General features: G+C 33.8%; 2 long non-coding RNA genes and 1 pseudogene across 2 annotated transcripts; 1 reads left to right on the top strand and 2 right to left on the bottom strand.

Annotated features, from left to right (window-relative positions):
* Positions 1 to 19,482: 19,482 nt before the first annotated feature.
* On the bottom strand, positions 19,483 to 21,393 carry LOC133180045 (uncharacterized). Its single transcript, XR_009720253.1, has 3 exons — positions 21,029 to 21,393; positions 19,709 to 19,862; positions 19,483 to 19,529 (listed from the first exon to the last, which is right to left on the bottom strand). It is a non-coding gene; the product is annotated as an uncharacterized LOC133180045 (long non-coding RNA).
* Positions 21,394 to 44,039: 22,646 nt separating this feature from the next.
* Positions 44,040 to 44,660, bottom strand: LOC133179878 (uncharacterized; annotated as a pseudogene).
* A 2,681-nt stretch (positions 44,661 to 47,341) lies between these two features.
* LOC133179793 (uncharacterized) lies at positions 47,342 to 62,337 on the top strand. Its single transcript, XR_009720167.1, has 3 exons — positions 47,342 to 47,405; positions 53,886 to 54,294; positions 59,882 to 62,337. It is a non-coding gene; the product is annotated as an uncharacterized LOC133179793 (long non-coding RNA).
* The last annotated feature ends 9,752 nt before the right edge of the window (positions 62,338 to 72,089 follow it).

The following is a 72,089-nucleotide window of genomic DNA, read 5'->3' as shown; positions in this document are numbered from 1 at the left end:
GATAAGATTTTACTCCCGTTTTGAATGACGGTGGGTTTAATGCAAGCAGAATGCACCAGGTAATTTAAAATGAACTGTCCGTCATATCCTTTGAAATTGTGAGCAATGATGATGGCCTCGTCGTGTAATAAAGTACCATGCTTATCTCCTTTGCTGATGGGTTGTAATAACCAGTCCATGAAGTCTTTTAAGGTATTTAATCCTTGAAACACATGTTGACGGGGTCCCATGTGCCGACAATGAGGACAAGGATCCTCAATGGGTAAATGCCCACAATGTTGACAGACCCGATGTGCTACACACAGATTAGGGATGTGAATACCGTTTTCCTGGGTACATTCGAAATCGAAATAAATGTAAATCTGTAATGTCTCTTTTCCCTTCTTCTTTTTGGGAGGTTTCTGTTGAACGTAACACTGATGATCATTCTGTACAATTTTCTTACAGATCTTACATTGTTTCCGTCCTCCGCATAAGTGATGAGATAATAATTTTTTAGGCATCCATTTCTGACATTGGTCACATCGTCCCATCAAATTACAAATGGTTGTTGTCGTATTTTTACTGTAAGGTCGTAAATGATTTTCATAACAACCTCTATTCTTAAAAAATCCCTGGCAATGAGGACATGAAATCTGGCTCCCGTCTTTAGGGCATGGAGGGTAAGATAAACAAAAATCACATCGAAAAGGACATTTGGATCGATGGTCTGTGATGTTTCTGTACCCTACATCACAATGATCACAATAATATTGACATCCTGTGATACCAGGCATGGATAAAATGGCATGGTAATGATGATCTTCTAACAAAATGTTTAAAGAAATTCCTTGTCCATTCCCTTTGTATATAGGTTCTAAGGAGAATTTAGAAGACATAGACTTGATCTGAAATATTTTCAGTCGATATTGAGGATATAACACTTGTTGTAATTTCCCCCATTCTTCGGGTCCACAAGATTGATGAATATCACACCCGGCTTGTTCCATGAGAGCTTTAGCTTGATTTTTCTGATCATTACTCCTTACATCTCCTACCCGCATACGTTTCCATCTTTTTTCCCATTCGAGGTCGGGATTTTCTGGTTTTTCACTGTGTAACCGGGTGATGACAATAGCTCTAGCTAAACACATCTTATCCCAGGGATTATCGATCTGAACGATAGATTTTTTTCCTTTAAGGAAAGTGTCCTTATTAATCATCAGGTGTTTGGTATTATTTCCACCACTTCCTTCTGGATATTTCACATGAAACATGTCGAATTCCAAAGACCCGTCTCCCAGTTTAAAATCTTTTTTAGATTGTTGAACGGCTTCTATTTTGTTTAAAATGACCTCCTCGTTCAAATGTTTACATTGGGTAAACTCGTACCAGATTTCAGATTTCAAAGAAGGATGACGTATGTTCAAGCGTAAGTAATCGTTAGGATTACACTGCATTTCATATTTGACCGTTTTTAACATGTCTCTAAATAATCGCCGAACAAATCCTTTGTTTTCTTCTTCTGGAAATTCCTCAAAATTGATATTGTATTTATTTTCTTGGGCTTTAAATTTTCTGGAATGTCTGGTGGAATCTAATCTCACTTTATAATACTGAGAAATGGCCTTCGGTTTCCCTGGTGGTGAATGAGGTGACGGTAAATGAGATGAAGAACTTGGTTGTTCTTCTTTATTTACATGACGTAAGGCTTGTACTTGTTGATGACGATTGGCTTTCTGTATTCTTTGTAAGTACAAGGCATTTCGTTTTCCAAGATCTAATTCTCTATCTCTATTGTTATGAAGAATTTTATCTAATTCTTTCTGTCTTTTTTTCCATTTCTTAACGCAGCTAGGTTAAGGACGCCCATAAAATATACGCCTTTATATATTCAGGGAAAATGAATACAATTTTTAATATTTTTTAACAGCAGTAGTTTTGATAAATGTGAATTGTGGTGAATGCATTTGTATATATCGGGTCTCTGCTGAGTTCGGCCAAAGTGACATCGCTTACATCAGCTGTTTGTCACGTGACAGGTTTAAAATTGGACCATATATGTACTACTACAAAGATCGTCAAAGTTCAACGATATACGGACATTCTTCCGCTATAAAATTTATTTTGTTTTCTTTGAGACAAATTCCTTAACCCGAAAAGTGCTGGGAGCAACTTCCTCATGCTTGAGAATTGTTTAAAATTTAGCCGTCTTTCTATAAACTCCAGACAAAAATGTAATACGCATTGGAATAATGTTAGATTACGGAATAAATAAACAATGTACAACCAGCTCCCAGCACTTTTCAGAACAGTAGGAATAATGGCTACACGTGTTTAAAAATTCAGAATTTATAGTGAAACGGATATCGTTGAACTTTTGATATTTTCTAGGGGCTGGACCCCTCATTCTAGCACGTTAATGTACAAATGTGCTCCCTACGGCTATATATGAAGTCTACACATTATCAATTTAGTTTGACAATAAAATGTGGATTAATATATTTCAGAATATGTCTCTCTTTTTGTCTGACTACGCATGTTTCGTATTTATTTTTATTTTTACAAGCCACAATAAAAGTTTGATCCACGCCTAAAATACAGAGAAACTGCGTGTCAAACTAAGAAATGACGTCATCTCAGTAAGTACAGCGAGATCAAGCTGGCTTTCATTCTGCATACGCTAAGTGCTATTATGGCAAGATAAGTTGCACATCCATTTATTTTTATAACATTTATGAGAAACGAAAGTATTTCGTGTGTTTTAAAAAGAACATTATAGTATTTATTCATCGAGATTCATTTGTATTGTTTTAACGTGACGTCATAATAGATCTCCCAAACCTCTGCATAGGCTGACGTAGATATGGGAGTCCTTAACCTAGCTGCGAAGTTGTCGTGTGAAACGATCCATGTTTATTTTTAACAACAGAATGAGCTGAAAGTCAAAAGAACAAGGTTTTTATAGAATAGATGACGTCACAATGCCCAGGTCGCTGTGATTTGGATAGGTGCCAAGATTTTAAGTAGGAGGAACTTTTTTTTTGCACACGGCACTAATGCACAGGTGTTTTAAGAATAGGATCTCGTGGTGTTATAATTAGAGTTACAAAAGAACTAAAAATAGTTTTAGACTTATAAAATTAGTGGAGATTAAAAATAGATTAAACTAAAAAAAATAGTAGAGACTAAAAATAGAATGGATTAGAAAGGTATATAAACCAGACCTGACAGTATATAGCATCAGTCTTATTTTTTTTAGTCAGGGACTTTAAACCAAACCTTAAGATGGAAGAAGAAAATTCCAAGACTCTGAATGATATGTTAGACTTGGCAACAATAATGGCTGGTATTGAACTACAGGAAAGAAAAGGGATAAAAAAAATCCTAGAGGATATATGTGGTATAATTCTAATTCTGAAAGAGAACCAGAAGGAAATAGCCTGTATAATAAGACAAATGATTGAGGATCAAGAGAAATCAACTGATTTAATGGTACAACTTCAGAAGGATAACTCTGAGTTTAGAAAAATCCTAACAAAAGAAATTGGTGTGTTTAAAGAAGAAGTGATGGCTGAGATTCGTAAGGATAAATAAAACCTCGAACAAAAGGGAAAAAAAAAAACAGACAGAGTGATAAAAGAATTGACACTTTTTTCTTTTCATATTGTATTGTATTGTATTGGATTGTATTGTATTGGATTGTATTGGATCAATAATAAAAGGTTTTTGTTGAAATTTTTTGGGATTTTTGGATTTTTTTCTAAAAAAGGACGAGAAAAAGTGCACTTAATTGACCCGTCCAGCGCATTTTGGATTTTTTGATACGGTATCCTGTATAAACTTTCTTATTTTGACTTTTTTTTTACCGTCTATAAAGGCCCCTATACGCCTGGATAGACCGGTCCAGCGCATTTTGCATTTTTCGCATTTTTTCCATTTTTTTACCGTCTATAACGGCCCCTATACTCCAGGATAGACCCGTCTATCCTGGAGTAATCTACTACTGATGGTCTAGTAGAATAAGTAGATAACTTGTACATGGGCTATGTACTTGTAAGAATTGGGGCATACAATCTTTTCAAGCTAGTTGCCAATTTTTTTTCCTTTTTTTTCACTATGTTGAAGGGTTCTGGACACAATTTATTGCCAATTTCAATTTTGACATAATTATTTTAAAGATACATGTACTTTCAGTTTCATCAATTGAACTTAAATGAAAATGCCTATATTCAATAACATTTCTCATAACATTGAGTGATTGATTGTATATTGTTTTACGTCCCATTCGAGAATTTTTCACTCATATAGAGACGTCACCATATACCGGTGAAGGGCTTCAAATTTTGACCTTTACTCGGCACTCAGGGCCATTGAGCAGTGAGGGATCTTTATCGTGCCAACGCCTGCCGTGACACGGGGCCTCGGTTTTTAAGGTCTCATCCGAAAGACCCGCAACTTTCACTTCAAAGTGCCGAGCGCATGGCGAAGGAACAGTTGCTACCTATTTTTTATCGACTTAGGTCTGTCGCGGCCGAGATTCGAACTCACGACCTCCCGATCACGGAGCGAGCGCTCTACCGACTGAGCTACCGTGAACGGTCATAACATTGAATGAAACATGAGTCTTTGTAAACATGGGCCTAGTTATTTTTGTGTTTAATATTATATAATAATGTTTTACCAGGTGTTTTAAATTTCTGAACACACAATACTGATGTACTGGTTTTCCTTCCTTTCTTGGATTTTTACTCTATAGTGTAAGAACCCTCTCTACACTGCACCCTAAAGATTTTTGATTCTAAGGTATTTTTCTGCAGTTAGAGTGATCTTCCCTTAAATCTAAATTCTACAAGATAGAAATTTACAATATATTTCTCAATTCCTAATTAATTCAAGTATTCATAGCATTTTGAAAGGCCAAGATAAATTAACTGAACGTGTTATTTACATGTATTTTCTCTATTGAAGTAATTAACAGTGATTTCTATTCACTGATACTGTGTTGTGTTTGAACATTTTTCCTGGGGGTAAATGCACACACCGTATAGTGAAAATTAAATAAATAAGCACAATATTAACTCCTTTATACAATATATATTTTTTTTTAATCCCCCCCCCCCAAAAAAAAACTGCACTTGTGTAGAGAGGGTCCTTAAATATTAAGAATATCAAATTTTATTTCATAAAACTGCTAGGATGTATGTTGATTAAACACATCCCAAAATCCAATATTAATAATTTCCAGACAAAAGAAGTTTATAAACATGGCTTATATTTATAATATATTGATGCAAAATGCTGAAGAAAAGTTACTGATTTTTTTTTTAAATTAACCTATAATGTCCAAGCCCCTTTAAAACAACTGACAGTGTATATCTTGGTTCATTTTGTCTTTATTTGATGAATCGGACACCCTTACTTGTGTTTTCAGGAAATAGTTGTACTTCAGCTACTCTTTAATTTACATGACTAGTCAAGTCCTAATCTTTTTATGAGAATTAGTACCTTTCATGTTTATTTGATGATTCACAGACCCTTAGTTGTGTTTTCAGGGTCTAGTGATATTGCTACTGTTTTTTAATTTACATAACTAGTCCTTTTCTATCTTTCTCGTAGAAGTAGTCAAGTTAAGGCCATAATTAAAAATGTTTTTGTTTGATGTATTCCAACCCACATTTTTCAAAGTGGGTAGGTAGGTAGGTTTTTGATTTTCTAATGTTTTTTCTTCACAGTATTGACAAATTGATAGATAATAAAAAATCAAACTCAGAAATTTATTAATGTTTTCACTACACACAGACACTGCATGGATAAATTTATTAAAGTTTTCACTACACACTGGATAACCTATATGGACAGAGTAATGTGGCAGTCTGCTAAGTTCAATCACCGGTGGCCAGATAGCTTGGTAGAGCACCTGACTGCAGATTCAAAGATCCTAACTTCAAATCCCAGTCTGGTCAGCTGCATTTTAATCCTACCCAATTACAGTTGAATCAATATGCAAGCAGCTACTTTAAGTAGTGCAGATACCATTTTGTCTAGTAGAATTTGAATCATGATCCCCGGGGATAGAGTGGGGCTACTATGGGTGATCAAGCTTTTACGGTACATAGGAATACATAGATAAAATTGTTAAGTTAAAAGCATCTGTAGGAAGTATAGATTTAAGTTTGTACAAACCCTCCTTCCCCTGCACTCACTTCAACACTGAACTCATTTCAGCTTCTACCTAGCAAGCTGCTCAGGTGAGCGATGTGGCCCCTGGGCCTCTTGTTTTAAATTGTTAAATTAAATTGATTGGTACAAAAAATGGCAATTCAGTCTAGAAACAGCATCTATAGTTGAGTGTCATCATTCGTTTGAAATCAGCAGAGGCAGTCATATGTGTGAATAGGTGAGAAAAGAATTTTTGCATGTTAAAATAAAGTGGGGGGGGGGGGGTGAATTTATTCACTTGCCCTTTTACAGGGTAACATACATAATACTAGAGACATGAATTATTAATGTGTATGAAAATACATTGTCCTCTTTTTCTTGTCATTAGACTCCTCCAGCATGAATTGACACGTTTTTTTTCTTCCATTTCATCTTTTAATTGCACGGCTAAAATGTAGTTTTATGTCTGGAATAATTCTAGGGTACTTAATTTTCAGTTATCTGACCAATCAGAAATATTTTAGCAGGGCATTTTATTATTTGCACAAACAGAGGAATAGAGTAAAGTCGGATTAAGAGTGAATTCTAAACATAAAGCACTGAATTAAAAAAAATAACTCTGTTGGAAATTTTATTCAAAAAAATATGTCTACCAATAATGAAAGAACATCCTAGATTCGTAAACTCGGATACAGTATTTTTTTATGTTCATGCTGTCTGTGCGTTACCTATAGTCTATATAACGAACGCTAAGGTTATATAAACAACAGAATTTCGATAGAATTTCAATGTGTAGTTATTCAGTATTTTGTCACAGAAATTAATCTATTATAAAGAAATAATAAAATTAATACAAGTCGTTGTTGCCTATTTGCTCTTCCTCATCGTCCCCCCTCCCCCCCCCCCCAAGCGATGAGTTGTGCTCGTCCGATTCGGAAGCATTGGGCTCGAACTGGTTAGGAACGATGTCTTGTATGTCTTCCCCATCGGTATCGTAAAAAGAGGATACGTCAAAAGACATATTCAGTCATTAGAAGTTGACGATCTTCTATTGGTACATTGTCACTGGCCATTTTGAAACGTGATGTGACGTCACAGGTTCCAATTGCTATTTATAGTAAAAGCGGTCGTCCGCGTGGCGCAGTGGTTAGAGCGTCTGCTCTAGAGTCGCGAAGTAAGGAGTTGATCCTTGCGTCGAGGGTTTCATTTCTCACTGTGGGACGTGGAGACCGGTCCTTCGGATGTGACCGTATAAACCGAGGTCCCGTGTCGTAGCAGATGCTGGCACGAAAAAGATCCCTCACTGCCCAATGGCCCTGAGTGCCGAGTATAGGTCAAAATATGCAGCTCTCCACTGGCAAGTGGTGGCGTCTCCATATGAGTGAAAAATTCTCGAGAGGGACGTTAAACAACATTCAAACAAACAAACAGACAAGCATAGTAAAAGCGGAAGTGCCGTTGATTGGTTTTCGGCACGTGCGAAAATAAGCAACTAACTCGCTTATAAAGGCACGTAGAAAGGTGAAACTTTTGAATAATTTTTTTATTAATAAAAATGCATCATTTAAATTCAACTTATAGTTAGACTTCGCAGACACTTTAATAAACAACACCGAAAAATACATGCTAGGGTATATTCCCAGCAGGCACACAACATTGAATAAACTTTGAATCAACGTTGATTTTCTATGTTGATTCAACATTGATTTTATGTTAGATTTTGAAAATGTTTCAAGGTTGAAGTCCTAATGTTGAATCAACATTGATAATCATTGATCTTCACACAAGGATGCCTTGTACCCATTTTGGTTAAAATTGGCCTAGTGGTTCTTGAGAAGTTGAAAATGTCAAGTTTACGGTCGGACGGACGGCGGACAACCGGTGATCAGAAAAACTGACGTGAGCTTTCAGCTCAGGTGAGCAAAAAAAAAAGAACAAGAAATTTTGTACGTATTGTTTAAAACCAATATGATCACCTAATATAACCTTTGATATATTTGAAGAAATTGGACCCCCCAAATGCACATTTGTTTTTTTTTCCCCGAGATATTCATATACATTACTTTTTTCGTCATACATCTACAAATAAAACATATCAAAATAAGTGTTTATATGAATTAAAACAATAATCAAGTGCATTGAAAATTAGAGTACAGTTCATTTTGTACTCTACATAACTGGACACAAATTAGACCTCAACATTAACTAAAATTAATCATTGAAAACTAAAGCAAACAGCTCAAATGTTACCTTACCATGGCCTTTTTGATGTGTCGTTGCCACCAATTTGTGCAACAATGCGTTACTATGTAAAAAAAAAAAAAAAAAAAAAAAAAAAAAAAAAAAAAAAAAGACAAAAAAACAAACAATTAAAGTACTTGCTTCACTTTATATTAAAAGTAAAAACATTTTAATATTTTAAAATTGAAGTACATTCGCAAATGTGTATTAAATATAATTAAAAGACAGTATTTGATTTTTAATAGTATGTTAAAAAATTACCAGAGAACCTGGCAAGGAATAAAAAATATGCACTAACTTTATTGAAATTCTCATAACATTTATTGAAATTTCTAGGTTTTTTAACTTAAACAAAATGTCATAATCCCTTCTGACATTCAAAGACAAGCCAAAATCCTTAAATTCATCAAGTGTTACGTTTTTGTAAAGTGTGTTGTCATCTGCTCCACTTTGAAATATGCTGAATTGAATACTATCGAATACTTTTGTTCTCTTTGTAACAGTTTTCTTATAAGGTAGGTCATGGGGTGATCGCAGTCCTCCAGGTCCTGGCTCAAAACTGCTCCAATAGCGAATTGACTTGCATCTGTTTGTAACATACAAACTTTTTTTTTTGAAATCGGGTGTTATTAGAACAGGGGCTGATGTTAGCGCTTCTTTTAGGTCTTTGTATGCTTCGATTGATTTGGTAGTCCATTTTATTTTATTGGGTTGATTTTTCTTTAGCATGTCCGTCAAGGCGAAGTAATTTTGGATATACTGCCGATAATATCCAGTCAGACCAAAAAATGATTTTAAATCTTTCTTTGTGATCGGCAATGAGAATTCATTGACAGCTGTTACTTTGTTTGGGTCGGGTTGTGTAACTCCATTTCCAACGATGAGTCCAAGGCATCACCCTCACCCTCTGAAGACAATCTGTCACCTATAACTTTCTGTTACTGTATACTCGCAGATAATTTTCCCATTTCTTGCATTCACATTCACGTATATAATCATTGTTGTAAATGAAATAATTCTAATGTGGAGCTATATCTCTATTTAGACACCAATACAAAATCTGAAGAGAACATTTAATATATATGTAAAAAAAATTTAGTCATTGATCAGTATGGCAAGGTGATGGTCTTGAATACTTGTTTTCATCCATTCTAAAAACCAGTTACACTCTTAAATGCAAATGAAGACAAGATTCCTAAAAGAAGCTGAATCTTTTGTTCCAGTGCTTTATTAAACACAGATACTTCTACTTTCAGGTAAAATCGTCGTGAGAAGAAACAAGACTGGTACAACATGGAACAAGGATCAATCTCTCAAATCCGCCAGTGAGAGCTTGCAAATTTATCTCCACCTCTTCAGTAGCTTGCATCCCTGCCCTTTGGAGAAGCTGAAAACCCACACGAGTTTGTCTCCCCACCAACACTGCAGATAAGTAAAGAGTAGAACAGTGATCCGGCCTTCTAATCCAACACTGCAGATAAGTAAAGAGTAGAACAGTGATCCGACCTTCTAATCCTTTACCTGCTTCACCTGTGTAGCTTCTTGTCCCCACTCAATCAATACAGCCTTTAGTTATTCTGAACACTTCTGTTTCAGAGCAGCAACAACAACATCCATGTTGTAACAAATTCAACACCCACCACCGCCATACTTCACAGTTCCGGCATTCAAGTGCCTACACATGTATCATATTCTACCCACAGGTATAGGAAAAGAAAAGAGCTACAAGAGGAAGCTGAAATAATTTACAGGAAGTATGTAAGGAATCTGGTGGTATTGTGTGCAGCAAATGCAAAAAAGACAGACATTCAACTGGCCATAAATAATATTATGGAAATATGTACTGCATGAAAACAGCGACCCAGTCATTTGAATGCGGGCTAAATAAGATGAAATGGAGGGAATGTAGAAGAAAGATTGATTGTATGTTAATTTACGTGCAGTTCGAGAACTGAATTACAGCATCACTACACGAGTATAACAGACTCGGCTACTGATGCTGGATTTCTCGTACCAGTAGCACGATTTACAGAGAAGCAAGTGCCAACACTTCAAGCATGCCTAATAGAAAACCAAGTTGTCAGCTGTAATTAATTAACAATAATGTGAATTAAGTATTCCACTCAAATGAATAATATTTTAAAAATATGTTTTCTATGAACGTGCAGTATATATCATGTTAAAACATCGTATAAATAATATGCAGTAAAGGACAAGATAGGCTAAGACCCCTTTTTGGCCCCTGATTGGTGGTGTCTCAAGGAGCGATACAATAATGCATAATTACAAACCTGTTGTCATCTCTCTCACAAAATGAGAATTAATTCTAAGTTATGGGGCACATAAAGGTCACGGGGAGGTCACAAAATATGTCAATTTCCGAATTTTCTGATATTTCTGCAAATTTTCATCAATTTTATAGCACATTTTGTTTCAGAAAACACAGAGCACAAGCTTGCCTATCCAACAAAATTTATATATTTCATGCATTAGTATCAGATGCTTCTTGTGTATAAAAATCTCAGCTAGGCAAGCTTGTGCTCTGTTTCCCGAAGTAAAAAGTATCTCATATTTGACGAAATTCCATCAGAATTGATGAAATTCAGTAAAAAGTCTAGCTTTGACATCCTCTTGTGGCCTCTCTGTACTCGTTGAATCAAAATTATTGCTGGTTTTAAAACAAGCAACATTTAAAGTTCTTAACTGCAAACTATCACAATTTTCTCTGTGTTTTGATTTTTACATCAAATGAGGAGCCAAATTCAACCTTTACCATACCTTGTCCTTTATCTGTATTTATTCTTTTAATGAAAACAAGTTGCAAGGAGACATTCTGATCTACAGTGACCTTGCAAGGTTAAAAATTACCCAACATTGTATTATCAGATTATATGTATTTAACTTGTTTTTTTATGATAAGATAACCACCAGCTTGTAAGTGCTCTTCGGCAAGAGGGGACACGAGAGAAATGTTGGGGACTTTTTAGTGGAAAATAAAACCTGTAGCAGCTGCTGCTTTAAGACAGTTGCTGAATTTAAAGTAAAAGACATCAGGAGACAATAACAGGCAAAGGCTTTCTAACTTTTTTACAAGCTACTAAAGGTATGCAGTTTCCCTAATGTAATCTGGGCAATTTTACTACCTCGTATCCCTTCAGTAAGTTACAAATAAAATATAAATTTAGCAACGTAACCTTATTTTAATGCCCCGTATTCAAAGATTGGGGGGTAAAGTTTTTGCCCTGTCTGGTGGTCTGTCTAGCTGTCTGTTTGTCCACAAAAACTTCAACTTGCCTATACATCATTCATTTTTACAAGTTTTACAGAGTTATCGCTCTTGTTCACTGCGGCGTTGTCGTCGGCCGCCATTATGGCGGTGACAAGAGTGACACTATGTCCTACGAATAGAGACTTGACAGACACTGTGTTGTCTTTTTTGTTCAAATGCGAACGCGCTAAATACGACTGCCAAAGTATGTCGATAGAAAATAAACATGCCAAGAAAACTTGTATGTTTTAAGTAGTTGATTTTATTAATTCATGCCTACAAATACGCCCGAAGTGCTATATATCCAATATCTGAACTTGACGTTATGTCGATACGATATATTCTGGTGAGCTTGAGATAAAAGATACCACAGAGTCTGACACCCAAGAAGTATCAGCTGACAAAGTTTGATAATCCTAGGCCTAAAAGTATTAAAGTTAAGAGCCGGACACGAGAAAAGCTAACAGACGGACGGGCGGACATGAACCCCATAACATAATACGTCCCGTCTAAAGACGGGCGTATAAAAACGATTCCAGACGCGCTAAAATCGAATTCTCCACGCATTGAAAGGGTTTGCTAATTACCGAGATAGATGCTTAGTACGACTCTGCGATACTTGCTTTCGACTGCCGATATTCGAGGTAAATCAAAACGTATATTTCAAAAAAAAAAATAAAAAAATAAAATACATTCACATTTATCATGTTTTAATTTTATTAATAAAAACTTATTATAAATATTACTTAAAAAGACAAAATGTCGCATCTCTGTCCGTTTTTAACAAAATGGGCCCTGGCAACAGTACAAGCCAACCAGGGAGGTTGTGTTTACTTTTGTATATATACTAGATGAAATCCCGCGCAAGCGCGGGTAATTAAAATACCACTACCAACAGAAAATATATTATAGTTTATACTGACAGCCTACAGGCTTATAGCAGGAAGAAATACTTTGTTCAAAATCCCGCATGTGCGTCTGCAACCCCCCACCCCACCCCCTTTTGTAAAAACGTGAAAAAATAACAATTTCATTAATTGATGTTTATTGGGAAATCTGTTATACTATGTTATGGATATTGAACTTCAGATGCTTTTATTTCATTTCCGTCAAGAATAAAAGCAGCGAATATGAACATTTTACTGATTTTTTTTTTTGGGGGGGGGGGGGAGGGGGGGTAAAAATTCACAGGTGCTTGGGTCTTGGTTTAAAATACGTATGTACCTTATTGATATGTAAAAAATGTACGTTACCTTTTTTACATATCAATAAGGTACATACATGTGTATAAACCAAGACGCAAGTACCAGTGTAAAAATTAGCTTTTAACGCCCTATGAATAGGCCGTGTATTTGATACAAAAGACTGTATTCAGAAAAAAAAAACTGAAATGTATTGATTAAAGCACAAAATTTTACAGCTTTAATTGTATATGAGCAATATTTTATTCATTAATTTACTCTTTTCATGTAAGCAATTTTTTTACGAAGTAGAAATTGTACTTCGGGTTCGTTGCCACGATGCTCTCAGTAAGGAAAATATACACATTATACCGATAAATTTATTAGGAAAACCTACTACACATATGTAATCGTCTTTCGATATATAAATATATTCACAACTTAAAGTGTTAATCAATGATTTACCATTATTTCAATGACCATTCACACAAAAGCTTTTTTTTTTTATGTTCCTGCAGCTATAATCGTCTCGTTTTTATTTTTAACATCTGGCTCGATGCTATATGATGTTCTAGAAGCTTCCGTCAATATTAAGATCGGTGAATGACAAAAATTATTTGCACATTTCCCTTTTTAATCGGTTATCAAAACTTATTTCTTTTATGTCATTTAAATCAAGTTTTGATTGAATAATTCAGTGATGACGTTTTATGAAATAAATAAACGATTGATTGTTGTCAGTTTCATTGAAAAATGCCAGAAACTTAGATCCGCCAACCGGAAACGCCACCGTACTCACGTTTTTGCTATTTCATGGCTGTTTATAGAAAATAAAAGTAGACTTTTGATTTAATGTACGATACTTACAATGCGAGTGAAATCTAAATATAGTTTACGGACATCATATTGTATCTAGTGTATTCTTAGAGGAGTAAGTAAAAACTCTGGTGCATCCGTTGCGGAGTTTATTTGCAAAATTTATTAATTTATAAGTATAGATCTAGTCAAATTAATTTGTTTAAGATTAAATTTTTCTGTTTTGTCGATCATTTATCAAAAGATTAAGAGAGAGAGAGCTCTGTGTAAAAATCTGGACTTTTTTATTTTTATTATTAGCGAAGTGAACACCACCAAATGTGATGGAAGGAAAATTAATTGCCTTCGAAAAGAAAGAGACGATGTACTCACTGATGATAGAAGGAAAGAGACCACGTTCTCACTGATGATAGAAGGAATGAGACCACATACTCACTGATGATAGAAGGAAAGAGATCACGTACTCACTGATGATAGAAGGAAAGAGACCACGTACTCACTGATGATAGAAGGAAAGAGACCACGTACTCACTGATGATAGAAGGAAAGAGACCACGTACTCACTGATGATAGAAGGAAATGAGAGTATGTATTCTACTTTTTTGAACTTTCAGATACAAAAATGAAGAGGTTTATGATGGGAAATGATTAAATAATTATTAAATAATCCTATATATGTATTTATATTTTAGAAGTCGAATCTGATGGTGAAGAAGACCCAAATATTTCGATCCTCCCAGTTGCAGCTCGACACAATGCAGAAACGAAAAGAACGGAAGAAGTCCTACTAGAGGAAACTAGTTGAGTTACTAGTGCATGAAATTTGAGCCTGAGAAATAAATCACTTTTTGACTTATCTGTATGGGACGTTAGGGATAGATCTTATTATACCCCAACTTGAAAAGGAGGGGGGATATTTAAATGCTTTTAGATATCCAAATCCGACTTTTAAATCGACACTTGAACTGTCTGCTGTTGGATCATCGACGGGCGCTTTTGCCAAAAGATTCTTGCGCTGTTTTATCTGTTTAAAAAAATCAAATGACGTTGTGTAGTAGTCTGAAGTCATAGTGATTAAACTAAGAAAATTGCACGCTTGCATTAAAAAAAGCATTGATATTAGTTTCTTTGAATTTTAAATTAATAAAAAAGAGCATTTAGATGGACTTCAATACCGTCTCATTGTCATGGATGAATGTTATAAATGTTGACACTTTTATAAACGACACTAAACTCTCTTTACCCTCTACTCCTAAAACCAAATACATTCCAAAAACCTGGCTATATACAGTGAGCACCTTTGAGGAACGCACGTTACTATCAGTATTTTATACACAGTTATGGAATGGGTATGAGGGAAATAGCAAATTTATGGTTCCCCGAGGGAGGAAACTATTTCCCGAGGCGGCGAAGCCGCCGAGGGAAATAGTTTCCTGCCGAGGGGAACCATAAATTTGCTATTTCCCTCATACCCATTTCATAACTGTTTTATTATACCGAAACAAAGTAGATTTATTAACTAGAGACTTATACATTTATAAAACAATATAGAGGCATTTATATAAATAATCAAAAATGCATGTGATTCCAATTTTGTTAAATATAAAATGCATCAAAACGGGGAAAAAATAATAATTTCACTGACATTTCGAAGGATTATCGTTGTTCTCTTTTTGCTTAGAAATTCCAGTATGATTTTGACATCGCATGTCGAAATGTTTTGATGTCATAGTTACATTGCTAATAACAATACGTCACGGACTCGAGATTCCTTGAACGCTCCGCCCACTGTTCATTTTAATTGGTTAAAATTAAAATAATAAATATTCATGAGGGAGTAGTCCCAGGGAGTAGCTCTGATTTTTCAGGGAGTAGTCCTCAGATGGGGGAAATAGTATCTTCTCGGGAAAATAGAAATTGTTATGGTATTAATTTTATATAGAGTAAAAACAGTAGAGGTATAATAAAATAAATTATTCCACATGTGGGTTCAACATAGGTCATACAGGGAAATAGCTCTCGTTTACTATAGGATAACATTGAACTGTTTATACATTTGTAATATTTTAGGTACCAGCCTTACTTTGTACAAACTTCCTACTTTCACACAAGTTGTATAAATAAATATAACGCACAACGTTAGGCTCATAGTAAACAGAAGCTTAGAAATGAATGACCGTTCTCGATTTACTATAGAAAATCATGCATGTCGGCTGAGCCCTGGTACCACATTGTATGGCTTTGCTCTTTGTATATTCATGAAGTTCAGTGGTAAAAATTGTTGAATCGCATGGTTGAGATATCAATTAATGATCTGAGATGAAAAATTTTGCTTTCCTTGATTCTTTATTTTTTCACATTTTACCGGGGCCCGTAAGTGCACTATTCTTTCAATTTTTTTTTTATTAAAGTAAGAAATAAATGGAAACTTGTAATGCACATAATAATTTTTGTTGTTATAATTTCTAATTTTATTGTCCAATTCTCACCCTATATATGTTCACCTCTCCCCTATATAACAACTATGGTACAGAATATACCAATTAAATGTAAGTAATTATCTCATGAGTAATTATCTCACTTAGTTAAATTCCCGTTTTGCAAACATTTCTTCTATGCCTGAAATTCAAATGTGTGCAAAAGGGGCGCAAACCAATCCAAGTTTTCTAGGTGTAAAAAAAACTAGTTAAGATAGTGTGTACATAGCTATATTTGGTCCAGTTAAAAAGGTGTGGAATAGGCAGATCAAAAGTGAAAGTGTGTAAGTTTTATTAGTTTTTTTAAATAAAGAAACATCAGACGTATAATACTACAATATTTAACATATTTAATGTTACTTTGAATGCTTTTTTCATATAAATATACAAATGTAAATATAAACAATAAAAAGTCTTTCTTTCTTTGTTAGTGTGGAAATTAACGTCGCAGCTATTGCAGAAAAAATTGCATTTAAATAAACCTTTTCTTTTTCAATAAACTTATCTTTTTACAGGGCCGCATTAACAGATCCCAGGGATCTCCCGAGGCTCTACTCAAATCTCTTCCTCCAAGGAAGAGATTTAGACATTACAGATGAAAGTGTCCCCACGGAGGGGGAGAGTGCAGGCATATTCATCAGCCGTCTCAATCTTTTCCAAGATGCTATTGATGAAATTTCCTCGTTGGAGAATGTCCGTCGTCCCCTGGAAGTGACATTCAACGGGGAAGCGGCTGTAGATTTGGGCGGCCCCAGGAGGGAATTCTTCCACACGTTCATGGAGGAGGTGAAACACCGACTCCTCCATGTAAATGCAGGTACTATAGAGGTCCATCGTCAAGAGGAAGCACTCGCAAGGCACCATTACTTTTACGCTGGCCTGGTAATCGGTAGGTTATGAATTATATCTTAAATTGTCATTCCATAAAAACAAGTTTCTATTTTCGGTTTTGGAAGAATCATTGTTTCTATCTGCACAGGCCTGAGCGTTCTTCAAGGAGGCCCTCTATTGGGGTGCCTCCAAATTATTATTGATGGCAGCACCGCGGCCCATTCCCAGTTAAGGCGCGGGTTGGAGAAGAGGGATGTCCTTCAGGTATGTGAAGTTTGTGGAAAAATGTCTATATACATTGTAATAAAAAATAACTTGCCGTACTTCCGATGTATGTTTCCAATGGTGTTCACTACTTTCAGCTCATTGAACGAACGAACATTAAATACTTGTTCACAAATGGAACCAACACGCTTAGTGTCTCCAGATTGATGCAGTTGATCCATGTTGATTTCTCAGCAGAGGGAAGCAACGCCAGAATGAAGGAGGAGCAATCCTTCCAACACTTTGTCAAATATCTACGAGAAGTGTACGGTAAGATCAAATATCGACAGGCTAAAAATTCTTGTAAGGAAAATTTTAACAAATGCATAACGTCTGTTTCTGAATATGTTACATGTAAATCTATGGGGGGATTTTTGTCTTTTTCCACATTAGCAAATTTTCTGGTTACCCAATAGCTAACCAATATCTATAGCTAGGACGAATCTTACACATGAGCCAATATAGTAAATAATTCAAAGCAGAATCTGTCAGCGACAAAGTCTAGTTCACCCAGACGCTCGGCCATCTCCGTAAATCTCAGACGAGCAGATCTTTTATCAGTAAGACTGGTATTTCCTGTCGCTATCGTACATATCAGACAGACATACAGCGACAGGGATATTCGATATTTATAGATAAACTCTCACGTGTCCATTGGGATGTACAAACTGTACATGTGTAATTTCAATGGAATTTTTAATTCTCTAACCGAGTTGTTTGGCGCCATTCAGAGAACAAAGGCGGATCCAGAAATTTTTAAACGGGGGAGGGCGGGGTATGTGAGGTGCTTTGAATATCCCAAAGAGGAGGGATAACTATGTAATTGAAAACGGTTTGAATTTAAGGAAACATTTTCAGTAGTACTTTGAAAGTCGGAAAAAGAGGGGACTACGCTTGTAAATTTATTGCTTGAAATTACGTGCATGTTCGTTAAATCTACAGTGATTGAAACGGTCATCTTTTCCGTATAATAACATACATGTACGTTAACTCAAAGAAAGCAAGCATCATTGATATAATTAAGGTGAGGACAACCCTTATGTGAGAAATTTATTTAATAAATAAATGTGTAATTAATTAGTCGGCCTCAAAAATCCGTGCAATTAACATAGAATATACAAAATTTATACAAGATATATACACACATCCCAGCTCCTCGATACAACAGGTGAACTGGGAGTCCCAATTCGATTTCCAGAAATTTATTGATTTTAAATCATTAACTAACCAGCAAGCCTCCGTGTGTAATGGATAAAGTCACGGACTATCAAGCGGGACACCACGGTTCGATCTCAGATGTCGGTATGAATTCTTTTTCTTTTAATCATTTTTTTTAAATTTTGTTTTATTCGAAAATAGATTAATTTAATACCATTATAATAAGAAAACGTGAAATAAAATTTCTGAGTTAAAAAATAAGCCGATTATTCAAAAAAAAGATACAACTGAAAGATAACTGAAAGGTAACTGAAATGTATCTGCCATTCAGTCGACTGAATGGTAACTGGAAGACCACGGAAAAGTCACGGTAAAGGAACTTTTCAGTGACCTTTCAGTGGGCATTCAGTTACAATTCCGTCGACTGAATGGTGTAATTTCATCCTGTGTATTTTAAAATTGAAGTCCCCCCCAATACTGAACTGATTTGTGCTTAATCCAAGCCAGTGTGCTCAGGTGAGCGATGTGGCCCATGGGCCTCTCGTTTTTTTTTTTTTCCTAGTCACATCAACTGCAAAATAGCAAAATTCAACTTAATCAAATACATATAATGTACTAATATCCAGACATGATTAATCGATCAGATCAGTAATCGATCACTAATCGATTGTAATCAAACACTAATCGATTGATTACTTATGGTCATCGATCAGTAATCGATCAAACTCCTCAGGAAGTTTGATCGATTAGTGATCGATTACTTTTTGATCGATAATTGATCGATGAACTCTTTAACAGAACATAAATACAGTAAAATCGATCTGATCTGACACTTGTACAATATATTTCAATGTGACTTCCAACCTTTTAATTTCATTCCCATTTTATCATTTTTAAAATTATAATTAACATAATGTGAATTAAACTAGATTAAAACAATAGCATTGATAGATTCATGCTCAAAATCATAATGCATTTTAAGTCTAATTCTACCAGATAATTAGAAAAGTTAAAGGAATTATTTGCATGTCGATGCCACATCTAGACCAAAATTCAAAAAGTTCAAACATTCATTCAATTTTATGTATTATTTATTTAAGTTTTAGTATGCACAAGTTTTTCGTTTCCAATCATCATTTAGATGGTTTCTGTCTGAAATATAAATAAAATAGTATTTAGTTTTATAATATTTTGAGTAAATGGAATGAAAAATGCCTATTTCAAAATTACCATTTACATGTAAAGATTGAATTATTGTACCTGATGATAAAAACAGTTGAATTTAATTTATAAAAATGCACAAATTTTTGCTCAGATGTGATTACTAATACCTTGTAAGGAACATTTTGCCCACTCAGCTCTTTCATCATCTTTTCAAGAACGGGTGCAGCTCCGTGCACCTCATAAATGCATGGCTGCTCTAGGCCTCCCCCTCTTCTTCACCTACCACCCTCACAGTGTACATCTTCCAGTACTGTAGGTTTGCTACAATGAATCATGCCTAATGAGTGAAAATATGTGCAGCTGATTTAAGTACTTTATAATAATCACACTTAAAAATTCCTTAATCTTGTTCAAAAATCAATAGAATAGGATTTATTTCCAATGAAGTGTTCTTTTAAAGTTCTGTGCCCTTTTGTTGTAGTTTTTTTTTAAACAGAATTCTTAATATTTAAAATATTTTACTGAAACAATTAAGTAGAAGCTGCAACTTCAGGGATGCTTCAATATCTTCAAAATCTAGGTACATGTGTACCCTCTAAATTTTAAGTGTGCTGATAATTCCATGAATAATGCTTTAAAACAAAATTGATTTTAATTAGAATATTTTTGTGCAACTATAAATTCTGTTTAATTTTTTGTACCTCTTTGTTATTAGTGTTTATGCCCCCCACCCCCACTTTCCACTGATTCCACCACTCCATTTTTCTCACCTTAGAAAGCATTTTTGAGATATTTATCAATGCATTAGAAATCTTTACCATTACACTGTCAAATGCTTGAAATAAACATCTACCGGTAATTTACAGACTGACATTTTTCAAAGATACCATCAAAAGTTATAGGACAACTGTTGATTTAATATAAGTAAAAGGAAAATCTTCTGTATGAAAAAGTGTACACATGGTTTGTAGAGTTCTTTTTTGGGAGGAGGGAGGAGGTTGAGGTCAAAGTTTTAATTTTTTGGTTCTGTGACAATATTTTATTTAAAAATGAAGTAAACCACCTTATTTTTTTCCAATACACTCTTTTTTTCTCTAGCATAAAATGAGTGACCAATTTTTTTACCATCTTAATTTGACAATTGTTGAATGAAAGAAGTTTATGATCCTTCACAGAGGAAATAATTAAAAGTATATTAAGTATATTTTAACAGATAATAAAATAGTTAAAGGATGTTCTCCTTACTTTTTGAAACACTAGAATTAGGAAATTTTCTATGGTTTCATTTATTCATGGATTTATTTTAAAAGATGTCCATTTATTATCTGTATGCAAAGTACTTTACTTGAATTTAAAGATGAAAAGGTAAAAGTAATATAATTTATCGAGAATTAGCTGCTTCTTTGAAAGAAAATAAAGATTTTACTGATTGAGTAACAGATAAAAATTGTTTGCAGTAGATTGAAAAATATGAGATAAATACATACCATAAAATCTCATAATAAAACTTTTTTTGGACTGATAATATTTCCACTGTGTGAAAAATATCCTTAATTATTTGTGGCACTCTCCCATAAATATTGTCTTGCACAATAACCTTGAATGCCTTTCCATCATAGGGATTGTTTGGTTCTGGGCACACTTTCATGTAATCCATTCTAACACTTAATTTACTAGCATGTCTGCCTTTAACTGAAGATGGAATGAGAACTTTTATTTTGCTGCTTACTTCTGACATTGTTAACTTCAAATACCTCCACTGAGTATGATCTCAGTGCCACCACCAACTTATCACCTATGTGACTCAACTGTAACACCATAAATCAAGTAGGCTGGGAAAATCTAAGGTTTATTCTGCATCAAATTTTTACAAAGGCCCTCTGAATAATTGACAATCAAGCACAAAAATCTAGAAACATCAAAACTCTTTGACAATCTCCCTTTCTCACAACATATTCACATGTACTTTGGCTATTAATATGATACTTATAATGATCTTCATAGCATAATACACCCATATGGGCCAAACAGTACATAGTAGAGAACAAAGAATGCACATAAACAAAAGCCCTATATATGTGTGTGTGTTGCTCTCCATATATAATTATTCAATTTTTTCTAAGGATGATGACTAGATATAAAATAAACAATTATTTAACATGGTTCTAACTAATTATATATTTAAAAAATAGCATTGTAAAAAATGTTAAAATTCAGTATCAATAGCATTGTTTGTTGTGCATAGTCTATGGATAAAAAAGCAACAAAAAAAGTCTTACACTTATTCAGAAGCAAAAAATATGGAATCCTAGTACTTTTTAAATAATATTGATAATAAACAGACTTTCTAAATGATTAGGAAAAAACTTAAGCTAAGTTGTACAAAGACCAATATTTGTACCACTTGAGAAAGAAAATTTTGATTCTTTTGTTGTGAGTATTGAATGAATTGTTCAATTGTTCAATTTCAATATCTAATAATTATTTACAAAGCTGTCCAGATCATCAGGTATAGAATCCACAGATTTATCCTTTCCTGCTGGAAAATTCCTGGCTCTTTGGTTGTTAAACCATGTTCTGATTTGAATTGTGTCCACATTTAAGGTTTCTGCAATTAGCTGCTGCTTTTTGCTTGAGGGTCTGTTGTCCTTTTTGTATAATTTCAAAAGAACAGCAAGCTGTACAGGTGAAAACCTTGTGGCTGTTTTCCCCTTTCCCCTCGACATTTCTGTTGTTTTACACCCATAAGCTAAACAAAATGATGACATCAATTGTATTGAAATGAATTCTATTACACAGTCAAACCTCGTTATCTCAAACTCAATGAGACCGAGAAAAAAACATCAAGATATCCGAGGGTAAAATACTTAAGAAATACGTGGTAGAGGACTTCCTTATCACTTCGACATATCCACGGTATTTGAGATATCCGTGTTGGAGATACTGAAGTTCAACTTTAGCTGTGCTTGAAACCCTGGTTGAAATTATCACTGTTAAGATGGGGCCATTATCTAATAAATTACACATAACTTTATATCCTCTCACCAGAAAATAACAGTCTGCTCAGATAATGAGCTGTCTTTGACTTATGTCATTTTATTGTGCACTTAAGCCTCAGCATGAGTTGTCTAGACCAAATAATCAAATGCAAGTTTAACTACTGGATATCTGTAGTATTGAACAGTCAATCAAAATTAACCTTACAGTTACAACTTAGAAGTGTTGGCTTACCACTTTGAGCAATATTAAGGAAGAATCATACTTGTAAATAAATATAAATATGCTTGTCTAAAATTAAATATTTGGTGCAATAAAATAAAACATTTCATACCTCTTTGTTGGGTACATTTTCGTTTAGCTTCATTTTGTTTCTCCTCAGAAGACAGCCACTTCTGCATTTCGAAATAGAGCTGTTTTCCTCTGTGGGTCAAGTCTTTTGATGTTTTTGGTCCTGCAGCCTTAGAAAACAGATCACTCAAGTTAGACTGTGAGCACTTCAAAATGTGCTTGGCTGCCATCCTCTGTGATATGCCAAACTTCTTTAATTTCTTCTTAAACAGATTGGACACTGTTTTTATGTCTATATAGTCTTCCTCATCAGAACTCTCTGGCTCTTCAAAGGATTTTGGAGCATATTCATCTCCATCCTCTTCAGTCTCAGACTCTTTTTCTTCTTCTTCCTCCTCTCCTTCACTACTAAAATTAAATGGATCCAAAGTTTCCGAGGAAACAGTAGCGTCTTCCATACCCTGCTCTGATCTTTGTACGGCATTATTTTCTTTGTGTAGGTCAGCGAGTCCAGGAATATTGACGGCTATATTGCTGGAATTATCCGAGTCCTCAGATTCATTCCCTCTTTGATTTGAACTAGGACTAGAAGGCTCAGTGCCTCGGGTACTTTCCTCATCAGATATTGGCCTTAATCTCTTTCTTGGAGGAAATAATGATGGTAATGCATCATCATTTGATGCCTCGCTATCACTGCTCAGAATATTGAACTCTTCTGTACATTCAAGAACATCTAAAACCTCTTCTTCAGACATGTTTTATGAATTTTCAACAAATAGACTTAACCGTTTTGAACCAGTGGACAGAAATAAAAAAAAATGCCTCCTCAAACATGATACATCTCAGATTCCTCCCCCCTAAATCAATTTAATTCAGTGCAACATTTAATGCAATTTGACATTTACCTTTGTAGTGCCTTGATGACAGGTGCTTTCTGTTCACTCTACAGGAAATGGTTGGGTATTTCATCTGGGGAGAACACAAAATGAGTGATGAAAGAAATGTTGAACAATGTCATTGAATGACAAATGTTACTGTTATCAAACACAAATTACTTTACAGTTACTAGATAAATTAAGTTTCAATACAGAGGAGTGATGATATTCTAAATCATTTGTCTTTGACACTGAGATGTGAAAGGAAGTGAAAACATTGTTTCAAAGAGACAGGGAAATGGTTCCTTGGAAGCACCTTTCTGTACAAATGGATCAGAGACAGACACCCTAAGGTTTCTCTAGTTCAACAAATTAAGATTTAATTAGCATATTGACACATCAATATTGCAATGAATTGATCAGCTTTGCTCTCTTCACTTACCATTTGATTTACTCTAAGTAATGCAGTGTTCACAAAACTGTGCCAATGACTGAATTTGAAGATATTCTATGTGGAATTTAATTTTAGAGTGTTTTTGAATGATTGATCATTTTCATCATGCCTGCTTGTATGAGAGTATTAATTTCTGCGTTGTCAACATTCATTTTACTATGCATACTCTTGGAGGGATTTTGTACAAAAATTGATGTTGTAAAATCTGTAATCAAAACATCTGAATTCTACCATCAGGTCCAATTTACAGAAGATTCAATCTACTGCAGTTCATGCAAAGTTACAATATCCCTAAAAAAAACCAACCCTCTCAGCAATGTACTGCGACATTTTGTGTCTGACAATCATAAATTTTGTGCTAAATGGATTCTAACTGAACAGGCTGATAAAACATTAAAGGTAACTTCCCTTAAGCAAAAAACAACATTAGATTCCTTTTTCCTGAAGACCACAAAACAGCCAAAGGACTGTACAACTGTAAAACCTGGAAATATTGTCTCACATGGAAACACCACAGAAGCTGAGTCTCAAATCAGGCTAAAGGAACTGAAGTACAAAGAAGAACTTTCCCTTCAACAAGACAGCATAAATCAATGTAAAGCAGACCATATGTGCAAGAATATTCAGAGAGAGACCAGAGAATTTCATCAAAACACTGGGCACATTGATCATCAAAACAGAATTTATTTTGAATCTGTTACATCAAATATTGGAAGACATATTTCCTGGTCATCTAAAACAATCATTGATAAAATTGATGAAAAACAATTTGCTTCTGACCAAGTGTGGTGCTTTAAAAATCAACATGCAAGTTACTTAATGGAATCTATTGAAAATTCTGAAAAATTACAAGCAACAAATCAGAAATTACTTGAGGTTTACCTTCGTGAAAAATTTCAAGCAATGTCTTCAATTCTTAGTCGTCAACAATATTTTCAGTCAACTTTCACTACTGATCAAATTATGCATTCACTGGGGCAGACTTTGTTCACAGACAACAGAGCTATTGATAAAGATTCCTACATCAAATTTTCTTTATTGCTTGAACAAAAGTCCACACTAGCAAATTTTATGGGGGATTTACTTAAAAATCTGGATAAGAGAAAACCTGTTTGGAGTGAGGCAACAATGAACTTGTTTAGTTTATTACTCAATTATGGAGGACCGGCAACTGTCAATTTAATGAAAAGTAATCTTGGAGGACCAAGCTTATCTCACGTTTATGTACAGGCTAGGCAAACAATTCCAATAGAAACAGAATTAACAGAATTATCATTTAAATCAGCATCAAAGTTTTATCAAAGCATTTTGAAAGATTTAGAATTGAAATCCATCATATTTAGTGTAGCAGTTGATGCAACCCCTGTTTTACCACTAGTAAGAGCCAAAGGAAATGAGCTTCTAAGATTTGCAACCAATTCCAAAATAACAGTTTATTCAGCCGATGACATTATCCAAGCTTTTAAAAATAAGGACCTGACACGAGCACAACAAACTTATGTTATAGTATTAGTTCCTATGCGTTCAGACATCCCTTATTATATTCTGGCAGCACCACCAGTGACAAGAGGTGAAAGTCACAGGACAGTTTCAACCTGGCTGTCTATGTCTAAGCAGTGGGGAGAACTCCATGGACTAAATATTCTTGGATTAGGAGCAGATGGAGATTCAAAAGTTAGGTCTTTTTACCTAAACAGATATTCAAAAACTGATGAAAATGACCATCTTTATACTATCGACAGAGCTGATTTTACATTTGGACTTCCTGTAAGTGATGCAATGTGTATGGATTGTCCTTTTCCAGATGCCAGGCATTTATTGAAGAAATGGAGAAACCAAATTCTAAATGTACGACGACTTTTAATTATGGGTGGGCACTCTGTTCAACTGGAACACTTAATGAAACTAGCTGATTGTGAAGGATATAAACACACACTAGGACTTTGGAAAACTGATATAAGAGTAAATGATAAGCAAAATGTCAATGCTACAATACGTTTATTCCATCCAAATGTGCGAACTCATTTAGAAAACTTTGGAGGTGAGAGATACTCAGGAACTATTACATATTTATATATTGGAAGTTTAATGCATGATTTTTCTTCAATAGAGAACTTTCAATAAACCAACGCATACAGAATGCATGGACACTTGTACAGTTCACAAGGCTTTGGAGAAGTTGGATTAAATTATTAAATTATGACACTGACAAAACCTTCATAAGTGATCAGACATATCATGATGTCATTATTACTGGCCATTCATTTATTCTGATGACAAAACTTCATTTTTTGCACTATTCAGATCAACCATTTGAACCATGGACATGGGGATCAAATGCCTGTGAGGATGTCTTCTCAAAATGCAGGTGTTTTATAAGAACAAAAAATAATTTCTGTTATGCTGAATTTCTTGACATATGCAGACGCATCCAAAAAGTTACAGAAACTGAAAATAAGCTATATAAGAAAAACCGGGAATCAACCAAAACTAATGCTGAGATTGAAGACATCCTGACAATCATAAATGAAGAAATGAAAAATGCAGACAAAAGGACATGCAAGCTTTTAGAACGGACCAAAATGAAAGAAGATCTGATTAAACATGGTTTACTTGGGGAGAACAACAAAATTAAACACAATGCCTGGAACAACAAAAAACAAATATTTTATACAGAAGAGAAAGATGAATTAGAGGATTTAAGCCAGGATGAAATAGAAAGCTTAAATAATGAAGAAATTTTACGTACAACATTTGCCAATGATCCTGATTTACTCCATAGTGCAGATCTTGTAGATATGGCCTGTGACATGGAGGATAGCCAGAATGCAGTGGAAAACATTCACCCATCTCTTGGTGATTCGTCAGCCATAAGTGACCAGAGCAGTGCCAGTATTCCCATCCAAAAGGATTCAGTCTTAGATCATAATCCTACCACCATTCCTAACGAACATCTCCCAGCATTACCTGCAGAAGAACCACATGAGCAGTGTACAGAATTTAGTCAAAATCCCCCCCCCCCAAAAATACCCATGTGTTTTATAAAGGAAACTGGTATCACATAAACAAATTCATATCTTGGGAACAGGGAAGATTTTACATGCCAAAACAGTCTCGTTTAACCAGGTTTTATTCCAACTATATTATTTTTGACAAATTTTTGCCTCCAAGTCCATCTTCTTATGACATGGTGGTGTCCTCTGATAATTTTGTAGCTGTTTGGGTTAAAAGTTCATATTTTTTTGGTCAAATTGTCAGAATTGTAAAACCGTCAGCAAAAGGAAAGTCTGCACATCCAATTTTTTACTGGAAAAAGGACAATAAAAACCCAGTTGACTTTGCTTTACGCATACTAGAGAAAGGTGAAAATTTAGAAATTGTTCCAGAGACTTTGCAGAACACCAATATCTTTAAATGGGTATCATCTAAAGAATTTGTAAATAAGTTAAAACTTGAAGAAAGCCAGGGGAGATACATCATTGATCCAACATGCAGACAACAACTTCTTGAAGGTTATTATACATATAACATATATAATTAGATTGTCTAATATTCTATGTAAACATTCAGCTGCTGAACTAAAAATTATGTAGTTAAAACTCTGAGCTGTTATAGCACATTTTTGAAATAGGATGATTATTTTCTCAAGGATATTTAAATGATAATACGTGCGATATTAATATAAGTGACAACATGAAAAATAACTCACCATTTCATTTTTGATGATAAGCCATTGAAAAATCCTGCCAAAATATCTTCGCATGACTTCTGTCTTCGACTTACTTGCGTTTTTGGATTTTATGAAATCCAAACCCGATGTGTTTTTTTTTTCTTAACAACTTCATTATTTGAGCATGTCTTTATCATTTATTTTAGCTTTACCACATTCGCAAAAAAATGATGAAGAAGAGGAATCAAAGAAAATAGAAATTAAGAAGAGGAGAATTGAAGAGAAAAAGTCTGGCCCTCCTGAAAAAATGACAGGTAATTCTATAATGATTAGGCCTATCACAGTTTTCCTGAAATTAATCTGATGTACAGTCGTTATAAGTCTCTATTTGCTTATTGCATTCAGATCTATATGATCAGTAATACTATGATACACAAAAATTAATTAAATAAACTTGTTTATTAACTAACTCAGATTTAATTTTTAGCATTTATGATTAACACCACATCCCCCCCCCCCCCAACCCCCAGAAAAATGCATGTAAGATTAATAAAGAACTCACATTTATTGCAGTGGAAATCTTAAAAACTGTTCTGAAGGAGCATGGGGTTAAATACTCAAGTAAAGACAAGAAAGCAGACCTGGTGAGACTTATCAAGGAAAAGGTTATGAAAAGAAGAGGTACAAACTAATTTTTAAACTATTTTTTAATTACATGCATATAAAATAAAATTAAAGGAATTGAATGATTTTTATTTTTTTGAATGCACGTTATTTTCTTTGCACTACCGGTATATATCTGACATTTGAAAATGTTTAATACCAGTATTACTGTACTTTTCTGTTCTAATAGGTGGAAGTACTGATTCCATTTACATCAGCCAGGGACACATAAAGAAAACAAAGAAACCTGTGACAATTTTCTTAAAAAGAACAATATTCTACAGTTATTACTCCCTTCCATTTGATTTAAGCAAACACTTCTTGTACACATTGTTTATGCACATGCTGCATATTTTATTGGTGGTTTTTTGGTATTCAGCTTTTTGGTGTGAGCCTTGCCTTATCTTTATTTTTGCAATTTGTATTTTTAATGCTTTGGAATATAGTAATTAAATGTCATGTTACATTGGTAGCAAACAGAAATCTGGACAGTATAGCTGATGTTAACCCATATGGATATGTCCAATATGTTAAATGCATATTCATTTAATTTTTTTTTTGCATCGTAAGACAACTATGATATTATCAATAAATATGAGTAACATGTATTTTTTAAATCAAATATGAATACAAAGATAATACAAGTAAATCTTGTGTTCCTTATGTATGGTCATAACTAAACTACATAGCATTTAAAGATTTGCCGATCAATCATCGATCAAAAAAGTAATCGATCACTAATCGATTAAACTTCCTGAGGAGTTTGATCGATTACTGATCGATGACCATAAGTAATCAATCGATTAGTGTTCGATTACAATCGATTAGTAATCGATTACTGATCTGATCGATTAATCATGTCTGGATTTGTTACCGACAGCCATCCAATGTCACCTGCCGACGTTCCTGATAATCCATTTGGGAGTCAATGACCAGGACAGTGAAGAAGATATTTCCGAGTTAGTTGTGATGAAACTTGTTGGATTCCTTAAAACTCTCCAGAATCGATTTCCTATTCAAAGAAGAAACTATCATTAAACTCTTACCAAGGGAAAGAACTAGGCACATCAGCCCTGCAGTGTATAATGCTCGTATTATAAAAGCTAATATAATTCTATAGGAACAGTGTGCCACATGCAATCTTGTTTACTGTACGTTGAGTCGCCCGCGTGGTGCAGTTGTTAGAGCGTTTGCTCTAGAGTCGCGGAGTAAGAGTTGATCCTTACGTCGCGGGTTCCAATACCACTGTGGGACGTGGAGACCGGTCCTTTGGATGAGACCGTATAAACCGAGGTCCCGTGTCGCAGTAGGTGCCGCCTCACTGCTCAATGGCCTTGAGTGCCGAGTATAGGTCAAAAAATTTGTAGCTCTCCACCAGCAAGTGGTGGCGTCTCCATATGAGTGAAAAATTCTCGAGAGGGACGTTAAACAATAGACAAACAAACTGTAAGTTGATTTATACCTTACAACAGTGTTGTCAATATCTTCTCGGATGGTGTCCACATGAACTCTAAGGGGATGCAGAAGTATTTCCGCAAAACTGAGAGGGATTCTGTTGTCCCAGCAAACTTATTTATCTACGGTAACCCATGATGTCAGGTACTCTTGATTTAATCAAAAAATAACTGTTTTGCTGAAGTTATGTTAATTTTTTATGTTTTTTTTTTTTCGTGCCAACACCTACTGCGACACGGACCTCGGTTTATACGGTCTCATCCGAAGGACCGGTCTCCACGTCCCACAGTGGGATTCGAACCCGCGACGTCAGGATCAACTCCTTACATCGCGACTCTTAACCAAATTCGAAAACTTCGCAAAGATTTACCATGATGACTACCTAACAATCATACAAGATTTAAAATCAATGGCCGAAAACAAAATTACTTCAGTCAAGTCAAAGACATGCCAAACAACTATTGATTTTTTCAAAAAGTAACTGCCACGTTTCTCTATGTGTGAACTATCAGACGTTATATGTACATGTATATGGTAAGATTTTTCTTGACTAAATCTTAAATTAATGACGAACATTATCTGCGATTAGAAAGTTGTATTTGTGTATAAGAAAGATTTTGCCTTGAATAAATGTCGAACATTTTATCACTCAGTGGTTACATTTGTATATTAAAACACACACACACACACACACACAACTTCACAATCTGGTTTGCTTCGTTCATTTATAGTAGATGTATCTTTAAAACTACATGTATAAACAAAGGGAAATAACTCTCAAATAATTTACTTCTAATTTTCCTGCATTCCTGATTCTGTCTAATCCGGCCAATTATTACGGAACCAGTGACGTTCGATTTAGACATATATACTGTATTTTATGATGTCAGTAGACATTATATAAATATGGTATAAATATATTTCAGGATTAATTAATTAAAAGTATTTAAAATATATACGAATCATTATTACAATGATTTAATACACCTAATATGTATCTTTCGCAAATGCCAATTACCATCACTGACCCTGTCAAGCATCTTCCCAATCACTAGTAGTTTTTTACTACCTGTGGGCATTTGTAATTATCTTTGTTAATGCGTTCTTCATGTCCCATGTTGTCCAGAAAGATCGGGCGTTGGAAGGGACTCGTGTCAAAACTTCTATAGATTGATGATAGTCTATGTCTGTTTATAGTATCATTAATGATTATTCCATATCAATGTAACAGACAGCATTCCAGACAGAGCAGTGTGATAAAGATGACTTTTTAGCAAGAATATTTTTTTTTTCGTTCGGTAACGCCGAAAGCATTTCGATACTGGAGAAGAAGTTCCTTGGTGCATATAATTGAAACAAAAATTTTGCCTTTACCAACAACTTGTGCCGCGAAGCGAACTTGTCGATACAATTTTTATAGGGATCTTGGTGTTTATTGTGAACTATTGAATACTCCACACTGAATCACACACTGTTACACAACATTCCACTTAATTGGGAAATCCAAAGATTTAAATCCCAATGTAATGAACCCTCATGTAAACAAATAAACTATTTGGGAAATATAACAATTTCTATTCTACCATTTATTAATGTAAATTTAGACAGATAAACATTTAAGAATTAAAATGAACACATTTAATTCCAACTTCTATAATAACCTATTAACTTACCAATTTATAATGAATATAAAGCTAATGGAATAATTTAATTATACTCAATAATTCATTTTTACCGAACACCAGGACTCGCACCTTGGTAAATATTTCGGTGGAGCTCAGTGTTGATTCACATAGATGCAGTTTCACCAATTTACTACAGCGTTTAAATAATTTAGGTGCAAGTTTAAAATAATTTCATAAGTTTTTTAAAAAGAATGAAAGTCGTTGTGTGTAGCTGTTGAAATATTATAGCTAACACAGTATAATTTCACCGACAACTACTGATCTTCAATAAGTTTACCAGAGATCTCGGTGAAATATTTGGTGTTAATTGTTAAACCCCTCATTAATTATTTTGTTGATCCTGATCACCCTATTTTTCTTGCTTTTGGGCAACAAAGCTTCACCTTTCAGTTCATTTTATACTCTATGGATTCTCTAAATTGTTGTATTATACTCAGCGCAGCTAGGTTAAGGACGCCCATGAGATATACGCCTTAATATATTCAGGGAAAATGAATACAATTTTAATATTTTTTTTAACAGCATTACTTTTGATAAATGTAAATTGTGGTGTTTGCACGTTTATATATATCGAGTCTCTGCTGAGTTCGGCCAAAGCGACATCGCTTACATCAGCTGTTTGTCACGTGACAGGTTTAAAATTAGAAGATATATGTACCACTACAAAGATCGTAAAAGTTCAACGATATACGGGTATCTTTCCGCTATGAAATTTATTGTGTTTTCTTTGAGACAAATTCCTTAACATGAAAAGTGCTGGGAGCAACTTCCTCATGCTCGAGAATTGTTTAAAATTTAGCTGTCTTTCTATAAACTCCAGACAAAAATGTAATACGCATTGAAATAATGTTACATTACAGAATAAATAAACAATGCACAACCAGCTCCCAGCACCTTTCAGAATAGTAGGTATAATAGCTACACATGTTTAAAAATTCAGAATTTATAGTGAAGCGGATATCGTTGAACTTTTGATATTTTCGAGGGGCTGGACCTGTCATTCTAGCATGTTACTGTACAAATGTGCTCCCTACGGCTTTATATAAAGTCTACACATTATCAATTTAGTTTGACAGTAAAATGTGGATTAATATATTTCAGGATATGTCTTTCTTTTGGTCCGACTACGCGTGTTTCGTATCTATTTTTATTTTTACAAGCTACGATAAAAGCTTGATCCACGCCTCAAGTACAGAGAAACTGCGTGTCAAACTAAGAAATGACGTCATCTTAGTAAGTACAGCGAAATCAAGCCGGCTTTCATTCTACTTACGCTAAGCGCTATTATGGCAAGATAAATTGCACACCCATTTATCTTTATAATATTTATAAGAAACGAAAGTATTTAGTGGGTTTTAAAAAGAACATACAGCATTTATTCATCGAGATTCATTTGTATTGATTTAACGTGACGTCATAATAGCTTTCCCGAACCTCTGCATATACTGACGTATATATGGGAGTCCTTAACCTAGCTGCGAGGTGACCGTTAAGGCCCTTGGGCCTCTTGTTAAAAGTCGGCATGGTAAAAGTGATAAATGGGGGACAGATAGAAAGATACTAGACCAATTATTTTGTTGATTTAAATCGTACTATTTTTTTCTTGCTATTGGGCAAAAAAATCTTCATTTATCAGTTTATGGGTCCTCTAAATTGTTGTACTCAGGTGACCGGTAAGGCCCTTGGGCCTCTTGTTAAATTTTGTCCTTATTTTCGTAATGAAGGGCTAACTTGGAGTTAAAAAAAAGATGTTCCTAAATGAAACAAGAGGGTTTCGGTTCTTAACAATATGATTATTTACGATACAATCAACATAGTTATGTAATATACGTTGTTGTTATAATATGCCTTTTAACTGGGTGGCATGCCAAAGATTATAAAACTATTGAATGATATGTGCAATAAGTAAAGTCAGTTCAATTTTCAAATCATTTTATTCTTGCATTGCTTAGGACAACATAGAGACATTAAGTAAATGTAAAACAAAAACGACAGCATAATTTGTATTAACATGGAAATGTCACTCTGAATCATGTCATTTGCTATAAATTAACCAAACGTTCAAATTAAGCAATTTAAATAAGTGTGATATGACTGTATTTAGGATACCATTTTTACAACACAAATAAATGATTTGAAAATGAAACATTCATGCTTGCTTTGTTCAGTGATGTACAATTACAGGTTTATTTAGACAATATAGTATCATTTCAAAAGATTCAACTAGGGAAACACAAAGGATTACGCCTTTACCTCTGAAATTCCACAAAATTGAGTATTGAAATTACACCCTCGCAATAAAAAGGGTAGACAGGTCTGCAAATTTCATTCTGATCTAAATGAAGGTTTTGTAAATATAGAGATAGTTCGCGAACTTTTTGATCACCCCTCGTATGTATTTAAACGTATGGTTTGGTTTTTACAGTGTTCAATAAATTCAAGCTGGTAGGGGTGGATGATAGGGGTTAAGACATCTATCATAGAAGGTATCAATTTTCCTGATTCTGTACCCCCAATTTGCTTTGGGGAGAAGTGAAGTTTCCCCAAATTTTGGATCTAGAATGGCCCCTGCCATGTACGCAGATTTCTAATTTAAAGCACTATCTCTTTCATCAGTGTTATTTAATGTTTTGCTTAAAGATATACAGAAAAAAAAAATTAAAATGTTTATACTTACCTACCGTAATATTTTTGTGGGTCCATACAAAAGAATAAAAATCCAACTTGAATTTTTTGACAAGCAAAAGAAAAAATAATTTTGACAAGCAAAACAAAAAAATTAAAATGTGTCCAAACCAATTGGTTGAAGGGGGGGGGGGGGGTAGGGGGAACAAGTCATTTTTAAGATACACTTTTGAAAGTTTATATTCCTCAAATTTTCTGTAGAATTTCATAATAGACATTTCCAGAGCATTTCAGACTAATACATTATATTAGAAAAGCATGTTTGAAAGCATCATTGATATTTTTTTTTCTTTTTCAGTAAGCGGTTCCACGTCCACGACATAAGAAAGGATCTGTTAGAACATGAACAGGTCATTTATTTTGCATGGCTAACAGGTTTGCAACCAAGCCATCTAAAACATCAGAAAAACTGGCTCTTCAGAATGCTAGACTTGGTTTAAAAAGAGATTGAGTTTCAAGAGACTGGCACAGAGGAACCTTTGTTTGCAATTTTAACAAGCAGTAACGGCTTCCCACAGTTGAAGATGTTGGAGGTTTAGAATTTTACACTGTCAGAGCAATTGCCTTGAGTTACAACTAATAACATGTCCATGGTCTGTGGCATTCCTAAAAAAGGTTATATGTACTCAAGCCAAGATTTATATCGGACCAATTCAGAAAAACCTGAAAGTTGTAACCATGTGTGAAGAAGGACCTACTTCATTGAAGGAGACATGGTTTTCTGCCAGACCTGGGTGAGGATATTACAGTCACCGAATTAGCAGCAGCATCGGTTGTAAATGAAATATATGGAGATAACGAACAGTATTCAAGCTCAAAAGTCCATTAAACAATACAAAATAGGAGCAGAGCAAACACGGACCTCCAAACATCAGAGGTGGGATCAGGTGCCATGGAGGAGTGAGCATCCTCTGCCGACCGGTCACACCCGCCGTGTGCTCCTTGTCATGATCGGGAAATAACGGAAAAGTCCGTCGACAATTCAGTGTGTAAATAATGGCCTAACAATTAGTATGACTCAATGATAAATTGCATTTGCTGACAAGGTCATTGTATCGGCCATAGAACTTACGAAATGATGACTTTACACGAGACAGCTGATATTCTTGTTTCATCAACTTATTTGTCAATAATTTACCTCGTTTTAGAAATAGTGCATACGTAGAGCATGCTCTTGCGTATCGAATCAACTGCGAGATATATACCTCGTATGCAGGTGATGAAGGTATATTGCTACATAAGTAAGGGAAGTTGACGATTGAAAAGTCATCACGTTTATCAAATGCTTGGTTGTTAGATTACCATTAACGTCTTTTTCAAGTAAAATATCCAAATATGAAACAGATGTGTCAGACTTTGTGGTATCTTTTATCTCAAGCTCACCAGGATATATCGTATCGACATAAGAATGGAAACAGCCATTGTTAATTGACAATACGTCGTCGATATATCTAAAAGTCGAGTTGAAGGCCACAGCAAGTGTTTTCTTCTTTTCACGTACAAGATTTTGGACAAATTCTACTTCAAATTAATACAAAAAAAGGTCTGCTAATAACGGGGCGCAATTGGTACCCATGGGAATTCCAATAGATTGTTGGAAGACCTGGTCTCCAAAAACCACATAGATATTGTCGATCAGAAACTCAAGCATCTTCTTTATGTCAACTTCAGAGTACTTGTGTGTACAATCAGAATGTTTTTTAACAAAATAATTTTGCAAATGACCAATGACAAGGTAAGTATATGTTACCAGTGTAAGTAATTAAATGTTTCAGTTTCAATGTTTTATTTTATAATTATTTCTGTTGTGTGTGTTTACATTTGTGTTGTCATGTGTGAATGTCCACGTGTGAGTATTTATGTTTACTAGTGCGACGTTATATTGTATTAGGGCTGATTAACAAGTGGTGCTTGGTAAATATATTTATTTTATATACATATTTCTTATTATCTTTGTAATTAAAAGTAAAGTCATCAAGTATTTGTAAATGTTTATTAATTATTATGACTTTATTTCAGGTTTTTCTTATATATATTACAATAATTAAAATCTTGGTCAAACCTTACTACTGACTTATGTCTTACTGAAGAACCTGGAATCTACCGACATGGTTTACAAATGGCGCCCACGTTGATTGGAAAACCAGGCATCCAAGACTGATCCATTGGAATAATTAGGAAAAGAACCCGGGGAGCGGATTGGAGAGAGGGCGGACATAGAGAAGTCGCTGACCTTTTCATTTCCATATCCAGCGAATTATAGGCCTATTCTATACATCTTATGTGTGAATTCATGGATCTAAATCAGCTATGAGTGTACAGTAAATCATTAATGTGTTTTGTTTGAAACTGGCCGGTATTGAAAAGTGTGTTCATAACAGTGTAAAAAATTCACAGGCGGATCCCGAGAGGCGAATCCGATACTTCCGGAACCGTGACGTCACAGTTATGCGCGCAGCGAACCAATGACCGACCAAAATGGAGTCTTCCAATTCTATTCAGCGTGATTCGTAAACTGGTCTGCGGAGCAAAGGTACTGTAACTAATTGTGCATACAAATGGTCATTTCCATGTGTTATTCTGTGTACTTGTTTGTCATATTTGTGTGTGCAAGTTACTGTCTTCGTCTAATGTTTTGTCTCAATGTCTGTACTTACTACTGAGGTGTATCGTGAAGTAGCTTTTCAAGGAATTCACAGAGGTACAGGTCATCCTGGAAAAGAGAAAACCCTGTGGTTAGCAAGGCAAAGGTATTTTTGGCCAGGGTTAGAAAGGGAGATAACTGAGAAGATAGAAAATTGCCCTAGATGCATAAGACGCGAAACTCAAGCAAAGCCTTTTCTGAGTTAGTCCCTATTGAGACCACACATCCAATGGAATTGGTGTGTATTGACTTTTTGAGTCTAGAGAAAAGTAGAGGAGGGACAGAGGATATATTGGTTATTACCGACCACTATACGCGTTTTGCACAGGCCATACCATGCCGTAACCAAAAGGCTACTGTAACAGCAAAAGCCCTATATGAGAATTTCTTCCTTCATTATGGTTTTCCAGAGAAATTGCACAGCGATCAAGGCAGGAATTTCGAGTCAAAAGTTATAAAGGAGCTTTGTAAGCTGCTAGGAATCAGAAAAACCCGTACGACACCATACCATCCTATGGGTAATGGTTCGGCAGAGCGGTTTAAATAAACACTTTTGAAGATGCTGGGTACCCTAGATCCCAAACAGAAGACAGACTGGAAACAACATGTTGCCCCTTTGGTTCAGGCATATAACGCTACCAAGAGTGATGCGACAGGTTTTTCCCCACATTTCTTAATGTTTGGTTGGAGTCCAAGACTACCTATAGATTCCTTCCTTGGACTTAACCCAGGAAATGAAGGAGATGTCAACCCAAAAGGATATGTGGAGAAACTGCAACAGAGGATGAAGTCAGCATATGCCATAGCATCTGAGGAGGCAAGGAAATCAGGATTAAAGAACAAAGAGAGATATGATGCTAAAGTAAAAGAGACCAAGTTAGAACCGGGAGATAAAGTGTTGGTAAGGAATGTTGGTTTAAAGGGTAAAAACAAGTTGGCTGACAAATGGGAAGAAACTGTTTATACAGTGAAGGAAATGCCAAATCCAGATGTTCCGGTGTTTAGGGTTAAAGCCCAGGGTAGACCAGGCAGAACAAGGACACTGCATAGGAATATGCTTCTCCCATATTCTGGATTGCAAGAGGGGGAGGAAGTACAGTCTAAACAGCAGGAAGGTAGCCGAAAAAAGGCAAAGAAAGAGGGCTTGGACACTTGTATGCCAGCAGTAACAACGGATTCATCCGATTCATCTGAAACAGAATCTGAGAGTGACAGGGAAAATTGGACAGTGAGAAGAGTCTTGAGGACAAGATCAAAGGGAGACAAACCTGAACTGCCATCATCTATACAAGGGGTTTTGCCAGTAGTTGATGAAGGTTATAGTTACTCGGGTATTAGTCAAAGTCAAAATAAATTTAATAATTGTAATTATTCTTTATCCTTTCAGAATTCAGATGTTGATGAGTTGAGCCAGAGGACCAATGAAGCAAGTCAGAATTCCGAGGCAGATGTGTCAGAGCAAGCTCCAACTATTAGACGATCTACGAGAACAAAGAAGCAGCCAGATAGATATGGTGAATGGACGAGTTAAAATGGACACTCAGAGTAAAGTGATAAGTGAAAGTGATTTCAAAGACTTCTTAAGTGAAGATAGTATTTTATCATTGTTTTTATGATTTGTGTAAATATTTATTCTGAATAAATGAATCTATGCATGACATTCACCGATATATGTTGTTTATTTAAAGATAAACAATTGATACTGTAATTATACAGTGTAACTTTATTGAACCCCCATCATCAATTGATATTTGATGAAATTAATATTTAACTTGAGATTGACTTGAACATATTCAGTTGATTGTGGTTGGTTCAGTTGTTATGATTCGTTGACAATGATGTTGAGGTCTTATGTGTCAAAGGTTTGTGGCAGGTTTGTTGTTCAGTGTCAGTGAGTTGTATTTTGGTGATGCATTAATGGATTCAGATGATGTTCGATTATTTTACTTGGTTTGATTATATTTTTAGCATGTTTTCTGGATTAATTAATTTGTTGTACATATATTTTGAATTGATTCAGCACTTTGAATTAAAACATTGCCTGATATTTAATTTCAGAGAATGTCAGGAGCCATTTAATAAAAGGGGGGAATATGTTACCAGTGTAAGTAATTAAATGTTTCAGTTTCAATGTTTTATTTTATAATTATTTCTGTTGTGTGTGTTTACATTTGTGTTGTCATGTGTGAATGTCCACGTGTGAGTATTTATGTTTACTAGTGTGACGTACTTGACCATTTCCGGTTTGACCAGTTCTATTTCTATTAATAACTTTTTACTAACTTTCCCGCGACTAAATGTTTTCCATGCACACTCGGCGCTACACCCTTTACGGGGATAGACGTTATATTGTATTAGGGCTGATTAACAAGTGGTGCTTGGTAAATATATTTATTTTATATACATATTTCTTATTATCTTTGTAATTAAAAGTAAAGTCATCAAGTATTTGTAAATGTTTATTAATTATTATGACTTTATTTCAGGTTTTTCTTATATATATTACAATAATTAAAATCTTGGTCAAACCTTACTACTGACTTATGTCTTACTGAAGAACCTGGAATCTACCGACATGGTTTACATATATTTACGAGTTCCATTTTTATTGAAAAAGCAGCTGTCAATGATATCAAAAAGCCTGGACTTTAATTTATCGTGGGGAATGGTTGTGTATAAAGTTGAAAAGTCTTAAGTGATATCTACTCCTTTAATTGATTAGGCTTTGATACTAGTCTCTTTTGATAATACTTCTGCAGCTCTAGAATCAAAAGAAAATCGAGAACTTGATTCTGAAGACTTCTCAAGACTGATTGATGATGTAAAGTTCCAGTACTAACAGTGACACTAGTTTGACTGCACCTAGTCAGTTAATATCAGAAAGAGGCAACTCATTTGCACAGTATTGCATGCAAAATGGAATCTTGGATCCCACAGACATTTTTCGCTTATTCCAAAAAAAATTGTAATTGGGCGTAAGTTAGATATAGAAGATGAGACAGCAGCACTTGAAGGTGAAACGAACTTCGTTCTTGTAGATAGACGGAGGTTACTAGACTCTGCTATAGATGAAATAGAAGGCTTTGGCATTTTGTGAACATGTCTCATAGTACAGTTCTATGGAGAAGTAAGCGAAATATTCCTGGATATTTTTTTATTTTTTGTCATATTAACTTCATCACTATGATTTTTAAAGTCTCAAAAATTGATTTAAATTATATATTAATTGACTGAATTCGAGAGCAAGATGCGTTTTGATCATTTAACATTCCAATGCTGGCTGAGAAAATTCTTTAACAATGCTTACCATTTTCCACTCTTTGGACCTGTCTTCTATTATTAGAACCAGACAGAAATGTAATTGAGAGATCCAACAGACATGCTGTTGTTGAACGCCTCTTTTCAACAGTTAAAAATGAAATCTTACAAAAAGAAACAAAAATCTAGCAAAGGCCTTATGTCTCCTCTTTGTCTAAGCAAAAGGCTTGGCCAAATCTTCTCTTGTTTCTACGTGAAAACAGAAAGTCAAAGATTTCACCCTTGAAGAGAATAAATTGCAAAGTAAATGTTACCATGTCGTCTGTGATAGTTGTTTTCCCTGCATTTTTGATCTTGCAAAAAGTTAGATTGATACTGGCATATATTTTACAGGAACACTGATAACAATCAGGAAAATACCCCTGACAACCAAATATGCGTATAGAGGACAGCCCGTCAGAGTGGTGGTGGGGCATAGAAATCGAAACACTGAGCAGCTAACAGAGTACAAGGAGTATTGTAGCACCTTGACCTTTTCAGCATGCCTAGTCCAGCTTTAGCCGATGACTTTCCCGATGAACAGCAGCAGGAGGACCTTTTGGCCATTCCAGTGTCGGATTTGACCCTTCCATATCCTGTTGATGATACAAAGTTGAGGGCCATGAGGCCACTGTCCAAAGGTCTTATGTCTCTTCTCCACCAGGGAAACGAAAGTGGAGTCGAGTCTCCAGCTGGCATCATGGACAGTCTAGTTACTTTGACATGGCCTCCAACTGAGTGGAAATTCTTGCTCTTCTGAACAGAAACTGATAAAAATAGAAACAGAAAAGTAGAATATCAGATGTAATCCTAATCTTTGAAATAAGGACATTGAACAACATTCCAATCTCTTTGGAAAGAAAAGGCTATTTCCCTTCAGAAGGAATTCATGCAAGAATAAATTAAAATCCTGGAGGACAAAATCGAGGAAACAAATGACCAATTAAGAGAAATCAGAGTGGGGCTCTTCAAAAAATCGGAACAGCTACCTCTTTCTCAGGATTAATCCGAAACGAGCTTCATACTCACATGAATGCCAGCAAAGAGAGATTTGATAAAGAACTTTTGCAATTTTGCATAGCTATAAGATCCAAACCAAAACGGGGGACTGGAAAGTACAAATCTATTACCTCATACAGGGGAGGCAAACGGCATAAATGGCGGAATTTTCGCCTTAATAAGTGACTATATTGTCCAATTATAAAAGAGCAAGAGTCAAAACTACGATAATGTACCTTAGCTAAAAAATTAATGAGGTTTTCAATATAGATAGTGTAGTCTTTTAGCTTTTCTTTCCTGTTTTCTTTTTAATGTATCTGTAACTCTCTCACCAGAGGAGATTTTACAATATGGCATTTTTTAAATTAAAATTTGCGTGATGAATTATTTATAACGTAACGGCATTATACTACGACCTGGAGAATTATATATTTTGTAAAAATTAATTATATGAATAAAAGTAAATCTACACATTGTATGTAAACTCGCAATGCTGATACACTTACAACTGTACGTATACAAATGTTATGATTTACTTCGGATGGCAACAGGCTTACTGATTAGTTGATGCGCTGATTGGTCTACGCGTTAACTTGATTGACAGTTCTGTTATATAATACCGAACGCTGGGTGTGCTTCTGAAATCCGGGTTCGCTATCAGCGTTCGCTCTGGGTTCGCTGCGGTTTCCCTTTGGGGTCGCTCGGGGTCAGTCCTAGCAGAACCAGAGCGAACACGGAAAGCAAACCCAGGGTTCGGTTGTGGTCCGCTTTCTGTTAAGTTGTGTCTGGTATAAAATATACTTTGCTTTACTATAGTGAAAACGTTGATTTACTATATTGAACTATAGTAAAGTATAGTTATCTATAGTAAACTATAGTACTATAGAATTTTTTCATCAATGCTTAAATTACTGAAGTAGGGAAACAATTTGGAAATTTGGAATTTGTTTTTACAAAACAATAAATGTCATGCAATTATTTTATGTATAACAAATGTGCCTGAAAGATAAGGAAAATATTATTCAGTCTTTCAAAGATTTAAATTTTTTCTCCTTGTATAGTGATTCTGTAACATAATTAACATGAATGAAAGAATGAAAATTTAATTAACATGAATGAAAGAATGAAAATTAACTTAATATTTAGATTTTATTTTTGTTTTCATTTGAAATGAAGTAGGTGTAATTATTTTAAATAATTATATAATGTCATTGAAATAGTAATCATATACAAAGCTATATTAATTTTTTCTTCAGGACACGTTAATGATAAATAAATCAATGATTTTTATTGTAATAAATATTAAATTAAAATTATTTTTTTGTTTTCTTTTCTTTGACTCGGTAAATAATATACATATGTAAATTATTACACATGAAAGAAAGAAAAACGGTAATCTACATTTTCAGTAGAATAAAAATGCTTTCATTATAAACTAAAAAGGAAGCAATATTTTTTTATGAGAATGAATTTTGTTGCCATAGAACTAATGTTGTATGATAAAATTTTGTAAGTAAATAAAATTGTTGAAAATAAATTTTTAACTCAATTTTTCTACCACGTGCACGTACAAAGCCTGATCGCGAATGGAAAAAAAAAAGTATAGAACATACTTCTTGTACCTTTTTTCCTATTATTTCACAATATTTTTTCCATGAAAAATTAAGTTTTAAAAAATCATACGCAATTTCAAGTCCAAAATAGGATTGATAAATTTCTGTTGAGATTGTCAATATAAAATAATTGACAATGTCCTCAACTACCGTGTAAGACTACATGTATTCCTGTCAAAAGAAATCAACTACTCCTTCAAAATTTTCCTCCTTTAACTCTACTTCTTCCACCATCTATAAATAATTTGTGTGTGTACATTAATTCATTGAAATTCCTTAATTTTCATTAAATATAACTTAGGTTTCCATAAATAGAATAATCATAAGTAATTTCTTTAAACATGTTTATTTACCCTGAACGTTGTTGAAGGGGTAGAGCAATAAGCCCTCTGGCCGCGAAATTCATTCCCGGCCTTGAGGGCTATTATACCTTTCATGGCCCCGAGGGTCATGTTGGTCTGCTCTGACCTTTCTCCCCAAAGGGTCAGAAGGGCAGAGCGACCTTCCATTGCCAGTTGGATCTCTCTTCGAGACGTAGTGCTGATTTTTGCGAGCTCACCAATCTTTAATAAAGTAATGTCTGCATTTATATCGAATTTTAAAAATCTATTTTAGGAGAAATAGAAAAATCTATTGTTCTTTTATTCACACAATGTTTTACTCTCATATATAGCTAGAATTAAAGCTTTACAACCCCCATATACTTACTTTTTTAAAATTTTGCGAAAAACTCGAAAAATGGGAAAAGATTACAGACAGACAACGCCGGACAAAATGTTATCAGAAAAGCTCACGTGAACAATAAAATAATTAACAAGTTGAACATAGGTGTCATATCTATGACTAGACTAAAGAAATATGAGAACAAATAAATTAAATGTACATTCTTCATAGTAATATTTCTATTACTGTTAAAACACACCATTTTAAAGAGAAACCATCAAATTTCAAACTATAATGAAACATTGGAACCTTTGAAAAATATTAACAAAATATATATGACAAAAGAATTATAGAATTACTGGGAGATAAAAATACATTTATTTTACTTTTTGGCAACTTAAAAAAACATCCCACTTTTCTCAATAGTAAGAAGAAGCTACCTGCACTATCAAAACATTTTCACCAATATCACAACAAACAATGCATATACCCAATACTGGTATTTTGTTAAAGCCAAGATCCAGGCAAAGTCAGTCTCTTTAACAGTTTATCAAAGCGCTCCATTTTTGCTGCATGTTGCTTTTTCACTTCCTCGATCATCTTATCACCTTGAGCTGTTAGTTTTTCAAAGACTTTGATAAAGTACCTTTTTTTCAAGCTTGGTTTTTTTAGAATCCAAGTCCCTATGATCAGTCTGGCTATTTAAGGTTTTTCTCTCAGGGATGTTGATGGCAAACAGGACTCACTGGGACTTGCATCAGATTTTGGACTGTTCATTGTCCCTTTTGAGCTGTCGTACGTTATTGTTGCAGTTGTAGACGCCCTATTACCGTACAATGATTTGAACTCTTCGAAATATTTCCAAGTTGTCTTTTTGTTTCCAGTTTTTTGATTGTCATCAACAACTTTTTTATACGTTTTTTTTTTTTTTTTTTTTTTTTTTTTATATTTTTCCACTTGTTTTTTTACTTGATTTATTGTAACAGGAACTTTGTGAGAGTTAAGGGTCTTTGTTATTTGTGCCCATAAAATGTCATGATTTTTGACATCTTGAAATTTGTCTTGACTCTCTGATCTTATCGATATTAGATCCTTCTCTTCATTGTCTTTCCAAATATGGATCTGCATAAAAATTTCAAGCTTATTACAAGAGAGACAATGAGAATTATTTACTTGAAAAATGTAGTATCCCATTTCATGTGTGTTATTGATGAATCATATTTACAATTGGTTGAGGAGAAAATGTGAATCATGATTTGAAAATTCACTTGCATCAACTTTCTATTCAATGTTGACAGTAAGCCAAAAAAATTTAGCACCTTTTCAGCTTCAGGTACTAGTGTGTTAGAATCCTTGTCTTCAGGGGAACAAACTGCATTGTTACCGTAACTGCTAGAATTGGGTTGCTCTTAGGAAATTGCAGCTTTATATATTTCCTCCAATTTCAGCTGAAAATCCAAGTCGACAAGACCCCGTGACCCCCCTAGCTTCCTCACCGTCAAATCAAATCAAATTTACGAGTAAAAATATAGTAAGAATGTCCAGCTGCTTCTGAGACAATACAGACACTAAATTAAACAAGGTAAACTGAGGAATTTTCCAAACAAATAAACTTTAAAAGTAATGTACTTCCTCCCATGTTCTTCGATTAATTATTTGTTTAAAATATGCAAAAGGTTCACCAGGCCGCTGGCAATGTCTGCGACACATTCTATAAATGGAGGTTGTGTTACCAGGCTAACAGTAATGACTGGAGCATGCGACCTGATACAAACCTTGCTGCAACACCTCCCGCTGAGGACTCATCTGTGCACAAAGGTTAGACCTTGCTTTATCAATGTGTATTCACTTCTGTAAGTTGTATAAGACCCCTGAACGATAAATGTGAGAAAATGCTTACGCTATTAAATTCGACCTAGCTTTTATTTAATTTTCTACATTTTTTTATGCTACATGTATATGCCATATAGAAATATCCTTTTCTTATGTTACATATACATTTAGTTTCTGCACTTCTTGTTATCTGTTATTACTGTAACAATGTATGTTTCGTGTAAAACGGTCTTCGTTTATTACTCTGATTTAGGAGCTCGGCTCTCTGTACTTCTGAGTACTTTGATAGTTAATAAAGAGGCAGAATGTGAAGAAATATTCCTGACTTGCCTTCCTTCATTTTCCTTGTATTTCCTTCTAGTAATCTTGTAACACTTTTGTTAAAATCTTGTTACCTCCACATGCAGTGGTTATCGTGCAGCGGAAATGAATAAAGCTGTGTAGTTGCGGAGCCGGGACGATAATTTCATTGATGTCCGGTTTACATAACTGTCTATGAACACGAAATGGTGGTGTTCAGTTGGATTTTGTCATAAATCAACTAGAAACTGTCCTAGGATGCATCCGATTTCAAAAAATTGATGTGTTAATTTGACCGGATTCATGAGATCTGTGTAATGAGTGTGTATAAGATGACCACCGATCCATCATTTTTTCTTCTCGGCGAGACTTACACACATTGCAAGTGCGCATGCTCGTTACATCAAATGACGTCGTAAATGACATCATAATACAGTACCCGTTTCACACTTAGTCATGTACATGGGGACGAAGTCAACTTCGTAAAAGGTAAGTACAAAATTTGTCAATAAATTAAATAAATTTAATGTTTTAAATATGGCCTATGAATTAATGAGTAAAGATGTGTCCATTATATATGACATTAATTAATTGTCTACACAAGAATTTTCCTAAGGTATGTATATCCTGTATAGTTACAATGTGCATCGTTGCATAATTGCAGTATAAATGGTAAAAATCAATTTACTAAAAGTTATAATTATTAATGTTAGTAAAAACATAAAGAAATCTTTTCTATATCTATGTCTCTGGGAAGGTAAACACGTACATTCCGTATTGACCTATGTGCGTTGTGCTCGCGGAGAGAAACTATTTCTGCATCTGTATCTAATAGAATATTTCAATTTTATTGAATCAACGTTGATCTTTTGCATTGTGTAGCACAAAATACTGTCAGAAATTTTAAATATTTTCTTGTGTTTCGCATCTTGTTTATGTGTCATGCCAAGTTCGAAGTTTCATATTAAAAACGAAAGTAGAGTCGGTCACGCCGTGTGTTATGGGCCGGGGAAACGTTCAGTCTGCTTGGGTTATATATAGGTACGTGGGCTGTTAAAATCATTGTTAATATTGTGTACATAGTAAGCTGTCAACTAAAAAACACATGTTCGACTGAAGCGTAAACAGAAATAATTTCTGCAAGTTTAAATGATGAAGGGGGGGGGGTGTAGCTGTCTACTTCTCCCAGGGACATAATGATATTATTGTTAAGCATGTAGACGTCCCTGCTTCAACGTGGTCTTCTAGCCCTTGCAAACTGAGGGTATAGTGCAGCTATATAACTGATATAAGTTGATATTAATGTCAAAGACATGCTGTGCATTTAGACAGTGACATGTCACATGCCCTAATTGTGCATTTAGACAGTGACATGTCACATGCCCTAATTGTGCATTTAGACAGTGACATGTCACATGCCCTAATTTTAATGTACAAAGATTTCAAAGTATGAGAATTTAAAGATTGATACTTGTCATTTTTTTTGACATGCACTCATTATTGCATTGGGGCAATTTTGAGAGAATATGTAAATATAGCTGTGATGATTCATGCATGAATATAATGCAACTTCTACTAATTTAAGTTACAGTAATTAATTTTTTTTTCCCTATTTATCATGGAATTCATGCATGTTTTAAAACTTATATTATAATACATTTCAGGTAGAAACATTGATTTTGGATGAGAAATTATTAATGTTCATGGCTACTCAGAACACGGCAAGGAGAAGTTTATATGGTATGAATGCAATTATATAATATTCATTTAATAGTGGAAAGCTACATGTCAGGAAAAAAAAACAAACACTACCTGAAGTTCTAATGATCTGTGTTCATGTTCATGATGATGTGTTTGTGTATTAGCATGATCTGTATACCTTTTCCAGACCTGTCATGAATCAGTACTGTTTTACATGTAATACCTTAACGACTGTCTGTCGTTAATTATTTAAATAAGATTTAAAAAAAAAAAGATGCTTGCAACTGACTGTCATACCGATAATTTTCATCATTTTATTTTAGCTGTTTTCCATTTTTATAAACATGTACAGGACAGATAATTAACACTACACCATTGGCTATTGTTGTCGTCGGGGCATACCATGTAATGTATTAATATATTAAACAAAATAATATGAACTACTATTCTCTTTTATGGTGTGCACACTTTTATTTTCAGCAAAACAAAAAAAAACAAAAAAAAAAAGACAAAGAAGGAGGGGTAGACACTATACAATCATGTTTTTATTGGGGTATGAATTGCAACCACTGAAATTCAAAATGAAGAGATTTACTTCCATTCAGGGATTTTTAAAAAGATTTAAATGAAAAGATTTTCCAAATGCAGAGAATACAATTATGTTACATGTATATGGAATTATGACTGAACATTTACAATATTTATAAATCCTTCAAAAAGTTTCTGTCATCAAGGGTGTCATAGAGACATAAATAACAGAGATTTGTAGCATGTGTAGCTGTTTGAAATCTTGCAAATTTTCTAACTCCCTCCCATTCTAACATGAGGCACTGGAGAATGCATGGAAAAGTAATTTTTGTTTTTTGGAATATGGTATTAATCGTGCATAAATTACTGAAGCTAACATTTGGCATTATGTAAAACTGGATCTATTCATTCTTTATGAAAACTTGATCACTGGTCTGAGGCCATATTCCTATAGGACTAGCTAGGGGCAATTAAAATTAAAAAAAATCAAAAACTTCAACAGGTTTTATGATTCTTCCCCTCAAAGTAATAAAAAATGTAATCACACTAGATGACTCTGCTCACTTATCTACATTATCAATAGAAAGGCCAGAGAAGCTACATTTTATATACATGTATATATATACAATATATACTTTAAAAGCAGATCGAATTATATTCCTTTATTTCGACAGTTGTTTGTTGTTAACATTATCATCGAAATTAAATCCCACATGAAATTTTACATTACAATAAAATGAGTAGGGTTACATTCGTAACAACGAAATTTAATGCCCACAAAACCTTCTCAGATTCAAATCAACAAAATTTTATCTCCACGAAAATTTATGCTTCAATCTACAGTATATAACCAACACTTTAATGTGAGTAAAACGTACAGCAGATGCATTTAGTATTCTTAAGTGCAGTGACTGGAAAGGTACAGTAATTTCAGACCAAACTCAAGTTTACTCATTATTAAGTTTTTAGGAACAAGTTATTTGTAAGTGTATCAAAAATAATAAGACAAGACATTTAAATATACAACAAAAAATATAAGGGGCCTCATAATCTTTCAGAGGGACTCTAATACCCGGTAATTAATGTTTGATATCGATGGGCAGACTCTCTAAGCCTGAGTGATCAATTATGTTACACTGTAAGAGAAGTTTGTTAATAAAGAGTATCTAGATCTGTTACCACTTAACCAGATTATTAAAATTTAATTTAAAAGGTAAACATGTTGTTGATAGTGAAGAAGTCTGTGTGCCAAGAATATAATATCTTATTTCAGAAATGTTATCATCTGTTTATTACTTAGATTGCATAAATTAAGTTTTCTTTATATATTTTGCGATGGAATTAGAAGAAATCTGAAAGATTGTAACCCCCCCCCCCCCATTTTTTACCCTCCATGATTATTTTAATTACAAATTAATAACACTCTATTATATACTGCACACCTAAGAGCCCTGATTTTATGGTATTTTATGGAGATAGAGACTTATTTGCCCTGGGATCTAAAATTTAATAAATTGAAATCCTAACAGTCTGTTACTGAATTTCAATTAATGCAAGCATTCTTAACAATTGAATGAGAAAATCATATTATATAAAGGTATAAATAATGCGTTAATCAGATCTATTTCATTTTCTTGAATTTCAACATGTTCAACATAGGGTACATGGCATATTTACACCCTAAGAAAAATATTCAAAGACATTAAAGTATTGATGAACAGAAATCTCTACACATTGTTTACCTGAGTGAGAAAGCATGTAAATAAAGTGTTCAATTTATTCATCTTGGACTAAAAACATTTTTGATTTAGTGTATAGAGCACGATAGAGGGTCCTTAACACTTTACAGTCCTTGGTCTTGATTCTAATCGGGATCGGTATTCAACTTAACGTTCACTTTCATTTTAATCATGCGAATGTGATTTTGACAGCTGACAAGAATATGTATGAACTGGTTGTGAAACTTTGATGAGGGTGTACAGTATGAGATATGTACATTTAATATCCTCTACACAAGGAGAGTTTAATTCGAATTAAATGTAAGTTACTGCAGATTAAATTTGGACCACATTCACACGGAGAATTTAAGGAGGAACAGGGCCTTGAGCTGAAAAAAATCTAGTCAATGAATTTTTTTTCATATTTTGTATACTTTTAACTTCATATGTCCTACACATTTTAAAGTAATTCTGCGTTCAGATTTCTTGACTTATTTAAGCGATATCGCCATACAAATATCGCTTCGCACAGTGTCTGTAAATAGTTTTGGTTCTTCGTGTTTATGGGTCCATAACTAAGTCTAAAATGGAAATTTTAAATCACAAACAAAAAAATATGTATAAGGACATGCATCTCTTCAAGTATTCAGAATATATATAGAATTTAAAATTCTTTAAGCATTTTTGCTATTTCACAATGTATATGGATTGGATGAATTACGTACTTTTCAAGACATCTTCAACGACGAAAAATTCATTTGGGAAATAATTCTGTCTATAAATATTTGAAGATTTATGATTGAACTGAAGTCCTTCTTCATAGTAATCAACTGTAGCAATATCATAACGTGAAGCTTACCTCATTATCACAGAGGACATTGAACAAGACATAAGCGTGGTAAAAACGCTTCATCTTTACATTTTCCGAGTGTGGGAAAAACAACTGTGACGTTACAGGAAAACATACACAACCGAAATGAAATATTAATTCAGAGAATCTTTGCTACTAAAAACGTAATAATTATTTTTGTAGTTCCTGCTTCAAAAAATACATCACGAAGCATTGATTTTGATCTATTTCTATGTTATTAAACTTACCAAGTCTTACCAGGTAATCAACATGTACTTGATCTCACTGCACTGAGAGAACATATATGAAATCACTGACTTGTTAGACTGTAGCATAAAGAAATAGAGGGGTGGATCGATCAATTTCACAATTTTTAAATATTTACACGATCATTTAATACTCTTAATTATTTTACATTAAATGTTTAAGCTTAACAAGTTGAACAAAAATTACACAAATAATGATGATTTTAACAATGTTTAGCACCTACATTAACAGTGACTCAGAGGATAAATCCCATTGCCCAAAGCCCGTGACTAGTGAATTTTAAGGGTGGGCAAGTGCAATTTTATCAACCACTTGCCCGTGGGCAAGTGACTTTTAAAAAATTAAATCCATGTGTACCGGTAAGTCATAGAAATAAAGCTAGACACAGGGGCTTGCATGATCTACTCATTATTTGTCTTCCTATTTTTTGAAATATGTATAAATATATACAGTATTAGATTATGGTCATGATGGTGGGGCAAGAAAAAATTCAGGTAGTGCAAGTGAATTTTTACCGTGCACTTGCCTTTGGACAAGTGCCTAAAAAATTATTTGTCAGCCCCTTTGACTATGGCACAGTCAATTCAATCATGTGACATGTGTCCTGTCTCCCCTTAATGCGAATAAGTTAATTCAAATTAATTAACTGTGCATTAAATTTCTTTGCATTAACTCCATGTGAACACCAAGCAAAGCTATAATTATAGAATTAAATTTTGATGCATGTGTAATTATAGCACATTTAAGCCACATGCCATATGTTGGTGGTCAGGTACATTATTTACATGATTAAATACAATGAAACAAATGAAAGCCAATTTTTGGAAATATAGGATTTTTTTTAATATTATGACCTTAAGTTGAAAATACACTATTTTGTATTTCCTATCCTATACATACTGCCGGTACATTAGATATATGATGTACATGTAAATATATTGATGATGCTTTATCAATGGATAGTAATTATTCATTTTTATTCCTACATTAATTTATTCAGGTTTGACAGGTCAACAGAGGATGCTCACTCCTCCTAGGCACCTGATCCCACCTCTGGGATTTCCAGGGGGTCCTTGTTTTATGCGAGGCTCTTCACAGATTTGTATTGTTTATAGATTTTTTTTTATAGATTTTTATAGATATTTTGAGATTGATCACTGTTCATTATACATGCATTTAAATTTTGTCATTCACATGTATTTTCCTTTGAACTCAAAATTAAAGACACCACAGAGGCTGATACATCTGTTTCATATTTGGATATTTTACTAGATAAAGACATTAATGGCAAAGTAACAACTAAACTTTATGATAAACACGATAACTTTCATTTTTCTATTATTAACTTCCCTTACTTATGTAGCATTATCACCTGCATATGGAGTTTAAGTCTCCCATTTGATTCAAAGGGCAAGAGCATGTGTACTATGTACAAACAATTACCAAAATGAGGCAAGCTATTGGCAAATAAGTTGTATAGCCAAGGTATACAGGTATAGGTATAGCCAACATTTTGCAAATTCTGTGCTTGCAGGGTTTGACACTAAGGCACTTCCAAGTGACCCAGTCTAGTAAATGAGTGGTCCGGTCGTGTCAAATGTTCTCGATCTAGACCGACTGGTCGTGTGGATGAAATAATGTTAAATCTCATTTCAGTCTTTCAAATAAATGTTCTATAAACTTTGTAAACAATTTTTTTTAATTTTCTGATTGTAAACGCAGCCATCGCTCTGAAAAAGAAAACTTCACGGCATGACACAATCCTTATTTTTATCCTGGCTGTAATAGACAATTTGCGATCGAAACTAGCTTCGTTCAGTATCAATTGGTATAAAAATTATTGAATAATATATATCGAATAATATATTCTTTAATTTATTTATATTTAAGGTAATAATTTTTTAAAGTTCCTTGTATGTTCTTTAAGGCCTATAATATTCGCATGTTCTGTTTAACCCGACTGAATGGGCTGTGACCTATGGAAAAGTCTGTCAAAATGTATTATCTTAATACATGCGAGAGATAGTATGGTTTTGAACTTTTTTCACTCAAATACCAGGTTATAAAAAGAAAAAAAATTTCAGTTTGGTCGGGGCTAGTGATTTTACGGTCAGGGCTAGTATACAGTTATGGAATGGGTACGAGGGAAATAGCAAATTTATGGTTCCCCGAGGGAGGAAACTATTTCCCAGTTTCCTGCCGAGGGGAACCATAAATTTGCTATTTCCCGAGTTCCCATTCCATAACTGTTTTATTATACCGAAACAATCATAGACGATTTAATTTTTTCACCAGACGTTCCGACATTTAAAAAAAAAACAATGAAGAGGCAAAATCACAAATACATGCGGTTTAACACATTGTTATAAGTAATGCATCATGTCCTAAAACAATTAAATTATTTTTAAAAAGTATTTTCACTGACATTTTGAAGAATTATCGTTGCCTTCATTTCGCTAGAATCCAAGTATGATTTTGACATCGCATGTCGAAATGTTTTGACGTCATAGTTACATTGCTAATAACATGACGTCACAGACTCGAGATTTCTTAAACGTTCCGCCCACTGAACACTTTGATTGGTTAAAATTACTAATAAATATTCATGAGGGAGTAGTCCCAGGGAGTAGCTCTGATTTTCCAGGGAGTAGTCCTCAGATGAGGGAAATAGTCTCTTCTCGTGGAAATAGACAGTTTTATGGTATTAATTTTATATAGAGTAATTACATTAGAGGTATAATAATAAAAATTATGGGAAGTAGCCCGACTTGTCTAGTACTCATAAAAGGAAATGTCAATTAAACCCTGGTTTGATACAATGACCTTGTTAACAAATATAGTCTACTGTGAGACAAGTCAAATGTTTACTGATGTTTTTCATACAGAAAGTGTTAGGCCATTATTTTTATACTGAATTGTCTACAGATTTATCCATTCACCCTATTATGACAAGGAGCTCACAGTAGGTGTAACTAGTTGACAGGGGATGCCTATTCCTCCATGACAACTGATCCCACCTCTGATGTTTTAAAGATCTATGTTTACTATGCTCACAATTAGTAATGTTTCAATGCACCTTTGAGCTTAAGTACTGCTTGTATATTTCATTAAAGGTCTGCAACATTCTAATAGATGGGAAACAATTTGTCTTTTCAGTTATGAACATTTCTTATCAACAATACCTTTAAGAAGGACCTCTGTTCTACAGCTTGTGGTGGATCATAGAACACATGATATCAACCAAGTTTAAAGGAAGCATATATAGCCACAATAGAAAGATTTAAGGATTGTGAGAAACCAAATATGACACATCAGAGTAAAGTCCATGGGAGTGTGAAAAAAAAGAATAGTAGAGTGTAATCCTCAGGACTTTTTTCAGACTTCCACAAAGTCAGGAAAATACTGTTGGACTCATGATTGAGTGAGTGACAAAATTAACAAAAATCATGATTCTCAGAAATTCAAGGAAGATGTGCGAGTTAAGACTAAAACGGGTTTTAGGAGTTTTGATGACAAAGAATCAACCATTGGAAATATGGTTATATGAACTTGGATCTAACTATTGGTAAGTGAATTAAACATTTATATTAATTATCTTGATTGTTAATGAACTAGCAATTTTAATTACTACCATTTAATTTTAACTAATTTTTACATGTAGCTTCTCACATTGATTTTTTTTTTAAAATACATGTACATATATTTTTAATTTTCATGAAAGCTGATGGACAAGGTGCATGTATGACTTAACCCCCCCCCCCCTTTTTCAGTTTTTAGCTCACCTGAGCTGAAAGCTCAAGTTAGCTTTTCTGATCACACATCATTGTCCAGCATCTGTCCGTCCATCTGTAAACTTTTCACATTTTCAACTTCTCAACATGCTCAAGAACCACTGGGCCAATGTTAAGCAAAGTTGGTACAAAACATTCCTGGGTAAAGGGGATTCTAAATTTTAAAATGAAGGGCCAAGTTTCCTTGCAAGGGGAGATAATCAAGAAATGCAAAAATAGGGTGGAGTCATTGAACAATCTTCTTTCAAGAAGCAATGAGCCAGAAAAGCTGAAACTTATATGTAAGCTTTCTGAGGTAGTGTAGATTGTAAATTATTCAAATCTTGCCCCCATGGGGCATGATGGGGCCACAAATTAGGGGATGAAAATTTTACAATGAAATATATAGGAAAAATCTTCAGATATCTTCTTCTCAAGAACCACTGTGGCAGAAAAGCTGAAACTTATATAAATGCTTCCTAAGGAATATTAGATTATATAAATTGTTCAGATCATGGCCCCCGGGGGTAGGGTGGGACCACAATAGGGAATGGATGTTTTACATTGAAAATATTATAGGAAAAACATCTTTAAAAATCTTCTTCTCAAAACTACTGGACTATTAAAGATGAAATTTAGTTGAAAGCTTCATGAGGTAGTGTAGATTGTAAATTGTTCAAAACATGTCCCCTGGGGGTAGGGTAGGGCAACAATAGGGAATCCAAACTTTACATTAAAAAATATATATAAGAAAAAATTGAATATCTTCTCAAGAAATACTGGACTAGAAAAGATGAAAATTAGGTGAAAGCTTTCTTACGTAGTGTAGGTTTTAAATTGTTCAGATCATGGCCCCTGGGGGTAGGGTGGGGCCACAGTAGGGATTACATTGGATAAATCTTTAAAATGCTTAATTCTTCTCAAGAACAACAAAGCCATGATGAAACATAATAATGTAAGAAGCATCCTCTGGTAGTGTAGATTCATTTTTTGTTAAATGATTGCCCCTATACATGTATATAGGGTTGGGCCACAAAAGATGATCAAAATTTTACATAGGAGTACATGTATATTGGGGAAAAAATCTGTGGCAGAACAGAAGGCCAAAGTGACTAATAGGTGAGTGTTGTTGCCCATGGGTCTCTTGTTTTGTTGTCAGCCAACTAGCTTTGCTTTGAGTCTATAATCTCAAAAATGCTTTCTCGTTCAAAACTTACACAAAGTCTAGAGTAAATATTCATTTAATTAAAAGTAGGGATGAGTATCAAAATGCAAAAAAATTTAATCATGACAATATTTTGACTTGTGTTTTATGATATATATTGATGCATATCAATTTTTACTTTTGTTCTACATGTTCTTTAGAATATTAAAAAAAAATCCTAGAAGTTTCCACTGTAAAATTGTTAAGAAAAAATGTATTCTTCAATCATTATGAAATATGTTTTTAAATATAATTTATCATGTTTATAGAATCAGTAATCCAAAATTCTATATCTCAAAAAAAAAAAAAAAAAAAAAAATTACATTTGTAAAAGTTAGTTGTACTTTAAGATGACTTGAATTCTTTTCTGATTTTTAAATTGACAACAAAAAAAGTAAAGATAATTAAGATTGCCTTTAACCGGTAACCAACTTCAGTTGAAAGTTATCTCCATATACTGGTACATATATAACAATACACCCCTAATTAAGAGACTATGTGCGACAAATAAAGGACATATAAATTTTATGAATTTATAATTGCAATAAAATCATGAGATATACGAGGGGTTATCAAAAAGTTCGTGGACTAGCGCCATAAAATTAAAACCGCTTTAGGTACATCAATGAATTTTAACACACTTAGCATCATCTTTTCTATCTATAGAATAAGCCATCAATCATAAGTTTTATGTTTAAATAAATTATTAATTTTTTTGTAAGCAATGGTATGTCCAGGCGGCGCAATCTCAAATATGACATTTTCTCTACCTGAGAGTAACTGAGAAAAATTTGTTTGATATGAACATTTGTCATCAAAAAATCCTGTTAGTTCAGGCATGTGGTACGACACAATTGTTCCGTAAAATTTGCAATTTTTACCCCAGTCTGTTAGTTCTATGAAATTTTATCGTAAATTTTATATGGAGTGTCCAAAAAATTGAGGGCTTAAAAATGACGTCAAAAAGGGGAAGGGGTTTCTTTTTCCAATATTCTATAAAGTTTCATACCTGGTAAACTGGTATAGACCCAGGGAATGTTGAAACAGGCTACAGAAAAATAAAATGCATCCAGAGTACTTGTTTTTAAATGCCTAAAAAAAAGAGTCAGAGAGATGAAAGATGCACAGTTAATGTTGATTTGTAGTCAAGGTGTCAAAAGTCAGTCACGTCGAAAAGTGACGTTGATCATCTGTGGTAGAAATTGAACTCCAACAAGCTACGTATTCTGGCATAATCAAGAAAGGATCTTTCCCTATGTATAGATCCATTTACAATATTATATGCATTGAAAGCAGCTGTTCATGACATTGTAAAGTCATATAAATAAGATGGGCTTAAGTCCTTACTTAACTCCAGGTAAGGTCATCAAGATAAGTGTATTATATAAAGAAAGAGCGGACATTGAAAAACAATGACGTTATCGGAAGTCATAAAACTAAACGACGACAGCGCCGGGTGATCACATAATGTCTTTTAAATTTTAGAATAATTTGGCAAATTATCAACGTATCAACCTAAAATTTTCAACATTTCTTAAACTTTCGTTGTATAATGTTCCTTATAAATTTTGTAAGCACAGACCACATAGTATTCATTTTATCGCATCAGTCCACGAACTTTTTGATAACCCCTCGTATTTAGATAAAATCTGTTGAAAGTAAATGTGTCAGTTAATCATGTTAATTGTGTAAGTTTAACTGATATTTAGGTCAAAAAAAATAATAGTCTTGTTTCCTGCTACCAGCCTGAAAAAAATAGGGTAGTTAGGTAGGAAAATTATTTTATTTTATTTTATTTTTTCATTTTATTTTTTCTGATGGCATTTTTTGGATGTAAACTAATACAAGATCAAATTAAACACGTCACAGGTCAATATTGTCGTTTAAAATTAAATTTCATGTCTTTTTATATGCACAACTCAAGGGTATTTTATGAAAGTCCATATTTTAAAACAAGAATTTCATGAAATGCTTGTTTTGTGTTAACATCGAAACCGATTACGGCAACAAAATGATGAAATTCCCGATTTTTTTTCTTCCAAAACTAAAAAAACCTTTAGGGTCAGGTGCATAAAAATAGGGTAGGTCGGGTAGCAGGAAACAAGACTATTATTTTTTTTGGCCTGAGAGGGATATGTTGAAGACACTAAGTTGACAACATATTTAAAAAATGGTGAATGAATTCTAGCAATGGACAGGCTTTCTACAGCACAGTGTATGTACATGTATAATATAAACAGTGTATATATTTTATATATTAATGTATAAATCTGACTATATATATGTACAGCTAATATATGTATGTTAAGACTTCCTATACACATTATATTTTCATTCAAAAGTCCCTGCAACCTACACATCTAATAATTATTTTCTTCAGATTTTAATCTGCCATAGCAGGAATGATTCGAGTGATGAAAAATATTTGCTAAATTGGATAGAATAAAATTTCTAATGTTTAAAAAATGTTTTCTCTACTCATTATTCATTAAAATTTTATGTGAATTTAGTTTTAAATTTTATAATTCTGTTTGAATCACCAAATGTAAGAATATCAGGGTTTTTTTTTTTAAAAATCTCAATCCCAAAAAGAAGGGTCTTTTAATATGTTTAAAATTTGAGGGGGTGTAAACTTCTTATTTCAATAGTCCCATGTCGTTGAAACTGGAGAGGACTATAGGTTTTCTCCTTGACTGTCTGTCAGTCTGTCCCATTTGGTTTTCCACACTTTTTGTTTTATTACAACCGTGCTCTGAAAAGTGGGATTTTCCTTTTAATTTATTTAGTTAGCATGTTCTATTATGGCACATCATGTACATGTACTAAGATCAATATTTTCATGATGTACATTTTAAAATTAATGAATATACTACTGTTCCAGAGAGTCGCCAAAATATTTGTACACCATATGTAATTATTTTAGTCCCCTACCAGTGAAACCGGAGGGGACTACAGGTTTCCCCTTTATTTGTCTTTCAGTCTGTTTGTCAGTCTTTGTCACTTGGTTTTCTGGATTTTTTTTCCTAAACTATGGGCATTGGTGGCATATTTCTGCCCAGTACATGCAAGATAAATTATGTTAACATGCAACATAATTATGTAGATATGCGACTTATTTATGCCAACATGCAAAATAATTATGTTGACATGTAAGTTACCAACTTCTTGAGAGAATCTAATTTTAATGTTGGTAAACTTACGCACGCCATTATATGACATCATACAAGCAAGATGTAACAGAATTATGTTGACATGCGACTTATTTATGTTTACATGCAAGATAATTATGTAGACATGTGACTTATTTATGTCAACAATACAAGATAATTATGTTAACATGCAACTTATTTATGTCAACATGCAAGATATTATGCTGACATGCGAGTTAATTATGTCAACATGTGAGATATGTTTGTTGACATGCAACTTATTATCTTGCATGCATATGTTGACATAATTATTTTGCATGTTTAAATATAACTCACATGTTGACATAAATAAGTTGCATGTTGACATGAATAAGTCACATGTTGACATAAATATAATTGCATGTTAACATAATCATCTTGCATGTAAAATATAACTCGCATGTTGACGTAAACAAGTCGCATGTTGACAAATATAAGTTGCATGTTAACATTATTATCTTGCATGTTGAGATAAATAAGTTGCATATCTGCATATTTATCTCGCATGTTAACATAATTATTTTGCATATTGACATAGATAAATCGCATGTCTACATAATTATGTTTCATGTTAACATAATTTAATTATCTTGCATGTATGGGGCAGAAATATGCAACCATACTAAACACTCGCAAACATCTATACATGTGTATTTAGCTGATTTTTAGTATATGTGAGTGTACCTTGATAATTAATATACAGATCAAGTTTGCATTTCATTCCACTTTGTTGATTTTTGACAGAATTATATCCTTTTTAATTTTTAAGGGGAACCAGATTACACTTGCCAATAATTCCAAATTCAAATAATATACTATTCTACATACATCTACATACACATATATATATATATATATATATATATATATATATATATATATATATATATATATATATATATATATATGCGGGAAGCATTTGATGATTTGAAGTGCTTTTTATAAAAACATGCATGATTAAATGATCATTTAAATTTAATTTCGATATAGATGCATGCATGATGGTGGGCTGAAGAAGAAAACCATGACTAAAGAAAATTCCTAGTGTTCACCAGAAAAAATAATCATGCAGCCATTTTGAGTGCTTGAATACCCAACTGAGAAAGCCAGCCAGTGTGAAAAATATTTCTTGGAAGTTAAACAAAATCTGCTGTGACAATTGAATTAAAGCTTTAAAAGTACATTTAAAAACATTCTGATTCGTCTATAAGTGAGACTAGATTGCCTTTGACAGTTGCCAGTGGAATTTAGATCTTCTAAATTGTACCAGTATTTATAAATTGAAGTGATTTGCCTTAAAATTACATTTGTATATGGTGTACATTACTTCAGGGAGATATAACACACCTGTTTAAACAGTGAGGTCCATAGCTAAATGTGGATATGGAATTTAGCTCACCTGATCCAAAGGCTCAATGGCACAATTCTAATAAAAAGAAGTCTCTGGTATCCAACAATGCAACATTTATATGTTTGACTGTTTGTCTTCCATTAACTTTTAACATTTTCTTTTTTTTTTTCTAACATTTAGTCAGTGTAAACCACATTTGGTACAACGTTAAATAATCTCTGCTTAAAAGGAATAAAGCTTATTTAAATAAAGGTGCTGAATCCTTTTTCAAGGGGAGATAATGAAGAAATATGAAAAATGGGATAATGTCATTAAAAAACTTTCATTTTAAGGTATTCAATGTATAATGAAGGAATATTGAGCAATTTTGAATCATTTTAAACTAGTTAAATATGTATTGCTAGATAATTATGAAAGTAAAATGAACCAAATTCACACGACTGATATCATGTTAGAAACTGACCATTTTGCACTGTAAACATTTTCAAGAGTTATCTGCCCTTGATGCAAAGAAGAAAATTTAAAATTTGTCAATATATCTGTGGTAGATGACTTATTTTATTTCATATTTTAATAAAGAGAGAGTTTATGCATATTTTCACAAGAGATTTGTATGAAGTTCAAATTACCTTTTAGAATATCTAAACAAAACATGTGCTGCCCATAGACCTCAGTGTAAAATTCAAGGTGCAATTAATTGGACAATAAGCAAAATTTTGTAAATTCCTTTGGTGGTGTACTTTTATTTGAAAACATCTTCAAAATGCTAACTTGATTAAAAACACTGGACAACTCATTTATTAGGTACAGAATATGGTCATTATACATTGAATACCTTAAGAACAACTTGGTCATATAAGACAAATGTAACAGTTATCCAAGAGTTTTCTTCATGAGCATAGATTCAAGTTTTTTCATTGCCCGTAAGGCGAGGATAGAGCTGCACAGGGGTTAAAAGTTTTGCATGAAAATATGTATAAGTGAAAAACTAGCAGGGTGACATAAAGCAAATTCATATGCCAACATTACAACATCATTATGATAGAGATTTAATTTTGTTCAAATTATAAACATTAGGGTTCGGTAAGGGTTAAAAGTAGGGGTTTCATTTTGCATGTATCTATGTGTCAGTATTTAATTTTGTTTAAATTATGGACATTGGGATTAGAAAAAGACTAAAATTAGGGTTAAAATTTTACATGTATATAGGTGTCAACATTTTTCATGGGAATATGGAGGGGAAAAATCTTTAAAAACAATCTTTTTAAGAGCAATAGACACAATATGACTCAGGCAAGCATTCTGGCTTTTGGCATCTTCAGTGTATTAGATTTCATTCTTATGATTTTAGGAACTTAAAAGTACACCCTATTCTGAAGACACACAGCGAAGTTTATTTTTTTTAAAAATAATAAATGGTTTTAATGGAAAAAGATGAATTAAGCCTATAGTCATAAAGGTCCAGTTTTCCTTTTGAAGCCTTTATATCGGGTTTACCTATTTAAGAAGAAATTTGCATTAATTGTGTACTTGGTTGTACATGGCACACATCTATATCTATGTAACAGTATATTATATGCAAATATTGTTCAGAATTAGTTGACTTATTAATGAAATTATTTGTTAAGGACATACGCAACGTACCTTTCCTACTGATAAGTTTTTGAGATATTCTTAATTTAAGATTATAGTGCAATCAGATGTTCGTAAGCAAAAAATCAGCATACATTACCAGGGGTATTGAAAAGATATCAATTGATGAAAATTCTTGTATAATTCAAAGAAAAACATACAAATATTCTAGATGTTTTGTTTATCCAAACTTGTTTTAGAAGAAGTGTACAATAGCATATATAGACATTAAAATGAAGCACATAGTTCCTTTAAGTATTGGAACTCTTCAACTCCAGGGAAAAAGACAAACTACGTTGCGTATGTCCTTAAGATTAAAGTGGGCCTTCTGGTCAGGTGGGTTTTTTTATTTTGCAATTACTTTTCATCATTTTTTTTTAAATCAAATTTGAAAATATGTAAAGAGATGGGCTTTATTCACTATTTATATTTCAAATCTCAGTCTATTTTATTATTTGATCTACTAGCCTAGCCCGTATTCTTTAATGTGCTAAAATATTCTCATTATATAATTGAATTAGTAAAGTAATAAAGTAAATTCGTATTCATTTTATCAAATATCTATGTATGTTTGATTGTGTCGGTCAAAAGTTTTTTTAGAACTTATAACCAAGCTTAAAAAATTCTTTGTTTGCATATGCAATATCAGGTAACAGTATCCGGTAACATGCCTCAAATTTTGACCAAAATATGCCACACTCTCCCTGCGACCGTCCTACGTTCAACAAAGGAATCAGTGAAAATGTTATGCACCCCGTCCCCCGCTCCACGTTTTGGGTACTTATATGAGACTCCCCCCCCCCTTTTTTTTTTTTTTTTTCAAAATTCCCGCTTTGCATGATATTGATGGAAGGGGTTAATAAATAATGTATTATTTAATAAGGTTGGATACAGGTACCGGTGTGATTGAACCAGGGCTTTGGAGCACACCCCATTAAAGAATTTTGGAAATACTAATGAAACCAGTTTTTCTTGATTATTTCTTTCTTCTGTGGAGAGAAGTACATAAATCCACAAAACCTCTTTTCATTAAATTCAATTTTCATGTTAAAGGGAGTTGAAGTGTCTTGATTTTATTCCTTATTAATAATTCATCATTGATTTATTCAAAATGAAAATTTTAAAAAAATGATAATTAAGCACGAGTTTCGGTGCCACCCCCACCCCCTGTCCCCTAAAAAACATAAAGTTCAACGAATGAACGCATTATCTGAAGACTGGGTATTAAATTGTTGTCCTTCCTCTTTGACAATGTGTTCTATAGAATGATAACCCAGTGGTATCTAAGAAATTTTATCGATGTAGATAACCACTACAACGTTGACTAGTGCAATTTTAATGTGTATCATGGTGTTATACCTATAATATATGTTTTACAAGATTGGCCGATATCGTATTGCATTTTTGAACTTGACAGAAATTCTTTTTTTTGTGACCATGGCAACACCATTCACTGAAATAAAAAAGTGAAACAAAAAACTAAGTATCTTAGCGTACGCTACTTGTATTCCAAGTTTTATTTAAATCGGACAAAACTGTAAGAGGAGAAGCAAATTGTAAAAATACAAGTAGATCAGACAGTTGAAAGTCCAGACTTACAAATGACGGACACTAACATTGCATAAGATCTTTCTATTACATAAAATCGAAAAGTAGATCAATTTATTTGTCTTTCTGGGAAGTTTTGTTTTCAGTTTTAATGGACCTTAATATTCAGGAAAAAACTGCTCGCACGTAAAACAAAGCATTAATGTGTCTTATGAAATGAGCTTGTTAGTCCAGTAGCGTTGTCCTATATATTATAGATTTTAGCAAGAGTGAGTATCTGAGGGCCCGGAAATTACCCTTTGAATGATGAAACCACGCCTTCCAGATAGAATTTAACAACAGTCAACATTGCTTGACGACGGATGATATCATCCCCCCCCCCCCCCAAAAAAAAAGACCGCCCGGAATCTATGCGCGAGCGCTTCATCTTTATTTGTATTTGTATAAAACATTCAGAATAATATAATATAGAATGATATAATAAATACTTCATGTAGTAGAGGGTAACATTTGAAAATTTACAATGTTACCCTCAACTATATACATGCAGTATTTATATAATGTGATGTCCATGGATACTAAAATCAAAGATGTCACTTTTTTCGTTTATGCGGTATAATGACGGATCAAAATTGTTCGTCCCTGGCACCTGTTTTACTTTGAATGAGAGGTGTACTGTATCTGTTAACAATAGTCCCAAGAAGTTCTTCAAAAGCGCGTGTGTCAACACAACAAGTTATGTGAATTGCTGTTTAATGTTAACAATTTCCCATACATGTACGAGTATATTTAAGACCTTTCATCAATGAAATATTCAAAGAAAATGACGAGATTTCCAGACAGCAGTAGGCCTACGTCAAGCAAATGGCCTTCAAAGATCTATCAATTCTGTGAAGACTGTGTGTTTTATCCGTGAACAATTTCTCTGTTTTAATATTTTCTAAAATGTTTTATTACATAAAATAGATTTTATAGAAAAAGTGAAAAAAAAATCTGTTCAAAGTCTTATATTCACTTCCCTCGTGGTGAGCAGAAAAAAAGGTCTTTAACACGTGTTTGTTGTACTTATTATCAATATGTACATAAAAAAAGCCGATGGCTAATGAACGAGACAATGTAGAGGTAATGTAGTGGTAATGTAATCTTTTTTGTAGTGGTAATTGAGTATGGCAGTAATGAAAATTTTGAAAATGTAGCGGTAATGATACGCACCCTCCAAAACATATGACTCGGTCTACCCCCCCCTCCCCCCCCCCCGGCCATTTGGCCGACCTATTTCAATACGAACCCCTTTTGATATTTTTTTTATTTGTAACAACTTTAGTTTTAAAACGTTTTTAATTTAATTTTATTATTTAAAGATTGGAGTTATTATTTACGGATTTGAATTTAATATTACACCAAATTTGTCTTCTTAAAAAAAATTATCTCAGGAACGTGTGTCAGTAGTAGTCGATGTTAGGGCCGGTACACACGGTAAGACTTGTCTTATAAGTCTAAAACCTTACATTTTGCAGGACGGACGTAGCGTCCACACGCTAAGGCATGACTTACAAGATTATAAACAACATTTCAATAAATTCCACGTGTTTTTGAGGCATAAACAGTGCACATCATTAAAACAGAAGTATAGATTACTTGCTAGGACTTTAAAATAATTTTAAAGACTAGTGCAATCACACTTCTTGAAAAAGAGGAGGTTGAACAAAAGCATTTGCGGATATTTTCATTATCTTATTCGAATATTTGTGTGAGTGGATTTCATTATTATAAGGCAAGCCTTACCGTGTGTACCGGTCCTTAATAATAATGAAAACTATTACATGTATTACAATAATAAGTAGATACATGTAAAAGGCTATTCCAATTGAACAGTCTCGTATTTTTTAAACAATCAATCATTTAAGACGACAATAGTATTAAGATATACATGTACTCCTAAGAGCAAGCCTATTTCCCGAGGCGAAGTCGGCAAGATTTCAGTTCCCCAAGAGCATTTTTTACATATTCCATTCTGTATTCATAATGTGTACATTTTAATTTAAAATTTCCAGTAAATTTATCATTTCAAATATAACTCGTTTCATTCATCTTTGATTTTCTCTGCAACAGATATTTTTTTTAGCAAGACAATTGCATCATAAATAAATTATAAATTAATCACGCTATAAAGAGAGAGACCCCCCCCCCCGTGTTTTAAGGGGGCCGACTGGGGTTTTCATCGCGCAATACTTCGCGCAGCATTGTAAAATAAGGCGTATTTACTTATAAAATAGGTGCTCTTGAAATTTTAAACATTGTAAATTGAGAATCTCACAATCACTTTTATTATTTTTTATGTAAATCTGTGGTATCTTTCATGTTTTGTTGTACTCCAGAAAAACAGGAAAATATCATGAATTTTGACATTTTGAGAAGCCCCCTCTGGAAACCAGACGGTAGAATTTTGTGTTTCTTGCATGAAATGTACAATATAGTATTACCCATCAAATAATATAATTTGGCAAAAAGTCTATAGTAGCATTTGTATAATTTGCTCCGAAGTGCTAAAAAAAAAAGGTATTTCCCTATATAATCGTATAGTAAATGTACCTGTATTTTGAGATGGTCCCTACAAAATTACCAGACGGTAGATTTTCACTAAACTTGGCATGTATACTGAAGTCAATGTTAGGTACATATGGAATTAAATTAAAGAGTTTCTCTATAATAGTTTTCACACAATAAAACCCCAGTCGGCTCCCTTAAATAATTAAAATACGAAAGAAAAAAAATACACAAAAATGCAACATGCAGAAAATAACACTTATTATAGTACACTATTTTATAGTAAAGGTTAGCCAGACAAGGGGGTTGGACTCTTCGTTGACAAATTCTTGTTTGCAGCTTGTTGTAGAGTGCACTGGATGTGACAACATTTGAGCACTGAGTTTTTCAAACTCGATCCCCCCCCCCTTCAGACAGGATAAGTGTTGGTCGTCCAAGAAGTATGTTCATCTTCTGGTAGACCGAATACATGTAGTTTAGCTTCCAGGTGAACATTGAGTGAGTCAGATAAAGAGTTCCACCATATGTTTTGCTGATTCACTAGGACCGAACAAGATACTGTTGCATGTGAAAAAAACATTTGTAAAAGAGGGTTTTGACACAATAAGTTGCAAATGAATTTAAGGTTATGACCTGAATTTCGTTAATAAGACTTAGTTCATCTCGAACACACGCTACTTTAAGACGCTCCGTCTTATTCAAATAAAAGAATGACCTACATAGCCGTAATGGCGTAGCCCATGCTTAGAGCTATTAACTAATGTAAGCGGGCGAAATCGCAATGTTATGAAGATTCATCCTTTAAAGTGACATAGTGTCGTTCATTGGCACATATTGTCGTTGACAAAATGTGCCGATATAATAGTTATGCCTTATTTTTCTTCTGCTGAACGAGTGACATTGTGAGCAGTTACAATTTTGCACAATGACACAGCAGGCTACGTGTGCCATGGATTTTCAATTAATTGATAAATTGTAAAAATAATTTTAATTGCAATCAGCGATTATCATCATGCAAACTCTGATGTTCAGGACGGCAATATGTGTCAAAAGGGTCTGCACACTTTGTCGCCGGCGACAGTGTGTGCAGGTATATTTTATCCCTGGGCGGCAATTTGTACCGGTGGGCGACAATATGTGCCAAAGCTCAATTCTTTATATAATGTCGCCAGAGACAATATATGCAAAGGCAACAATATGTGCCGCTACAGGTCTCTCTTGGCCCATTTAAATCTTATAAGTTATAACCAGTTTCCAAAAACATTCTACAGAAAACAGAATACTGCTATATGGTCTTTTACTTGTAATTTATAATGCTTATTTTCTTGAAACTACGTATGTAAGTATTTCTAAAAAGTTTAAAAAAAAAACAAGCATTATGATAGATAATTGAAAGTGAAAACACAATTACTGATAAGGGGCCCGTTTCATCAAAAGACGTAAATTTAAGACTTAAGTTAGGTGTACTTCTGGGGGTTTACGCCAAAATTTAGTCGGACGTAATTTGCGTTTCACGAAGTGGCGTAAGTCTAGTCGTAAACGATACGCTTAGTCTCAGGACTAAGTCCTTTACAACGCTGCATTGCACATGCGCAAAAAACATACATGCGTATTGTGTACAATGTCTGTAGAACAACACACATATACATTAACTTAAATGAAAACTTACATGAATTTTTAGGGACCTTCTAGAAAACATGCCACTTATATCTAATTATTATAAAATATTAACTTACAACATACCATCTGATTAAACTCCAAAATTAAAGGTCTGAGAAAAGAAATAAATGTTCTTGCAAATGTAATAATTTTGGAATATATACATATAAATTTTGGAGTATCTACATTGTCCCCTCCCCTCGATTTTGATAAAGGAAGAGAGAAAGAGACAGAGAGAAAGTAGGGGGGGGGAGATAATCCGTTACAATTTTATGTACTTGTGTACATATGTAACTGGGCATATGATGGACTACTAAATAATAAAGAATCGATAAAATATTACAAAATATGCATTATTATGAAAAAATAAAGATTTTTTCCCATTTCTTCTATGACAGTACCTTGTACACCATTCCGTTTGTTCATAAAAAAATTGTAGTATTTATTTTTTAAAATGCAGATTCTTTTTATTTTTCCCGATGAAGAAAGGTAAGTATCATTGATTTTGAATATTTCAGAAAGGACAAGGTGCGTTTGGTACAAAATTTGGCCCCGTGTCAAAATTAAATAATATTCCTTAAAACTCTTTGAGAGATTGTATATTTTCAAGAAATTATCAATATATGCATGTACAAAGCTTTATTTATGTTTTATATAAACGTAAAAGTAGCATAGTTTACGATAACGTTGCGATATTTTGACGTTGCTTTACTGCGGCGTCATGAACAAGAATGGAACGTTATGTTTTAATATACATGTAAATCCAGCTTACATGTATATTTTACTATGTACGTATATTAAATCTCATTTTCATAAACGTACATTTCGATGTATTGGTATATGTGATAGCACACTAGTGCCATGCTTACTAAATAATTTTTCATAATTAAAGACAAATCTTTTAAATAAATTGGTATTATGCTTGGCTTTGAAAATTTTTGAATCATAAGGGAAAAAGGGGTGTACAAGTACAGTACATTCTAAGCGGATTTCTCACTTTCCGAGCCCCGCATTGTCACGTACAAGTAAAGTTATTGGCTTTATTTTTAACTTGACGATCCGTAATTGCCAAGCTTTGTAAAAAAAACTTAAAGGACCGTTAAACTTTTTCTTGGCTTTTAATTGCAGGTGTTCAAGAAAATGATTTTGTGTGTAATACTATGTATACTAGTATAAGTATGGCTCACAAGATTTTGGTCTTCCTGCTTATCAGCATTATATTTAAAAAAAAAAAAGACAACCCCCCCCCCCTCAGTTTACACTCCGTATTTGACATTGCTTTTCTGTGGCTTGATTTACATAAGTTTACCTGTCTACCTATTATAATATTTTATCTGCGCTGTCTGCGCTGCAGAGTCCATCCTTGAAAAAATGGAATGCACGTGAACCTTCGTTTATTCTTTTCTTTCAGCAGTTTCGGAAATATTCCAACGTCGAAGTTATCAGCTATTAATTTATCCTTTTTTTTCTTCAAAATTGCAGCTTGTTCCGACACATGAATATGTTAGGATCTACGGGTTATTGAACAGACAGCATGTTTTAATGATGTTTTATACGTATTAACCTATACATCTTCACAATGTCAAGGTTTTGTGATATTGTTTCTTTTCACAACCTTTTTAAATAGGAACGATTTCACAAAACCTTGACATGGTGAAGATGTATAGGTTATTGCGTAAATGACCTACAATCTACTTGGTCTATTAGAAACTTTTACAATAATTCATCCCCGTGGTAGACAAGGAGCAAAATGTACTATCTGGTTAATAGAGGATTCTCGCGGAAAAGAAAAAAAAATACTAGTACTTCACGGCAAAGAAGGATTTTTCGCGGAAAAGCAATGTGGACTCGCGGAAAAATTTAACAGCGCTATTGAGGAATTTTCCTGTAATTTTTCCCAGAAAAAGGTGTTCCATGCCAACTCAAAAAAAAAAAAAAAAAAAAAAAAAAAAAAAAAAAAAAAAACTAGATTGTCCCAAAGGACAAAACCTAATTAAAAAAAGAAAACTAACCCAAACCTGAAAAACCTATTTTCAAAGAGGGTGTCACTTTACCTTCCTACATATCTTACCAACTTTACAAAGTTTACTTGACCCTTCCCCCTTCATATTTTTGGTATTTTACTGTATGAATTTAATACAAGTGGTGGGTGTTGGGATGGGGTCCGGATACCCCCCCCCCCCCGGGATCCCTTACTGCTTTCTCTAAGTAATCGATATCTTTGTGACGACAACCTATGCAAGCGTGTGTTTTAAGGAAGCTGTAAACACCGAGGAAAAACATTTTTTTTAGACTTTGAGATCATTTTATCATATAAAGCACAGGCACTTGTTTCTGTAAAATTTTTGACCCATAGTATAATAATAACACAAGGTATCCAACTCCGTATTACACGGAGTACCCCCCTCCCTCAGAATCGCACTCATTTACAATTTCAGAGGACATGCACTCGCAAACTGTTTATACCTATGTCTTCCACGATAATTTATCTGCACAGCCATATTATATGGCATGCGTGTCTTTATTTTCTTTTATTATATATTTGTTCAATAATACAGGATTTTTGCATCCCTGATATGAACACAGGCACGAGCCCTGTATTACACACCCTGAATCAGCACCCTTTATTTTACCCTTTATCACACCCTTTATTACACCTTTCCGGAACATCTCTGTATTTTTCATTCGGAGTACCTCGGATCTTTTTCTATTAATTGTTTATAAAGTTTATTTAAATTGTAAATTTTCATAAGATATTTTATGCTCTTCAAAATAATTATTTGTTTAATTTATAATTATTTCATTTCTTATCGCTGTATGCATTGCTTTTGGAAAAATGAGAAAGGAAATTCAACGAAAAAAAGAACATATTCAATTATTAAGAACATATTCAATTATTAAGAATTAATTAATTTACGGGTTTATATGATTTTTTTTGACACTAATTTCAAATATAAAATAAAAACAACAATACATGACAAAATCTGTATCACACCGAATATCAACCCTCGACCAATATCAGCCCTCTGGCCTTCGGCCCTCGGGCTGATATTGGAGTCTCGGGTTGACATGGGGTGTGATACAGATTTTGCCATGTATTATTCTCTATTTATCCCCGTAAGTAGCGTCAAAACTCTGCTCACCGAGTAGAAGAGTCGAACTCAACCATGACATGGTACGTGCTAATCCCGGGTAGAGATTTTGATTGGCTAAAAATCTGTTTTTAAAATTATATCGGAAAAGTATCGAAGTGCTTTAATGGAAAATGAGAGGTAAACAAATTTTATTGATTCACTGCAATATTTAAACACTGGAATTGAATTTTTAAACTTACTCATTTTTTAATTTTGCTCTCTGCCCGGGATTAGCACATACCTTGTGTTATTATACTATGGGTCAAAAGGATCACTTCTAGGTAAATATATGCGTTGACCTATAGCGCCGATATTGGTTTCATTCTTTAGAATCCGTTCCGGTCGCTGACTTTAGGCCACATGCGTGTAGTTACTTGTTTCTCATGTATGGTTTTAGTTCTAGTCAACTATGTGTTCATAGGACCCTACATCGGTATTTACATATACATCCTTTGTATGAGGGTCCTTACTTGATTCCTGGGTAATGGCAACGGGACATAAAACATTAACTGACCTTACCACGTTCTTTTCTAATCTGTAAACCTTCCTCCTGCATTTTTGACATAACATGTCGCCAATGCACTCAATTTTCCCGAGGAATGAACTGCATCTACTCTGCATAGCGCAGTATCTCTCCCACTGGCACAACAATACTACTAACCAGAGATGTTCTTAAAAGACAAACACAGCAGGCCCGTAGGAAGCAATTTCAGTTTGGGGGGGCACAGCCAAACATTTTTCAGTTGACAGTTGAGGGGGCACTACCAAAAATTTTCTGACAAGCAAAAAAAAAAAAAAAAAAAAAAAAAAAAAGGTATTCAGGCGGTTTTATTGAGGGGGCACATTCTTATAGTATCTATGTTTACTATAGTAATCTATATATCGGCAAAATTATTGGGGGGGGCACGTCCCCCCCCCCCGTGCCCCCCGGTTCCTACGGCCATGCACAGCAATTTTTGCTCGGCATGATTGTTTTTTCGTGACACCTGCAGTATCGAGTAACAGAAAGTGAATGATTCATGTCCTCGAACAAAGTGTGCTTACACTGAGGTATACAGTTCCGGTTGATTGCGTTTATTTAAAGAGAATTTATAATCTGCATTTCCATAAATGTCTTTTATATCAACAGCAAACATACATTTAAAGAAGAAAGTGGAAGTAAAATGCAAAAGTCTGTATAAAAAATTAAAGTTCGTGTTTATACAGGTGTAAAATTTGAGAAAAAAATAAAAGTGTGCCAACAGGTGGATTCGAACCAGGACATAAAAAACGTCCATTATAAGAATCTGCGGTCTATCTCTCTGAGCTATAATGACTATGAAAAATG

The sequence above is a fragment of the Saccostrea echinata genome, unplaced genomic scaffold (genome assembly GCF_033153115.1).
Source record: "Saccostrea echinata isolate AGI-Se365-2 ecotype Australia unplaced genomic scaffold, CSIRO_AGI_Sech_v1 ptg000005l, whole genome shotgun sequence".
Lineage (NCBI taxonomy): Eukaryota > Metazoa > Mollusca > Bivalvia > Ostreida > Ostreidae > Saccostrea > Saccostrea echinata.
This window is presented reverse-complemented; position numbering and strand designations above follow the sequence as displayed.